General features: G+C 38.5%; 1 protein-coding gene across 1 annotated transcript; it reads right to left on the bottom strand.

Annotated features, from left to right (window-relative positions):
- Positions 1-7,421: 7,421 nt before the first annotated feature.
- Positions 7,422-27,827, bottom strand: Smp_170490 (hypothetical protein; the record flags this gene model as incomplete). The annotated part of the gene is made up of 4 exons (XM_018796097.1): positions 7,422-7,538; positions 18,000-18,071; positions 26,360-26,658; positions 27,788-27,827. 4 exons carry the CDS (start codon positions 27,825-27,827, stop codon positions 7,422-7,424), a joined length of 528 nt encoding a protein of 175 aa, XP_018650344.1.
- Positions 27,828-72,089: the final 44,262 nt, after the last annotated feature.

Raw genomic sequence — 72,089 nt, forward strand, 5'->3', positions numbered from 1 at the left:
AACCAGTCGTGTTTTGTTCACTACAATTGGTGTCGCTGCCAACCGGGAGGAGGAAGGGTGCTGTTCTGCGGACGCCGCTGCGGGTCTGGAGTTGAGGTGCTTGTTGGGGCAGTCTGATGCGGAGGGGTGGCGTCGAGTGGAGTGTTCTGGCGGGGCGGCGTTGGCTGTAGTGGGTGCTGTCGACGGAGAGTAGCAGTGGGACGTGCGGCTGCTGTGCGGACATCGGATGTAGATGGCTCAGCAGGCCGGTGGAGTACGGGTGTTGAACGTCCCAGGTGCCGGGTGGATGAGGAAGTTGGTGCCCCGGAAGTTCGACGGAGCTATGGAGGTCAGCGCGCCGCAGACTCGACATTCTGACGGAGAGTTTGGCACAGCCTGCAGTGAAAGAAGATAGTGGCATGGCGAGCAGAACCACCGCATGGTCGAATGCTTTAAAGGGGGGACGAGTGTGGTGTGAATTACTTATATCCATATAAGTAGTATATGGTGTGGGTCAGACATAGAATGTATTTTCGCAGAAGACCAATGACGAAAGGACAGAAACGAAGCGCAATCGGTAGGAAAATGCACGAACAATGGAATTAGAGAAGAAACAGTGAAGATCGAGACTATTGGTTGTTAATTTGCAAATTGACTGTACATTGTATGGTTTTCAAAATTTACTGAGATAGTCTGTAATCTTTGCTTAAATACATTCGATTGTCCCCAACTAGTGTTTTGTTCGCTACACCAGTGCCAGAGCGAGTTATTATTAATTATCTACAACTAGAGAAGGTAAGATTAAAGCAAAGAGCACGGAACATCAAAACAATGATAGCAAGTAAGAAGTTAAACATTTAAAGTTCCTATAATCTCACTTGTGGAGTAAGATACACTTGCAGGCGCTAGAGCATTTAATGCATTTTCAGAGGAGCAAAAAGCATTAATTGAGCGAACAAACAATGGGAAAGAGTTTAACATACGGATAGTTTGGGGTAAATTATTCCAGAGTCTAGAAAACTTACAGGTAAAGTAATTCATATAGAGAGAAGATCTAGAATATGTTTGTTTCGCTAAAGACAAGGAGTTACGAATGTCGTAATGTGAGGCTTTAGCATATTGAATCGCCTGATTGGATGTGAAGGAGAGATTGTTAAGTATTTTGAAAAAGAGGATAATGTTAAGTTTGAGTCTCCTTATCCATAAAGGGTCAAGCCCTAGTTTACTACACCTCGAATTATATGTCAAGACACTATCAGGTCCAAGAGTACGAAGTGTAAATCGTCTCTGTACTGATTCCACTATTCATTTATCCTTTATTCGCGTGCTACTAAGGAGAAACGCGTAGTATTCGAGGAGTGGTCGAACACAGACTTTGTACATTAGAATACGAGATTCGCTGTTATGAAGGTTTTGAGTTATGAAACCTATAAGGCGTTGAGACTTGGACGTTTGTTTCAATATCTGTTCAGTAAACGACAAGTCGTAAGAGTACCTAAGTCCTAGATCAACTACTGTGTGTAACCTAGATAACATTTCCCCATTTATGGTAAGATTAAGGTTGAGTGATAAATCACCGAAGCATAGACAACCACATTTAGCTGTATTGAGCTCCAGCTGCCATTTTGAGCACCACTGTGCTACCTTGTTAAGCTCCGTGCTGATGCAATTTCGAATATTGCTCAGCTCGTGTGGAAAAAATGAGTACACTACCTTAAGATCGTCTGCAAACAAAAGGGACTTACCCACACTAAAACACTGACAAATATCATTAATGAAAACTAAAAAGAGCAAAGGACTAAGACACTACCCTGAATTACCCCACTTCTAACAGGGACTGCGTTCGACAATGAAGAGTTCATTTTAACTATTTGATGTCGATTGCTGAGGAAGGAATCAAACCAGGCTAGTAACGGGTTTTCGACCCCATAAGATGCGAGTTTACCTATGAGAAGTTGGTGGTTGACCATGTCGAAGGCCTTAGAAATGTCCAGGTATAGCACTAATACTAGATATCCTTGGCTACGAAGCGAATAGACTAAATTAAAGAAGTCAAAATGACATGTCATACAAGATCGATTTTTAAGAAATCCATGTTGCGAATCACCAATAAATTGTTCAGTCAATAAATGGTTGGATAGTTCGTCACTAATAATTTTTTCCATAATCCTAGAGATAACTGGAGTAATATTTATTGGCCGATAGTTGTTCATGTCAGTCTTATCTCCGGATTTGTAACGTGGTATGATGTACGCGGTTTTCCAACGGTCAGGATAAGAGCCTGATTCCATAGAGAGGGTAAACAGTTTAAGGAGAAGAAGTTGGATATCTGGACCACCATATTTGTAGAGAAATGATGAAATCCCGTCTGCACCGTGACCTTTCGAAACCTTGAGCTTATTTATAACCTTACTAATTTTCAGACATGTGAAGGAGATAGATTTAATTGAGTTACCAGTCAAGCATATAACTCTAGAAACATAGCCATTTATGGATTCTTTGCCATTTGCAAAATTACCACTGAAAAGTTCTGCTATAGTTTTTGGGTCATATATAAAACTATTATTATGCAGGATGCATGGTATATCAACCTTTTGAATTGATTTAGCACGTTTATTGTAAAGGTGGATTAGGTTTTGCACTTTTGAGCTAGTACGTAGTGCTAATAGCTCTTCATTGATGGCCTTTAACCTATGTTTCTCTCTAATTTGGTTAAAAATTATTGTTGTTTGTGTGACTGCCGTGAAGTCGTTAGATTTAAAATAACGTTTCTTTAGGTGTCTTAGTTTATTACGATATTTAGCTGGTATATATAATTCGTAATGTTTACTAATCCTGTAAGTCCAAATTGGTGCATAAAAGTATAGACAAGAGTTAACAATCAAATAGAATATGTTGATGGCATCTGTGAGACTATTACATGAGAAGAATGCATCCCAGTCTGAGAGTTTGATCAGTGAGCGCAAGAGGTCCCAGTCTGTATGCTTATAGTCTCTATAATTGCAGGTTCCTTGAATTGGTCGGTTGTAGGAGGGACAGATGGGGAGAGCACAAGTTACTATCCTATGATCACTGCTTTCAAACTCGTTGTATACTTGTACAGATAGGGGAATGATATCTCTACTAAATATTAGATCAAGTGTATTATCACCCCTTGTTGGGGTACGAACCCACTGTGACCAGCAGTACAGATTGAGGATTGATAAAAATTCATCATTGCTAGACTGACAACTACCGGTACTCCAGTTAATCCCAGGATAATTGAAATCACCAGTGATAATCTTAGCACTGATGTTTAGAGTAGATGCGTGGATAAATGCATTGATAATACAATCATTCAAATTATCAGTACTATCAGGAGCTCTATATATACAACCTAGGAGTAGACTATGGTTTAGGGTATTGATTGATATCCAGATCGATTCTGGTAAACTATTCAAGATACCATCTTCAACTTTGTTAGCTGTTAAGGTATCCAAAGCATTACTTTACCTGTATTACTTTACCTGTAAGTTTTCTAGACTCTGGAATAATTTACCCCAAACTATCCGTATATTAAACTCTCTCCCATTGTTTGTACACTACCTTAAGATCGTCTGCAAACAAAAGGGACTTACCCACACTAAAACACTGACAAATATCATTAATGAAAACTAAAAAGAGCAAAGGACTAAGACACTACCCTGAATTACCCCACTTCTAACAGGGACTGCGTTCGACAATGAAGAGTTCATTTTAACTATTTGATGTCGATTGCTGAGGAAGGAATCAAACCAGGCTAGTAACGGGTTTTCGACCCCATAAGATGCGAGTTTACCTATGAGAAGTTGGTGGTTGACCATGTCGAAGGCCTTAGAAATGTCCAGGTATAGCACTAATACTAGATATCCTTGGCTACGAAGCGAATAGACTAAATTAAAGAAGTCAAAATGACATGTCATACAGGATCGATTTTTAAGAAATCCATGTTGCGAATCATCAATAACTTGTTCAGTCAATAAATAGTTGGATAGTTTGTCACTAATAATAATGCTCTGGTTGTTAGAAGGTGTATTGGTCTCGTGACTTCCGAAGAATTTCGGCTATCATCATGAGACGTCATTATTCCTTCAACTCCCACGGCAGAGTTTAAATGGATTGAATTATTTTTTCTGGTTAGCTTTTTTTAGCGAGTTAGCTTTTCTACGGGATGGGGTCGCTAACCCCATGCCCAATCCTCCTCCTTTACACGGGCGTGGGACCGGCAGTAATTCTAGAAGTGCTACAGGCGGAGTTTGGCTAGGAAGCGAATAGACTAAATTAAAGAAGTCAAAGTGACATGTCATACAGGATCGATTTTTAAGAAATCCATGTTGCGAGTCATCAATAAATTGTTCAGTCAATAAATGGTTGGATAGTTCGTCACTAATAATTTTTTCCATAATCCTAGAGATAACTGGAGTAATATTTATAGGCCGATGGTTGTTCATGTCAGTCTTATCTCCGGATTTGTAACGTGGTATGATGTACGCGGTTTTCCAACGGTCAGGATAAGAGCCTGATTCCATAGAGAGGGTAAACAGTTTAAGGAGAAGAAGTTGGATATCTGGACCACCATATTTGTAGAGAAATGATGAAATCCCGTCTGCACCGTGACCTTTCGAAACCTTGAGCTTATTTATAACCTTACTAATTTTCAGACATGTGAAGGAGATAGATTTAATTGAGTTACCAGTCAAGCATATAACTCTAGAAACATAGCCATTTATGGATTCTTTGCCATTTGCAAAATTACCACTGAAAAGTTCTGCTATAGTTTTTGGGTCATATATAAAACTATTATTATGCAGGATGCATGGTATATCAACCTTTTGAATTGATTTAGCACGTTTATTGTAAAGGTGGATTAGGTTTTGCACTTTTGAGCTAGTACGTAGTGCTAATAGCTCTTCATTGATGGCCTTTAACCTATGTTTCTCTCTAATTTGGTTAAAAATTATTGTTGTTTGTGTGACTGCCGTGAAGTCGTTAGATTTAAAATAACGTTTCTTTAGGTGTCTTAGTTTATTACGATATTTAGCTGGTATATATAATTCGTAATGTTTACTAATCCTGTAAGTCCAAATTGGTGCATAAAAGTATAGACAAGAGTTAACAATCAAATAGAATATGTTGATGGCATCTGTGAGACTATTACATGAGAAGAGTGCATCCCAGTCTGAGAGTTTGATCAGTGAGCGCAAGAGGTCCCAGTCTGCATGCTTATAGTCTCTATATTTGCAAGTTCTTTGAAGGTTTATTATTTCCGTTCTTCTTAATTGGTATATTCATTTTAGGTTTAGCAGTGTTTTTATGAGCCTTCACTATAGAATCAGGTGTTTGATTTTGGGCTTCCGATATTACACTGGAAAGAATGACATTAGAGTCTCCATCAGATATGTCCTGGTTATCTAAGGCCACTAGGGTTATGAGAGACAAACTAACACACTGCATTGGTATATCAGTACACTGACTAATATGAGATAAATTAGCTGCACCAGTGGGTTCAGCTGCTGGCGCGATCATATTTGTTGTGACCTCAACAATGTTATTTTCGTTTATGGTACGCTTTTGTGTTAATCTTTGATTGGTGGTTTTGTCTGAGACTATACGAGCGCTTTTAAACTTCGTATGCGCACAGACTAGCTGTTCAGATTCTATCAAACGTTCCGCTAATAAATGGGAATCGAATCTAAACAGGATAGGGCACGAGTATTTTTGATTCTTTTTGTTAAGTCGGATACATTGGCATGGACTGTCCCGGAGATTAGCTGCGTTTAGTATCACGTTTCTCACAGTTTTAATGGCAACTTTGTCAGGTATATTATATATAATCACGTTATTTCGTGAGATTATTCGCTTGGTGACTTCGCTAGCTATCAAGTAAATAACGGATTCTATTTTGATCCTGTCTTCCAGTTCGGAAGTAACTATATCCTTTGACAACAGCAGTCGAGGGGGTGACAGTGTCTTTAGTTCTAGTTTAAGATCATCATGCTTTAATAAAGTGACCGCAAGTGACTCCACTTTAGAACGTATATCACTTAATTGCTTATAGACAGCGGCTAATTCGTTCTTAATAAGATCGATACCATCTGTTCGTGAGTTAGAACTCATTATTAAGTTAGACAAAGAGTCATCCAGCAACATGTGTGGAACAAAATCAACTCCCACTAATACCTGGTGCAACAGGAGTAGCAGAGCATGGGGTATAGGTAAGACCAGAGTTGTTAATATCTGAAGAAATGGGGCTTTTCCGGGCTCGTTTTTGTGTCAGTCGAACCATTTTTCTTCAAGGGTTAATTGAATGTTATTATTGATTTATAAACTAGGTTTTAACGATATATAAGCACTTTGTAGTAAATACCGTGTCAGCGTAACGCAAATTTCAAACGTACCGCAGTAGTACATATGCCATTTATAAACTATTTATCAATTACTAAACCAGCAAGCATAAAACTTTCTTATATTTCATGTTTGCTCTCTACATTAAATGTTGATTTTTATAACAATCTGATCATGCCTGTAAACTGGTTTGAATTCTGTGAATATTATTTTCAGAATATATTATGATTATTTTTAACCCTAACGGATGTTCTGTATTTGGAATTCAAAATCAAGCAATCATCATTACAATGGAATGATTGGCTTATTCTAAGACCACATAACTTATGTTACTTGACGATTGTATGTGTAAAAATGACAAAGTAAATTTAATATATGCAAAAATAAAGACATTAGGTCACTGAAACAATACTTATACCATCCCTATAGAAGATGACATAATATCAAATAATCAAATGAAGTCATCCCCTTACTGTATTACTCATGGGAAACGTTTTTACAGTTTGATTACGCTTGCGTCACATTTATCACTTACACGTATTGCTATTACCAAATATTACATATGAAGAAAGGTTTCTGTGGTCAGAAAGCCGAATTTAATTCATAATTGAAGTTTGTCAGAAGACAACGTGATAAGTAATCAGGACAGCGCAGCAATGATTTGATTGAATAACACCAGATTGAATGCTATGGCAAAATTAAACAACATACTAAAACAAGTCAATGGCATCCATGAGAAGATTGAATAAATACTATAAAAATTACCGAAGTGGTCACTCATTGAAATACTTATACACATGTTGGTGAAGCTCTTTGTTATACCATGTTACTTCCACAAGATTAAAGAACAGTAACCTGTATGACAGAAAAAAGACGTCATTGGATCTGTAAAACAAGAATTAACAGAACGCCTTGTCATGAAGCTTTATTTTCTAGAAACACATTGAACATTTAAAGTTATCTACAGTATTAGTAGGAACCTGAATGTGAGTGTCAGTCTCCTTCTCCATACTACTGAAGCCTTCATCATATATACAATCCAGAACTACCTAGACGGATGTAAATTGTTTAAGGTATTTTTAATCATTTTGTCTTGAAAGACTAATCTTCCGTGCTTTACCATTCACACTTGATAACTTATGTGCAACTAATGCCATCTCAACCAAGTACAAGTATTGGACAAACATTTCAATACGCTTTAAATAAGATGCGTATATTTTATGCAGATAATTTACAAACTTCAGGTTTCTATACAACCACCAATAGCAGAGAAAATGTAAAAGAGTTCAGAAATATCACTTCAGACATCTAGTTTCCTACTCAGGAGCTGATAGGTAATTGTTAGTTATTGAAAAGTTATGAGCAGGTATAGGGCATCCATAATCACAATTAGTGTGATGTTCAAGTTGTTTCAGTAACTGATACATGTAAAAGAATTTGTAGGATACATCACTACACAAATGTACGAGGAAATGACAAAACTTTATTGCTGACTCTGTTCTACGAAAATTCCCAGGTCATCTTTTGTCTTTTTAGGCAGCTAAATATCTCAATACGTTTCCATTTGCGACTTGAATTATTGAAGATAGTGAACGTGTTGAGGAAAGGCGTTACTCCACAGCGATAATGTGAGGGTAAATAAACTCAATCTTTAAGTGTCTCATAAATAATGTTCAGAAGACACTTTAATGTTATCGAAATATATTTTCTGACTTCGAATGATAGGTATCTTGTGTTATGTGATTGAACAAGTTCCAAGTCTCTAATTGCACTGAACTTATCAAGATTTCTGTAGGTGATGGTGTCATATACATTGGCTTGATAATTAGTTACATACCGTATAATCCATTCGTCATGATTGTTAGCACAATTCTTTATTTATTCTATCTCGTGAATTAAGTATCAAGAGTAAAAACGTCTCTGTGAATATGGACATTTCTTATGTAGAATAACGTGGCGCAATTTTTAGATACATCACTCACGATTGACATTTAAATGAATTAATAAAAAGGCTGAAAACAGTGTACATCGTCGGATAAATAGTACTTTTCAGATTATTTTACTCATCTGTTATTAAAAACGTTATACAGTTAGTTCGACAAAGATTGTGCATATCTGTTAGCAGGTTTGAACAATTATATCAACTTCACAGTTTGTTTCACTGACACAAGACTTCTGGTTTTCATTGACTCAAATGAGTTGAAAGAGCTTTCGGTAGTTATCGGAACCAGCTGCCGTTTCTAAATCTTAATTGCGCTTCGACCACCATGGTTTTTTGTTCTTAAGTACGTTTCGCACAATTTCATTGCTTAACGATCTTTGTTTATGGTCACACTCGCAGTCACCTGGAGTAACAACTACAGAGAAATCAGTTTAAGTAGTGTAATGTCTAGAACATTAGCTTCAGTATTGCTTAGATGTTAACCGTGTACAGTCTCTGTACTTTAATATTACTTATGGCTAACTGTCGTCCGAATTTGTCAGTTCACGTGATTTTCCTCAGAATTGTCTGCATTCTACACGTTTATTTATTTTTGTGGAAGAACATGCTTTTAGATATGACAATTTCATCGTCTGAATTTCCAGGAGTTGATGTTTTACAAGGAGATTTACTTGTTGAATTAGAATATGTGGATGACATAGTTCTGTTTGTGGAAGAAATGACACGATGCAGAGTCTTCTAATCGCTTAGCGCTGTAAGATCCATTTTGAAAGGTTTCGTGGGTGAAAATCCCTCTATGCATACATTTGCAACTTGTTTCCTAATGGTTTCCTTATTTGTACATTATTGTTAATAATTTTGATGACATTTGAGATTGTAACGTTTCATTTCATAATAGTTTTGTCTTTTTTTCTGTCGCTTTTACCGAGTTTCTATGTTTCTTCCTGAACTGTATCTATGTCGTCTTAATTGATAGTTTATCTTGGCGGCAGCCATACCGATTGTTTCCTCTTTGAAAGTGTTGCTTGAGTTGACTGGGATCGTGCATTTTGGTTGTGAATTGCAGCACTTTCCCAGAATTGGAAACACTTTGTGTTGTAAAGCAACATTTTGAACTGATTTTTACTTGATCTATCCAAAAAGGATAGAATCACACCTATTTTTAGGAGAGTTCAGTAATTTCCTTTACTTCCTATCAAATTGTCTATTTATTGTAATTTAGTTCGATTGTTGTGGGATCAATTATTGATTGAATAACTGAGTGATAATATTTGTTTGAGTAAAATTATACATTTGCAATTGTGATGAAATTTAGAACCGTTGTTACCCGAATCACCTTCTTCCCACTTCGATTGAAGTGCACAAGCGTCTTTACATCCAGACAGTTATTCTTCACCCATACGAATTTTGGATTTTATAGTTCTAAACAAATATCGATTGGTTGAATATGTTTGGCCAACTCTTCGTACATTTCAATTTTGGTTTGGGAAGACGTTCGGTCGCATCGTTCGGGATCCCGAAAATTCGTCAAAGGAAGTCGATTTCCAAGTTCCTTGGTGCAGGTGGAACTCAATTAAGCGACGGATCTCTTTGCACAAAGCAAGTGCCTTCCGATGTCTTTATGTCTCATGGTTCAGACACAGTTAGGGTCATTTATTATGGTTCTAGTTGTGATTTAATAGCAGATGAGGTAGAAAATCCTAGGTCAGATAAAAAGCGAGGAACCGAGATACCAAAGCAGAATGCCATGCTCAAACTTCCTTTAGTTGGTCTAGAATTACCAAAGGTTAAATTGAGTTATTTTGATGAACAACCAAAACAGTGTTGGAAGTTTATAAGACAGTCTGAGACTTAAGTCGCATTGATAGTCAGTGACGATAGTCAGCATCTGCTCCACTTGATACACTACTGTAAGGGTAAGGCGAAAGCAGCAATTGGAGGTTGTGTCGTGATGGATGCTGTCGCTAGTTATAAGAGAGCCAGGGAAATTTTGAAACGTTTGTTTGGACAGGCCAACCTAATAACCCGTCAAACTTTGGAGGACTTGTTCAACGCTTTATACTTTGATTATAATAACGCGGAATATCTGTCGAACATGTCGATAAAAATCGAAAATTGTGCTACTGTTTCGATAGAGATGGATTATACCGCAGATCTAAATTCTCTGGTCATTTTGGAAAGATTGGTGAGGCTTTTGCCTCAATCCATGCAAGTGAAGTGGGCAGAACTAGTAGATAGGTTGACTGGGGATGATAAAGAACCTACTTTTGCTGAGCTTATCAAGCTTGTAACAGCCCGCGCAAGAGTGGTCACAAGCAAATTTGGACGGTTAGCGGAACGTCCGAAAAAAGGGATGTATCATGAGGGCGAATCATTCGAATCATTCGTTATCAGGGCAGTGTAATGCTTTACCGTGAGCGCTAAGTGTGGTATATGTTCTGACAACCACGCTGTTGATAAATGCCCACGCGTTTTAGCGCTTAGGGTGGAAAGGCAATGATCTCACGTTATGAGCAGGGGTATCTGCTTCATGTGTCTTAAGCTGGGACATAAGGTTAACGAATGTAGATTGAGGAAGCGTTGTACCGTCGGCAAATGTACAAAGAGACATCTTCCACTATTGCACAATAATTCGACAGTCAGCGGCTCAGATGGAAAACCCAGTGCGGAAAACTGTTGTGGATTTACTAAATCCTTAGATGGTCATGTGTGTTTGGGAATGATCCCCGTGCGGTTAAGATCGGGGAATCTTGAAATTGTAGGCTGTGCACTCTTGGATAATGGCTCTAATGTAACATTGATGAGGTCAGACTGTCTGAGGTCGCTCGGGCTAAAGAAGGATCATGCGTCAGTAGTAGTTCAAAATGTAGCAGGTAACAGAACGAATGGGTCACAAAGGCGCCTTTTGAAATATATTCTTTAGATCAGTGTGATGATTTTACGACTGAAGGAGCTCTGGTTGTTTTGCGAATACCACGGCATAAGCCGACGAAGTCAGTATTGAGCAGCGTAGTCAAGTGGCCACATTTAGGTGATGTGCCCTTAGATATTCTAGATTCTGGCGAAGTCCTATTGCTGATTGATTGTGACGTTTCGCAAGCCTATTGGGTACTTGACCAACGGTTGGGTGGCAGCGAAAATCCGTACACCGTGAAAAACTGTGATCGAGTAGACCGTCTGTGGACTTGCATCATTCTCGGGCTTCAAGAAAAGAGTTGTTAATTATACAAGTATGGTGCAGACATTAGAAGGCCAATTACGTAAGCTCTATGATGTGGAGTTTGCCGATGTCTATTCAAGCGATACGTCACCATCAGTAGAAGACCAAGGAACCACAGAGATTGTGGAAAAGGGTACGTTCTTCGACAGTGATCATTTTGTAGTTTCGATACCATGGAAAACGATTTCAAACATAAAAATGTGAAACTATGAAGTAGCGTTCAGCAGATTACTGAGTTTGAAGCGAAAATTGTTGAATGATAAGACCCTACACTCCAGATATGCCAGAAGTATTGAAAGTTATTTTACTAAATGTTATGCACAAAAGGTCCCTGAATACAGTTGAGTTTAGCTTATCGTCCTCGTTGGTATGTACCTCATCACGCAGTGTTAAATCCAAAAAAGACAGGAATCCCGACAGTGATACTGGACTGTACCGCTAAATTTGCAGGGGTTTACTTGAATGATATGATTTATCAAGGCCCTGACTCCACAGCTTAGCTAGTTTGTATATTATTGCGTTTTCGCAAGGAGGCGGTTGCCATCTGTGCGGACGTCGAGGAAATGTTCATGCAAGTGAAGGTCCCTGAATGTGGTCGAGGAGCTTTAAGATTTCAATGGTGGCAGGATGCAGACATATCGAAGGAAGCATCCGAGTTTCAAATGGCCTCTCATCCATATGGAGCAACATCACCGCCGTTTCATGCGAACTTATCCCTGAATAAGACAGCCCAAACATTCTCTCTGTTGGCTATGATTGCCATGTCGTAGACGCTTCCGAGAACAATTTTCATGTTGATAACTGTTTGGTATCCTTTTCCACTTGCGATCAAGCAGAGAAATTTGTTAAGCGAATAAGTGAGTTATTGTGAAGAGGAGGTTTTAAAATAAAGATAGGGATAACCAACCAAAAGAGGTAAGGACCATTCTGCATAATGTATGCAAGGCTTGACCGCTGCTGCTACTTTAACGTGGTGTCGGGTTTGCCTATCGTGATGAACCAATCGAGCTATACTGGCTGGAACAATCGTTCCTCAAGGTCCTACCATACCAGACAGGTCGGTTAAAGAGCGATAAGACTAAAAGCAGCGAACCGAAGGTCCGAAGGCGAAGTCGTGCTGCTGATAGTACAGAAGTGTAAAAACAGTAAGATTTTTCCTTCAGATAACCAGCATAACTGCGATGCTGCCTTCCCACAAGGAGGGGTGGGGTTAGAAAAGGTCGACACTAAAATTGGACACCTTGCTTTATCCCACGGATATCCGTCTCGGACGGTAAGGGTTCGACAATTACGGAGCTAACACGAGAATTACCCACAAAAGATCGTGTGTGACCGACCACAAGCAGTTGTCCCTTGGGCACTGCGGTCACGCTCTCAGGTCATTAAGACCACTTCTAACCCAATTTTCTTTTTCAGGCACTTCTAGAGGAACCCTTCCACGGTGTGGGAAACCGGGAATTGATAACTGCCCTCATACTACTAACAGCACTCAAGACCACTGAATTCATAATCAATCTCCTTCTTCACTTCCTACTATTCCTTCTACCTTGACTTTCAACACTAAACTTCCTGTTCCGGTTTCCTCCTCAAGTGTCACCATGGCCAACGATTCTAGTGCGCGAAACGCTGTCCCAGGTCTACTAAAACCTCGCTCCAAACTACACATTTGACCCTTCAACGTACATACCCTAAGTCAAATCGGTCAACAGGCCTCCTTGGCTAAGACCCTAGGATCACGTACCACCGATGTATGCTGTGTTTACGAAACACGCATACAGGATCCTAGTGTGGTCATTCACTTGACCTCACCTCGCCAAAATAGACAGTCAACGAAATTCACTCTCCGTGTATCTGGAGACCAAATGACTCGTTCTCGTGGACTTGCAGGTGTACGCATAACGCTTAGTACGAGGGCGAAACAAGCACTACTAGAATGGATCTCCGTTAACAGTCGTCTGTGTGCTGTCCGGCTAAATGGCTCCGTAAGAACTCGGAAGGACAGGGACACACGTCGTTGCCTTTTCGTCGTTTCTGCCTACGCTCCCACTGACTGCAGCCATGATGAAGTGAAAGATGACTTTTACAGAAAGCTCTCTTAGCTTCTTCAGAAAGCTAAGCGTTCAAACATAGCAGTCGTAGCGGGTGACTTTAATGCCCAGGTAGGCAGCTTAAATCAAACAGAAAGACATTTAGGTGGGTGTTTTAGTATTCCGGCTCAACGAACCGATAATAGTGATAGTCTGTTGCAACTATGCTCAGACAATCGTTTATTTTTAGCAAGCACTAATTTTAAACATAAGGAGAAACATCGTCTAACATGGGGACCACCTGCACCAAACCAACGATGGACTCAAATAGACCACATTGCCATTAGTCATCGTTAGAGAGGCTCGATAGAAGATTGTCGCTCGTATTGGAATACTTGTTTAGACTCTGATCACGCTTTCATTCGAGCACGCATTTGTCAGCGCCTCACTAGACGCAGGAAAACTATACTAAGAAGACCCATTAGGATTGAACTGGAGGACGAGAAATCCAAATTTAAATTCCAAGAACAACTGAGTTCACATCTAGGCAGTTCTGTAAACGAGACGGACCCAGATGCTGCGTGGAAAGACATACGAACAGCTGTGGAAACCGCAGTCACATCTATTAGTAATTTAAACCATGGGGTTCCAAAAGACTAATGGATTTCTTCCAAGTCTATTTCACTGATGGATTTGCGTAAACTCATCCATCACGCTCTGAACACGACGAAGAGCGTAAACAAATCAAATGTAGGTTGACTAAAAGTCCAAGGAAAGATCGCGAGAGGTGGTGGGCAACGAAGGCAAAATAGATGGAAAAAGCAACGGTTGTAGGCAACACCAGGCAACTCTTCAGTCTGATGAAAAAAACCGGAATTAATAAGTCAAGTATAGGTGAAACGATCTCCGAAAAAGACGGGACCTATATCTGCTCTCAGCCCAGATGTTTAGAACGATAAGCGGAACACTTTAAGGAGCAGTTCAGCTGGCCTTCGGCTACTGAACAACTACCCACTACTCCCAGACAGTCTGAATGAAACATTGAACTGAGCCCCTCGACTCTATCTGAAGTTCAAAAAGCTATAACTAATCTGAAGCGAAGAAGAGCAGCTGGTCCTGATGGATTGGTTCCAGAGGTCTTTAAATATGGTGGTCCAATTTTAGCTACTAGGTTGACTAATATTCTAGCTAAAATCTGGGAGTTGGACGTAATCCCATCCGACTGGTCACAATAACTGATTGTGCCAATATATAAGAAGGGGTCAAAATCATCCTGTGATAACCATAGAGGGATTATTCTGACTTATATACCATCTTAAATACTAGCCTTAATAATTATCGGGCGCCTAACTAAGACTCGTGAACTGCAAACACGAGAAAATCAGGCTGGCTTCAGACCTGTTCGTGGCTGCATCGACCACATATTCACTATACGTCAGGTTTTAGAGCACAGACATGTTCATCGGCGTCAGACAATGATAGTTTTTCTTGACTTAAAAGCAGCATTTGAACTGTGTAGACCGAGAGGTTCTGTCATTGAAAGGTGTATCTGAGAAGTACGTTAACCTTGTGAAGGCTCTTTACTCGAACACTACCAGTCGAGTGAGAGCTTATGGCGAACTGTCATCTGATTTTACAACCTCAAGTGGTGTTCGACGAGGTTATCCACTATCCACATTTTCGTTTAACTTCATTATAGACCTAATGCTGGAAATAACACTCTCTTGGACTGAATTTTCGGAAATTGATCTCCTACCAGAGGGTTCACTATTCGACTTAGAATAAGCAGGTGACATAGTTCTAAAAATAATGATGATTTATTCTCAAACAACAGTTTGTTACATGAGACATGCCGGTTTACAGGCAAGATCAAATTGTTAAAGAAGTTACAATCTTCACTGCAGAGGGGTGCTAGTCGGTAAGTCCACTGTTTATTTCGGCTACGGAGTTTTGTAACGGACGAATATCAGTACTATATCGATCAACATTTTCATATGCGTGAGATAAAGTTAAACTTCTTGGTTTTTGGTATATTGGATCTAGGCCTAAGTAAAGCATGTTGTCTGGTTGACTGTGTTGACTTTTTGATGCACGTGGTCATTTTGCTTTTTATGTCAACTAGTCTTACCGTTGGCATACTGCTTGAAGAGGTAGAGGGGTTGTTACATGGAGAATCAAGTAGTGTTAGTGATACTTGTGGATAGTTAGCATAGGGTTCAAAAGATAAAGGTTTATCATTTAAGGTACTGAGTCATCAGTCTTAGAGGTTACGGACTTTGACCCTTTAGTAGGCCTGAAAGCTGATGAGATTTATCGGCGAGACTAAACTATACTGCTGAGCCAATCAGAAGCTTTCGCGGATTTTCAAGGTTACGGCGCTAAGTTCTGTACCTGATGCTTGCATACGGTAGGTTTACAACGGATTTTAGGGAAGACGTGATAATTCAGCGTCTACAAGAGAAGTGATCATGAGATTTTGGCGTGAAATTCAATTATCCATTTGGACAAATAGAGTTTTGGCATTATAGCTGATGTCAGTTCGTGATGAAAACCCTAAGTATAATTCCTAGGCTTAACCATGAACTGGAAATCATAATTTGACTTCTTCACACAGGTTATTATATTGACACTCTCAGAGTCACTCCAGCGTCGCTCAAAGGTCGTCAATAATATGTAATCCCATCCTGAACCCCAAACCATAACCCTAAACCTTAACTCTAACTTTAAACCCTAAATCATACCAATATTCCAACAACATTGAAGCTATGTGGTCGAGGCTAATAGAATTGTTGAGACTTTATCATGGTTTCAGAGGTCGACTACTATGGAGCCATATGGATGTGTTCCTGTACCGTATGCACTAAGATTTTAGAACTTCTGAACCCATATCTGACCTTGAGAAGTTTTTGAGTCATGTAAAAGAACAGTATACCCTTTTAATTTTTGAGTTTTGTATAATACATTTTTGCTGTACACTAACTGTCTTCTGATTGGCTAATATTTCCCAAGGTCATTTAAAATTCGTTCAAAGTTCGTCCATGTAGTTAAGTCTCGCCGGAGCATATAATTATTATGTATTATTCGAGTTAATACTAGGATTACAGACTATGAGTATATATCGTATGTCAGATAAAAAGAGATAAGTTATAATGTAAGGAAGTACTGATAAGTGAATTTACAATTAACTGTACTTACACACTTACTTACGCCTGCTACTCCCAATGGAGCATAGGCCGCCGACCAGCTTTCTCCAACCCACTCTGTCCTGGACCTTCTTTTCTAGTTCTATCCAGTTCTTGTTCATTCTTCTCATGTCTGTCTCTATTTCTCGGCGTAATGTGTTCTTTGGTCTTCCTCTTCTCCTTCGACCTTCAGGATTCCATGTGAGGGCTTGTCTTGTGACACAATTGGGTGATTTCCTCAAAGTGTGCCCAATCCACTTCCAGCGCTTCCTCCCGATTTCTTCCTCCGCTGGAATCTGGTTTGTTGTCTCCCACAGTAACTTGTTGCTGATAGTGTCTGGCCATCGGATCCGAAGTATCTTGCGTAGACAGCTGTCAATAAACACTTGCATCTTCTGGATAATGGCTTTCGTAGTTCTCCAGGTTTCCGCCCCACACAGTAGAAGTGTCTTGACATTGTATTGAAAATTCTAACCTTGGTGTTGGTTGACAATTGTTTTGAGCTCCAGATGTTTTTCAGCTGTAGGTATGCTGCTCTTGCTTTGTCAATCCGCGCCCTCACATCTGCATCTGATCCACCGTGTTCATCAATGATGCTGCCCAGATATGTAAAGATTTCCACATCTTCCAAAGCTTCTCCGTCAAGTGTAATTGGATTGGTGCATATTGTATTGTATCGGAGAATCTTACTTTTCCCTTTGTTTATATTGAGACCTACTGCCGCTGCTGCTACACTGGTCGTTTTCTCCTGCATTTGTTGTTGCGTTTGTGATAGAAGAGCCAGATCATCCGCGAAGTCTAAATCGTCCAGCTGCATCCTGCCTGTCCACTGTATCCCGTGCTTTCCTCCAGATGTTGACGTCTTCATGATCCAGTCGATCATCAGGAGAAAGAGAAAGGGTGAAAGTAAGCAACCTTGTCTAACACCGGTCTTTACCTCTAATAAGTCGGTGAGTTGTCCTCCGTGGACGATTTGGCAGTTTAGTCCATCATAGGAGTTCCGTATGATATTTACTATCTTCTCAGGCACGCCGTAGACGAAAACGTCTAAATTATACTGACTGCCGTGATACATAGAACGTAAGTTCATTCAAAGGCTATAATTTTGACATCAAGAACTAATTTAAGTAAATACGTGGTATTATTCATTCGGCTGAATGAAACATTTGAGTGTCAATATTTAAGAATATTCTGACATTTAATTTATATCGAAATGGGATAGAAATCAGAAACTTTCATTGAATTACCTATTGAATAAATAATTTTTAGTCTTATTTAAAATTTACCTTCGGTAAATCTGGATGAAAAGCTAACTGACCAGGTGAATTCTGATGAGATAAGAATTTCAAAATACATTTCTGTGGTTATTTAGATATTCAATTAAAGTGTGTACTACATAAGACATGTATTAACGGTCTGAATTTTATTAAACCTGTTTTCGCTGTTACCATGCATGTAAAAAATTTGCTCATTTTGATATATTTCCTTGTTTCTAAGATACATTGAGAGTATTTTATTTCTCTTAAAAGTTCCATTATATTTCGATGGAATTACACATCGATTTACAATGATGTATTACGTGTATTCACCACTAGAAATTATAATTTAACGGTCTGAATTATATTACATTTGTTTTGACTGAAACCGTACGTGTAAAATATTTCATTTCCTGTTTTTTAGATATATTGAGAGTATTTTCATTACATGCTCATGATTTATTACGTGTATTCGCTACTAGAAAGTGTAATTTAGTATCCAAGCAGATTTCAGCAAAACTATTTACGGGTCTCATGTAAAAAGGTGATCAGAATTAAGTTGCGTAAGTAAAGAAGAAGACACTCAGTGATGTAAATCTCTTTTCGACCATGTACTTTACTAAAACCTTAAAACCGTAATTGTATAGATTTAATAAACGACTGAGTTTATAGATTCATAGGAAGAAACTACATCTAAGTGTTCTGTGAAATCAAGTATAAAAATAAGTTGGGTGAAAGTCTAGACTTTAGGAAATAATAGGAACATAAAAATTATTTTCATTTCAGAAATATGAGAGATGTTGATGGTGAAAGTGTTATCTCTAAAAGCGTTTCAACGACAAAGTTAAGAAAGAATGGTGACAGCGGACACCAATTGAGGTAATCGATTCCGATGACAGTTTGCCATAAGCTCTATCTAGACCAGTTGTGTTCGAGTAGAGAGCCTTCATAAAGTTTATATGCTTCTTTGGTACTCCTTCCAGTGACAAACACTGTCGTGGAAGCTTACATCAGCGTAGTCATTTGCGACCTTGAGGTCGAGAAACAATACTTTCTTGGGACGTCTTGATATGTCTCGTTGTTCTAAGGCCTCAAGCAGAGTGAATATTTGGTCTGTACAACCACGTTCAGGTCGAAAACCAGCCTGCTTTTCTCTAGTCTGCTCTTCATGAGCTTCAGTTAGACGTCGAAGTATCATTACTTACTTACTTACGCCTAATACCCCTCATGGGGGAGTATCGGCCGCTCACCAGCATTCTCCATCCAACTCTGTCCTCGGCAATTCTTTCCAGTTCTTTCCAGATTTTTTGCATCCTCTTCATATCTGCTTTTATTTCGCGGAGTAATGGGTTCTTTGTCCTTCTATATTACCAGTTCCCTTACAGATTCGAAGTTAGTGATTGCCTCGTGATGCACACTGTATGTATGTCCTATCCACTTCGAACGTCTTTTCCTAAATTCCTCTTCAGCTGAGAGCTGATTTGTCCCCTACCATAAATCACTGTTGCTGATAGTATCCGTTCGGCGAATAATGAGCATCTTGCGTAAACAACTGTCTGTAAATAATTGTACCTTCTTGACAATGGATGTAGTAATTCTTCAAGTTTCAGCTCTGTTCAATAGAACTGTCTTGACATTCGTATTCAAGATTTCATTTTGAAGTTCATTGACAGTTGTTCTGAGTTCCGTATGTTCTTCAGTTGTAGGAATGCTGCCCTTGTTTTGCCAATCCTTGCCTTTACATCTGCATACGATCCCCCTTGTTTATCAACGATGCTCCCCAGGTACTTGAATGTTTCCACCTCTTCCAGAGTTTCGCCATCAAGTGTGATTGGGTTGGTGTTCTCCGTATTGTATTTGAGAATCTTTCTTTTTTCTTTGTAAATTTGGAGGGCTATGGATGCAGAGGCTTCTGCTACATTTGCTGTCTTCATCTGTAGTTGTTCGTCTATATAAGATAGAAGGGCTAGGTCATCTGTGAAGTCCGAATCATCTAATTAATTCTGAGGTGTCCATTGTATCCCATGTTTCCCTTCACATGAAAAAGTCTTCATAATCCAGACAATCACCAGAAGAAAGAGGAAGCGGGAGAGTAGACAGCCTTTTCTGACTCCGATTCTTACTGGAAATACGTCTGTATGCTGTCCTCCATGCATGACTTTGCACTGTAGTTCATCGCTTCAGTTCTGGATAATGTTGACAATCTTCTGAAGAACTCCATATTGCCGAAGAAGTTTCCATGGTAGTCTCCAGTCCACATTGTCAAACGCTTTCTCATAGTCAATGACGTTAACGCATAGTGATGAGTTCCACTCAACTGATTGTTCAACGATGATATGTAGTGTCACAATCTGGTCTATGCACGACCGATCCTTACGGAATGAAGCCTATCGACCTCGAAGTTGAGCGTCTACTGCGTCTTTCATCCGGTTCGACCGAGCTCTGTTAAAAACATTTCCTGGTACCGATAACAAACTGATGCCTCTCTAATTCTCACATTTGCGCAGAACTATCGTTTTTTGATAACTCTGCCTGTAGCTCCTCCAGGGGCTACTGCCGGTCCCAAGCCCGGGTAAAGGAGGAGGGTTGGGCATGGGGTTAGCGACCTCATCCCGTAGAAAATCAACTCGCTAAAAAAACGCTAACCAGAAAAAATCATTCAAACCATTCAAACTCTGCCCTGGGAGTAGAAAGAAAAATGACGTCTCATGATGAAAACCGAGTTCATTCAGAAGTCATGAGGCCGATGCACCTTCTTACAACCAGAGCGACAATGTTTATAGGTACATGGAATGTCCGGACAATGTGGGAGACCGGCAGAGTCTTCCAAATTTCTGCGGAAATGAGGAAATACAACCTGGAAGTGCTTGGAATCAGTGAAACACATTGGACGCAGGTTGGACAACAACGACTGTCTTCAGGGAAACTTCTGTTATACTCCGGTCATGAAGAAGAAAATGCCCCACATACACAAGGAGTGGCACTGATGCTGTCTAGAAAAGCACAAAATGCACTTATAGGATGGGAATCCCATGGACCGAGGATCATCAAAGCCTCCTTCAGAACAAAGAGAGAGGGCATTACAATGAACATCATCCAATGCTATGCGCCGACCAACGACTACGATGAAGACGCTAAAGACCAATTCTACGATAGGCTGCAGTCAATCTTCGAGAAGTGCCCAACCAAGGACCTGACCATTCTAATGGGAGATTTCAATGCCAAGGTTGGAAAGGACAACACTGGATACGAAGACGTCATGGGACAATATGGACTGGGAGGAAGGAACGAAAATGGTGAGAGATTTGCAAACCTATGTGCCTTCAATAAACTGGTCATAGGTGGCACCATATTCCCACACAAAAACATACACAAAGCCACTTGGATTTCACCGGATCACACTACACAAAATCAAATCGACCATGTCTGTATCAACAAAAAGTTCAGGAGGACGATGGAGGATGTGAGAACCAGAAGAGGAGCTGATATAGCATCCGATCACCATTTGCTGGTCACCAAGATGAAACTAAAACTCAAGAAGCACTGGACAATGGCGCGGACAACATCACAAAAGTTTAACACGGACTTTCTTCGAGATGCTGACAAACTCAACGAATTTAACATAGCCCTCAGCAACAGGTTCGAGGCCCTTCATGACCCACTCAATGGAGAGGGAACCACCATAGAGAGCAGCTGGAAAGGTATCAAGGAGGCAATCGTTTCAACATGTCAGGAGGTTCTGGGCCAAAAGAAGCACCATCACAAGGAATGGATCACTGTTGGTACACTGGATAAAATTGAAGCAAGGAGGAACAAGAAGGTAGCAATCAATATCAGCCGAACAAGAGCAGAAAAAGCCAAGGCACAAGCCGAATACACAGAGGCAAACAAGCAAGTGAAGAGGAGCATCAGGACCGACAAACGTAAATATGTGGAAGACTTAGCGATGACAGCGGAAAAGGCTGCAAGAGAGGTAAACATGAGACAACTGTATGATACAACAAAGAAACTTGCTGGAAATTACCGTCAACCAGAAAGACCAGTGAAAAGCAAGGAAAGCAAAGTAATCAACGATATTGAAGAACAACGAAACAGGTGGGTAGAACACTTCAAGGAACTCTTGAATCGACCAGCTCCACTGAACCCACCCAACATCGAAGCAGCACCCACAGACCTCCCAATCGATATTGGCCCACCAAAAATTGAAGAGATCAGCATGGCCATTAGACAAATCAAGAGTGGCAAAGCAGCGGGACCAGACAACATCCCGGCAGAGGCACTGAAAGCAAATGTAGTAGCAACTGCCAAGATACTCCACATCCTCTTCGGTAAGATTTGGGACGAAGAACATGTAACAACAGACTGGAAAGAAGGACTTTTGATCAAGATACCAAAGAAAGGCGATCTGAGCAAGTGCGACAACTACAAGGGCATCACTCTCCTCTCAATACCAGGAATAGTCTTCAACAGAGTATTGTTAAACAGGATGAAGGATTCCGTGGACGCCCAACTTCGAGACCAACAAGCTGGATTTCGTAAGGATAGATCGTGCACAGATCAAATCGCAACTCTACGTATCATTGTGGAACAATCAATCGAATGGAATTCATCACTGTACATCAACTTCATCGACTACGAGAAGGCATTTGATAGCGTGGACAGGACGACACTATGGAAGCTTCTTCGACACTACGGCGTGCCTGAGAAGATAGTCAACATCATACGGAACTCCTATGATGGACTAAACTGCCAAATCGTCCACGGAGGACAACTCACCGACTCGTTCGAGGTAAAGACCGGTGTTAGGCAAGGTTGCCTACTCTCACCGTTTCTCTTTCTCCTGGTGATCGACTGGATTATGAAGACGTCAACATCTGGAGGAATGCACGGGATACAGTGGACAGGCAGGATGCAGCTTGACGATTTAGACTTCGCGGATGATCTGGCTCTTCTATCACAAACGCAACAACAAATGCAGGAGAAAACGACCAGTGTAGCAGCAGCAGCAGTAGGTCTCAATATAAACAAAGGGAAAAGTAAGATTCTCCGATACAATACAATATGCACCAATCCAATTACACTTGACGGAGAAGCTTTGGAAGATGTGGAAATCTTTACATATCTGTGCAGCATCATTGATGAACACGGTGGATCAGATGCAGATGTGAGGGCGCGGATTGACAAAGCAAGAGCAGCATACCTACAACTGAAAAACATCTGGAGCTCAAAACAATTGTCAACCAACACCAAGGTTAGAATTTTCAATACAAATGTCAAGACAGTTCTTCTGTATGGGGCAGAGACGTGGAGAACTACGAAAGCCATTATCCAGAAGATACAAGTGTTTATTAACAGCTGTCTACGCAAGATACTTCGGATCCGATGGCCAGACACTATCAGCAACAAGTTACTTAGGGAGACAACAAACCAGATTCCAGCGGAGGAAGAAATCAGGAAGAAGCGCTGGAAGTGGATTGGGCATACCTTGAGGAAATCACCCAATTGTGTCACAAGACAAGCCCTCACATGGAATCCTGAAGGTCGAAGGAGAAGAGGAAGACCAAAGAACACATTACGCCGAGAAATAGAGACAGACATGAGAAGAATGAACAAGAACTGGAAAGAACTAGAAAAGAAGGTCCAGGACAGAGTGGGTTGGAGAAAGCTGGTCGGCGGCCTATGCTCCATTGGGAGTAACAGGCGGAAGTAAGTAGGAAGTAAGTAATCTTTTTTTGATATCTTGATAAAGTATCCTTCTTCCCAGTCGGTCCGCACTTGTTCCTCTTCCCAAATCTTCTTGAATAGCAGGTAAAGAATGTCCGCAGTTACTTCAATGTTTGGTTTTCTTATATTTGAGACACTATATCAGCCAAACTGATTCGTCTGTGATTGTCACAAGAACACTTTTGTTCTTTCTTACAAACTGGCACAATCATGGTTTCAGATTAGTCAGATGGAATTGCATCCAGTTTCCAGATTTTACTTGAGACCTCAATCAATCTCGCTGCAACTGGACCCCCATCCTTAAAAATCTCAGGGGTAAACCTGTCAGAGCCCGCTGCTCCCCCAGGCTTCAGATTATCTATAGCTTTTTGAACCTCGTAAACAGTTGATGGACTTACATTGGCTTGCCATACAGGTCAACTAGGGATTGTGTGAAACCATAATGTTGCTGAAGGACAGTTGATCTGAACCCTGGTGTGTTTTACCCTTTGGTCCGATCTCCTGGAAAGAGAATGAATGATACGTCCATCTCTTTCCCGAATAGTTTCGCTGACAGTTGGGTTCTTAATACTGATTTCTTTACCAAGTCTGAATACTTGAATGCTGTTGCTTATGGCAGCTGCCTTTTCCAACTTTCTTGCTTTCGCTGCCCACCACTGTTCGCGATCATTGCATCCGCTTCTTATAAGCCTGCGCTTAATATGACTCTTATCTTCGTTATGATTAGGGCCAGATGAGATTAGTTTTTGAGCATCTATCAGTGCTGGTGAGATCCACTGTTTCTCCTTAACCTTATAGTTTACCGTACTAGCAGATATCCCTGCTGTTTCCTCGGTTTTGGATGTCACTCCACGCGGTCCCGAGACAAACACAACTTACACGGCTGCCTAACTGTTTTCCTATTTGTTCCTGAAATATATTCTTGGGTTGGCCATCATTAAGTAGAACCCTGAGAAGCTTTCTTGCAGAGTTTTCCTTACGTCCAATAAGACGCAAACAGATACGTGGTCAGACTAAAGCATGATCTGAAACTAAACATGTGCTCCAGAATGAGTGACAATCTTCTATCGAGCCCCGCCATCGGTAGCTGTTAGAAATGTGATCTAGTTAGGTTCAAAACTGAGAAGAATTCGGGGGTCGCCATGCAAAAGATGTTTATCCTTATGCCTTAAGTATAAGCAAGAATCAGGTGGTTATCTGAGCACCGCTGCAACAGATGGTCAACATTATCTGTTCTTTGATACACGATACCATAAGATCTGCCCAGGTGTCTTTCCATCAATTGCGCGAGATTCTAAAGTTCGAGCTTAGGAAGCCTGTTGACCTATTTGGCACAATGTTCGGACGTTAAAATTTCCCATATTTAGTTTAAATTGTGGTTTCAGGAGACCAGGAATAACGTTCCGTCTACTCGAATCGTTTGCCCTAGCGATGCAAGGTGATAAAAAGACGTGAAAAGGCTTAGTCGTGGAGATAAGAAAGTTATTAGGAAGTGTGGGAAAGACTTGAATGTGACCTGCTTAGTCTTGTTTGTTACTACGGCTTCGAGAGCTAATATCACTTTCAGGCTGCCCACACCGTGGAAGAGTATTTCTTGATGGACCTTGTAAAGAAGTTGAATTATTGTACATCTTACCGACCTGAGATTGTCATCACAGAGTCCAACGGACAGCTGCTACAGGCCAGTTACTCACGGTAATTTCTTGGAGACTTTTTGACGTGATTGTTTCTAGTTAATGCTTTAATTTAAGTACCGCAATACGATATAGAACCATCTTTAAGATCTGTGGTCCAATAAACTTAACTCCTCAACAGCTAAATTCGCGAACAGTATATCAAAATTCTTTTATTCACTTGAACCAGTTTACACGCTACATCGAAGGTCAGACAACAATAAAATACGCATTGAAATCAGTATGATGTGTTTTGGCTTCAGTTCTCAGAATGTGACGTAAGTATTCACCGTTAAGAATAACAGAATTGGGTCAAACCGTCGTCCAGGTTATATTTTGGTTTTCAATTAATGGAATCCTTTTCCTTAGTAATACAGCAAACCATACATTTAGTCCTCGCTCTATTTAAAACATAATTTGATTTATCAAAGTTTGAACACAAATATTTATTCACGTGCGTATATCGTTAAATCTCTAGCTGTGACACTGGAAACTGTTTATTAGTTTATCAAAATTTGCAGTAAAATATTGCAACGAATACATCGAAATCATATTACTTAGTAGACTAAAATTCATTATAGAGTTGGATTGATCGAAAGACTAGTTTTTCTTGTTTACCATAGTGGATTCCCTTGAACGCCATTTATCACTAAAGTGCCATTGCTCCTTAGCACATTATATCAATATTTATTATACCAGAATCGAGTTTTAATGAAATTGCATACATAGCATACTCATTTTCTTCGATACACACTTCCTTTCCATCAGGATTTCTTACTCTGGTTTGGGTTATAGGTCATAATTAGAAGTAGCCAATCATTTTAAGTTTGCTATAAATTGAGTACAATGCGTTTCTTCACTATCCCAATTTTATTTGATGTAAGTCTTTCAACGCCAAGTTCTAGCTTGTATTACCGATGTTTTTAATAGATTCAAAAACATTGAATATAATGCAAAGATATTTGATATGAGATATATAGTTGAAGTGCTTACAATAACGGCACGAATATCCTCTGCGATGTTTATTGAAAACAATGGTGAACGTCCGGTTTGACGTAATAGTGGTAGAAATAGATTGGTAAGCCCGTTATTCATGTTATTTTGCTTTTGTTTATTTGTATTGTTTATGTTCGTCGTAAGTGATGGTATTAGTTCCCATCCGCCAAAATACATATCTATCAAATGATGACGACTATCACGTGTTGTGTTTGAATTTTGACTATTTACGCAAGATTTGTAAAATGCTCGAGCTGATTGTAAGCGTCGATCTTCTTTATGGAAGGAGCCGTTCGCTTAGAAGTATTGTAAATTATTGACATGAAATTATGGAGAATTAACAAAGAATATTTAATTTAAACAAACGAAGGATTTATTATAAGACATTAATACCTGGAACTGGTTCATCCTATTATGATCATTCTTTATACATGTAATATATATGTTCTGAGTCAAATGATCATAATCCTAGTGAATTCATTCGATGAATTATCTTATACTCAAAAAGGACTATGGATGTTAGGCAAATTCAGGAGGATTACAGAAGGCTCTATCAGTCATTAGTCCGCAATGCGTGAATCCAACTTTGAGGAACTGATGTACTTCAAGGAATTCAATACTTAATCATTTAGACTGGTTACCACATTGCATAAAAAAGCTGTATAGAATCAACTAAAACAGTGTGGCCTGATATAAATTATATCATTTGAATAGCTTCAGAGTAACTTTGCTTACTTTCTAACACGATCCAAAGTTTTCGTATCTCATGTAGATCATCATTTTGAAATAGAATATAAATACAATTCGCTGATAACAGACAAATGATATGTTGCCTAGCTTATTATCTTTCAGCTCAACATACTATTCAATCTAACTCCAAAAGCACACATCACTTGCTTTTAACTAGAACATAATTTCATCAATCCTGAGAGTAAAACAAAACATCTGAGTGGATAATTAGTTAGATAAACAGCCTTTCTGTTATCGAATAAGATTATATAATATACTTTTAAGTTGAGTTCCTCAAACAAATCTCGAAGTTTGATATTTTGCTATTTATGCAATACTGTACGAAAAGTGTTATATGATATTACAGGGAATAATTCAATATCAATATTGATTGATGTACCACATTCAGTAAAGGGAAAAAGATAGGAGTTCCTCCCCCCAAACAAAAGTTATCTGTCCAAGATGTGCTACTACCTATATCTTGAGTGATTGACATTTTGTTTGAGTTTGTTTACAGATCCTTCAGTTTTGTTGAAGCATGACTGTCTGCCTACTTGCGCGGATTCTGCAAGATAATTTTAAACGTTATCTGTAAACAATTTGCTTCTCTTTGCATGAAATTTTAAATTTCGGCAAAGGGTTAAGACATAAAAATCAGCACAAATTATAATATAGCATTATTTTACTATGACTTACCAATTATCTTCCAGAAATAGTTACCAATGTTCATTCCCATCTTTTGAAAAGTGATTGAACTAGCTTCATCATTTGACAAAGGATTGTTCTTTTCTCACTCTCCGCATGCAGTTTCGTAAAAATCAATACAATGATTCGATACATGTGAGTTATTGGTATTATTCTGTCCAGTCTCTTCCAAAATATTTTTGCCACAGAAAAATTTGTAAGCAATAAAATTATCTACTGAACCGAGAATTTGAGGGTAATAAAAGACAGACAGTTTCGGAACGACTAAGTGTGAGGGAGTTACTTTACACATTTTACTAATAATGTCATTTGGAAAAACTCAAGTTTTTAATTACAATTGGATGTTATTATAAATAAATGAGGCTGATTCATTAAAGAGATGAATTTCACATAGATCTATTTTTCGACAGCTTATGACATCGCTCGTATTCAGTTAACTGAATTACTCGCTATCCTCGAATATCTCCGTTAGAAATTTTGATTTCGGCCACAAGTTAATCGACTTACAGCAAAGTGAAAGAATAGACACGGTTGGTGGTTATTATGGCATTGAAGGTATTCAGAAAAAGATAGCTTGTGAAGTGATTAACTAGTCCGAGGTAGTTCATTCGAAATACTTGATTAACAGAAGTTTGGTTGTTTTGATGTGATATGCTTCAGAATCAGTCACAATGTCAAGTTTACATAAAACAATCTTATATCACATGTTTGTTCTCTACATCAAATGTTGCTATTTATATCAAATTGATCAAGCCTGTAAACTGATGTGAATTCTGTAATTATTATTTTCAGAGTATAATATTATTATGAGAAAGGCAACTAGTTGTGGAGAAATAAATGAATAAAATTAGATCAGTCCAAAACTGCTCAAGATCTTAGTCGTGTATTTTTCAAAGGAAATTATTTAAATTAATAAATATAAGATTAGAGTATGACTGTTCACATTGGGAATATGATGTGTTTGGATCTGAGATATTTCCAGTTTTTGAAGCACAGTTTTTAAAAGTACTATCAGACCAACAATACCAAGTGAATTTAAACTTCAACTCACTGCACAAGAAAGTGGCTATCATGACTCAGTGGCAGAGTGGATAACGCGATGACGTTTGTAGCGAGAGTACTGAGTCCGAGTTCCAGAGTGAACATCGACTCTGAGATGCTGGTACATCCAGCTGACGAGTTCCAAATAGAACGAAACACGTGTCCTGGATTCTACTGCCAACCACTATCCATCTTTGCTTGCCATACTATCAAATTTGTTCTAATTATTTGTAAAATTACAGAGAATCAAATAAATTTTGAATAGTGTGCCTCATATATTTTGCTTTCGTGTGGAATGAATAGTGACTAGGATTACCAACTTGAATTTTACAATGACACAATTATACCCATGATGATGTATTACGAATAAATATTAATGTAAAGCGATATTTATACGTGATTTGTGAACCTCAGATTGATATCGTTTTAAAAAGATCCAGTGTGTCTTACTACTTTCCACGTACACATCGGTACTTTAGAATTATGTGATAATGATTGCTTATTCATGAATAGTTTATATTTTCATTAAAAAGGTAAATAAACTTGTCTTTGGGATTCATTAAAATGCATCAGTTTATAACCGTTGCAAAGTTAGCTCATGTTTATTGGAAATAAACTATAAAAATATTGTCTTATTACGTCTGATACAATGATACGCTTATCTACTAAATGTATCACACATATCTTTATTTATTCAAAGTTCGAATCATGTAAGTGAACAATTTCTGATTAACTAAATGATATGCAATCATTTAGTTCTTTAATTGAACCAGTTATCAACATTAAAGTTTCATCATTATAGATACGTTTCCATAGAGTTTTTGAATTTGAGAAAGGTATGTTATAAATTACAAATGAAAAGTCCGCTTTATCATTGGTCAAGCTTCAAATTTCAATATCCTTATTTGATATATTGGCATACTTTACTTAGGAAATCTTTAAAACAATCATGTAAGCAAAGAATTCAGACTTCATCGAGGCAATACGCACAGTATGCACATACGCCAATTAGAGACTGACCAGTTCCTGACTGACCATCAACGGGAGGATTCAAATAAACAATACTAAGTGAATTTATTCATTTAAGCCTCCATTGATATCTACAATCATTTTGGAAAATGGTAGTTATTTGGCTACTATTCCTAATTATAGTATAATGCACTATGCTATATGCAGTATTGTTTTTGTATATGTATTAAGTGTAAGGGACTGCGTTAAAAGATACAGAAAATGAAGAATGGTATACCAAACTATTAACATAATTTGTGTATCTAGATTCGTTGTGAACAAAGTTAAATGTGATAAATTTTAATCAAGATTCAATGTCATATATAATTTATCTTACCGTGACAGCAACTCAGAACAAAAATGATTCCCACTACATCAAATTAAATTATATTTGTTAACTTCAAGATGTCCTACCATATCTCCATATTCTTCCTAATGGAAAGCTTTCAAACGAATATGGCATTACTTTAAGGATAATGCAAAAGATATGTTTTCAGAAAGTTGATTCTTTTCTTATGATCAGGTTTGTATTCTCATTTATATATATACACATTTATCTATAAATATACACAAAGATTGTTGGTTTGTAGAAAAATGCAATTAGTGAACTGCTGACATTTACACTTCTTTTTTTTAAAGACCATTTTTTCTGTTTCATCAACACAACATTTTTTAATGAACAAAAACGTTTAGATATGAATTTACAACTAACTATTGGCTCTTCATCCTTTTGTTTATATTTTACAACAAGAAAATGACAGTTATGCGTGATAACTGAAAATGCGGTTGAATTCCTTAACAAAATCTTAAATTATTCATATAATTTTTGAAAGCCTGGGAGGTTTTTATAACTTCTAATTCTTGTGAATAATATCGAAACTTGAAACTGAGATCTTGGATTAGTTGAAGGAAATGGATAGTTCTTATTTTTTTTAAACAAAAATAACGTGAATGATATTTAAGTCAAGTTGGCTAAAGATTTATCAAGATATATTGAATAAGGTTACAAATACAAATAATTGCGATGTATTCCACAATTGATTTGACATGGCTTCGAATTCCAGGTCGCCTGTTCTTAGCTTTACAAATGTTGTAATAAATTGTTTTCATGTTTTTCAGTAGACCGACTGACTAAATAGATTGAGCCTGATGATCCTCTGAAATTACTTCTTCGGTCTGGGTGTTGTGCCCTACCTCATTCATAATTCACTTCGATAACCGTTTTTATACAAGTCTTAACGATGTATAAAATCAGAAGGCAAAAGGAAGCGCAACTACATTTTTATTGATGAATGATGCAGACCAGAAAGTTGTGAGCATATGAGCAAATAAAAGCGAGAGAAACATAAATAAGACGCATTGGAGATGGCTGGGAAGCCAACTCCCTATGAGCAAGCATTACTCAATATTTACAGTCAGACAAAAATGAATGACAGACATTTGATGGATAAGATACGAAGTGTGCCCTCATATACGCTCATATAAAAAAGTAGTCAAGGTTAATAAGCGAATAATGAACAAGATCGATATATGACTCATAATATATAGTTGAATTGGCTTGACCAGTAGCTAGATAAAAGTATATGGGCTTAACGTATAAACTGATGCTACATGGGCACCCGAACTCCGCCTGTAGCTCCTCCAGGGGCTACTGCCGGTCCCAAGCCCGGGTAAAGGAGGAGGGTTGGGCATGGGGTTAGCGACCTCATCCCGTAGAAAATCAACTCGCTAAAAAAACGCTAACCAGAAAAAATCATTCAAACCATTCAAACTCTGCCCTGGGAGTAGAAAGAAAAATGACGTCTCATGATGAAAACCGAGTTCATTCAGAAGTCATGAGGCCGATGCACCTTCTTACAACCAGAGCGACAATTTTTATAGGTACATGGAATGTCCGGACAATGTGGGAGACCGGCAGAGTCTTCCAAATTTCTGCGGAAATGAGGAAATACAACCTGGAAGTGCTTGGAATCAGTGAAACACATTGGACGCAGGTTGGACAACAACGACTGTCTTCAGGGAAACTTCTGTTATACTCCGGTCATGAAGAAGAAAATGCCCCACATACACAAGGAGTGGCACTGATGCTGTCTAGAAAAGCACAAAATGCACTTATAGGATGGGAATCTCATGGACCGAGGATCATCTAAGCCTCCTTCAGAACAAAGAGAGAGGGCATTACAATGAACATCATCCAATGCTATGCGCCGACCAATGACTACGATGAAGACGCTAAAAACCAATTCTACGATAGGCTGCAGTCAATCTTCGAGAAGTGCCCAACCAAGGACCTGACCATTCTAATGGGAGATTTCAATGCCAAGGTTGGAAAGGACAACACTGGATACGAAGACGTCATGGGACAATATGGACTGGGAGGAAGGAACGAAAATGGTGAGAGATTTGCAAACCTATGTGCCTTCAATAAACTGGTCATAGGTGGCACCATATTCCCACACAAAAACATACACAAAGCCACTTGGATTTCACCGGATCACACTACACAAAATCAAATCGACCATGTCTGCATCAACAAAAAGTTCAGGAGGACGATGGAGGATGTGAGAACCAGAAGAGGAGCTGATATAGCATCCGATCACCATTTGCTGGTCACCAAGATGAAACTAAAACTCAAGAAGCACTGGACAATGGCGCGGACAACATCACAAAAGTTTAACACGGACTTTCTTCGAGATGCTGACAAACTCAACGAATTTAACATAGCCCTCAGCAACAGGTTCGAGGCCCTTCATGACCCACTCAATGGAGAGGGAACCACCATAGAGAGCAGCTGGAAAGGTATCAAGGAGGCAATCGTTTCAACATGTCAGGAGGTTCTGGGCCAAAAGAAGCACCATCACAAGGAATGGATCACTGTTGGTACACTGGATAAAATTGAAGCAAGGAGGAACAAGAAGGTAGCAATCAATATCAGCCGAACAAGAGCAGAAAAAGCCAAGGCACAAGCCGAATACACAGAGGCAAACAAGCAAGTGAAGAGGAGCATCAGGACCGACAAACGTAAATATGTGGAAGACTTAGCGATGACAGCGGAAAAGGCTGCAAGAGAGGTAAACATGAGACAACTGTATGATACAACAAAGAAACTTGCTGGAAATTACCGTCAACCAGAAAGACCAGTGAAAAGCAAGGAAAGCAAAGTAATCAACGATATTGAAGAACAACGAAACAGGTGGGTAGAACACTTCAAGGAACTCTTGAATCGACCAGCTCCACTGAACCCACCCAACATCGAAGCAGCACCCACAGACCTCCCAATCGATATTGGCCCACCAAAAATTGAAGAGATCAGCATGGCCATTAGACAAATCAAGAGTGGCAAAGCAGCGGGACCAGACAACATCCCGGCAGAGGCACTGAAAGCAAATGTAGTAGCAACTGCCAAGATACTCCACATCCTCTTCGGTAAGATTTGGGACGAAGAACATGTAACAACAGACTGGAAAGAAGGACTTTTGATCAAGATACCAAAGAAAGGCGATCTGAGCAAGTGCGACAACTACAAGGGCATCACTCTCCTCTCAATACCAGGAAAAGTCTTCAACAGAGTATTGTTAAACAGGATGAAGGATTCCGTGGACGCCCAACTTCGAGACCAACAAGCTGGATTTCTCCTGGTGATCGACTGGATTATGAAGACGTCAACATCTGGAGGAATGCACGGGATACAGTGGACAGGCAGGATGCAGCTGGACGATTTAGACTTCGCGGATGATCTGGCTCTTCTATCACAAACGCAACAACAAATGCAGGAGAAAACGGCCAGTGTAGCAGCAGCCTCAGAAGCAATAGGTCTCAATATAAACAAAGGGAAAAGCAAGACTCTTCGATACAATACAATATGCACCAATCCAATTACACTTGACGGAGAAGCTTTGGAGGATGTGGAAATCTTTACATATCTGGGCAGCATCATTGATGAACACGGTGGATCAGATGCAGATGTGAGGGCGCGGATCGGCAAAGCAAGAGCAGCGTACCTACAACTGAAAAACATCTGGAGCTCAAAACAATTGTCAACCAACACCAAGGTTAGAATTTTCAATACAAATGTCAAGACAGTTCTTCTGTATGGGGCAGAGACGTGGAGAACTACGAAAGCCATTATCCAGAAGATACAAGTGTTTATTAACAGCTGTCTACGCAAGATACTTCGGATCCGATGGCCAGACACTATCAGCAACAAGTTACTTAGGGAGGCAACAAACCAGATTCCAGCGGAGGAAGAAATCAGGAAGAAGCGCTGGAAGTGGATTGGGCATACCTTGAGGAAATCACCCAATTGTGTCACAAGACAAGCCCTCACATGGAATCCTGAAGGTCGAAGGAGAAGAGGAAGACCAAAGAACACATTACGCCGAGAAATAGAGACAGACATGAGAAGAATGAACAAGAACTGGAAAGAACTAGAAAAGAAGGTCCAGGACAGAGTGGGTTGGAGAAAGCTGGTCGGCGGCCTATGCTCCATTGGGAGTAACAGGCGAAAGTAAGTATGTAAGTAAGTACATGGGCACCCGAGCAGTACTAGAGCCCTCAAACAAATAAATGACATGATGATTTCTACTGACAACACTATTCACGATCTTACTAAAAGCTAGACAATTCACATTATCATTGTTATTACTATTATTATTTTTAACCACGTCGCTCATGCACTATCTTCATTCCCGTTTGTGTACTTACTCGAAAAGCTTGTTTCACGTGCGTTTATCCGGTTACCCTGTAGTATCTTCGTCTGGTCTTTCTGGCATTGGAGTTGCAATAAGCGCTAGAGCTGAAGCAGCACTAATCAATCGGACCCTTATTAAAAGTCGTTTATGTGCTTTTAGATTAGAAAGTTCCATCAAAGTGAGAAGAAATCGGCGTGAGAAACGATGTCTTTTTGTCATCTCCGTCTATGCCCCAACAGATTGAAGCCCAGATGCAATCAAGGATGAGTTATACCACCAGTTAACTGTTCTTGTTCAGATATTGTAGTACTAGCCGGAAACTTGAATGATCAGGTCGGTCGACTAGGCACAGAAGAGAGTCGTCTAGGTGGCCGATGGAGACTTGTTGGTCGCAGGACAGATAACGCGGACTGTCTACTGCAACTGTGCACAGACTACAGCCTGTTTCTGGCTAGCACTTACTTCCAGCACAGTCATCGCCGATGAGTCACCTGGTGTCCTCCCTCTGCCTGGACTCAGATTGATTACATCGCGATCAGCTGACGCTGGTGTGGTTGTGTACAAAACTGCCGCTCCTTTTGGAGTACCTATCTGAACTCTGATCATGCCCTGGTCTGCGTCAATCTTACCTTACTTTTCAGTGACCAACGAATTGGCCATCATCAACGGATTGATGTTAGTAAATTGGTTACAAATTCTGTTGCAACTAAGTATCAAACCAAGCTAGCTTTGAAGCTTACTGTCATCCCACCAAAAAGTGTAGATGAGCATTGATTGCAACTGCATGACGCCATGAAAATGGCAAGTAAAATCGCTTGAGGCTTTGCGAAACGTCCCGCTTATAAGCACTGGGTTTCTTTTGGCTTCTTACAACAGATCGACGCCCATCGGTTTTCTCCAGGTGACCGTGAGCTTGACCACAAACAAAGGCTGTTATGTAATGAAATTGGGCAAGGCTTGCGTGAGGACCGTGAAGCCTGGTAGTCGGAGCATGCTTGTGAACTGGAAGCAGCAGCTGCCTCTGGCAACTGTCGGAAGCTCTTACAACTCATCCGAGCCACTATCAGCAAGACTGTCTGGTGTAAGTGAAACAATCTGTGAGGATCACGGGATGCCCATCACTAACATCTATCGAAGTCTTGGATCGTCTATTGAAGAAGGGTGTGCATGAGAAGTTTAGTAACATCTTGAAGGTCCTGTTTAAGAACACCTCAGACACAATGAGGGCATACAACCAATTTTCTCCATTGTTCAATTCAAGCGATGAGGCTAGGCAGGGCTGCCTAATCCCACCATTCCTCTTCAACTTTATCATCGACGACATTCCGAAAACAGATCTGATGAATGTGAGTAAGGACGGTGTGGGTTTGCTTCCTGGGGAAAGACTGTTCGGCCTTCAGTATGCGGATGATATTGTCTTGCTGTGCGACAATGCCCAAGGCATGCAATCCGCATTTAATCAGTTGGCAAGCAGTGTCCGCAGGTACAGTATTTGCTTTGCACGCTCAAAGTGCAAAATACTCCTACAAGACTGGCAGGATTCTAATCCAGTAATCACCCTAGGTGGATAACAGCTAAAAGTGGTCGAGGTGTTCGTGTATCTAGGTAGCTGAATAAATGCTGATGGTGGCTTGAGTAATGAGATCGGTGTACGTATATCGAAAGCTATAGCGGCGGATTCTGCCATCTCTGACGCCTTCGTGATGTTAGTCTGGCTGTAAAAGGTCGAATCCACAACGCATCGGTGGGAATAGTTTTGCTCTATGCTTGTGAAACCTGGTTTCTTAGAGTTGAGGATGTTAGACGACTCTCTGTGTTTGACCATCGAGGTCTCCAAAAGAATGCTGACATCCAGTAGCAATACCAAATTAGTAATAAAGAGGTTCGACATCGTGTGTTCGGGCGCAAAGTTGATAATCCGATTGATGTCAACATCTTGAAACACGGAATTCAGTGGCTTGGAAATGTTCTACGAATGTCGTCCTAAAGAATCCTACGTCATGCATTGTTTGCCGTCTGTGAGACTTGTTGAAAAAAACAGGATGGGTGGTCAGTGTAAGAAATGGAAGCCAGTGGTTTTCTTTATTTACTTCATAAGGAGTGGCTATAACTTCCTTAACTAAAAGAGATCGTCCGAATGTTTATTTCAGTCTACGTATCGTTACTCCTATATATTCAATCATTTTCCATACATACATTTTCATTTTCATTATATATATATATATATACTACCACATTCCTCTTCTCATCCCTGTTCTATTGTGTGTCGCGTTTATAACTGTTGAAGCCTGAACCAAATTTTATGTCTTTACAAAAATAATTGCAAAAATCAAATTACTGTCGGTCCCAATCCTCAGTTGTCTGTAGGGTTAGCAACACCACCTAATAATAAAGAACTTAACAATAAAAACACTGGACACTAATCATCTAAATCATTTAATCTCTAACTTAGTAGTCCAAGAGTATTCATTCAGGAGATTCATGACGCTTCATGGTGAAAGTCGATATTATTTAGAAATTTTAAAAAGAACGCTCTTTCAGACAAACATAGCAAAATCTGATAGTAGTATATGGAACGTCCTGACAGTGTGAAAAATAGGTAGGAACATTGAAACAGCTGTGGAAATGATCACATGCAATCTAGCTGTGCTCATAATTAGTGCAACCCATTGTACACTGGCTAGACAGAAAAGTGTGGCCTCAGAAACACTGTTGTTTCGTTTAGGTCACGAATACAAAAATGACTAACACACAATTCTTATATTGATACCCTCCAAAGAATCACGATAAGCACTTATAGAATGGTGTAAACACAAGTTGAACATCATCAATTCATCCTTTAACGAGTGACGCTGATGTAGATCTTGGTAAAAATGAAGCTAGCGGAGCATTAAATAATTGAACAGATGGCATTCCGAAGTTTAATACATCATTCCTTCTAGATACACACAAACTCAAAAAAATTAAGATAGCTCACAATAGCAAGTTTCAGGCCTAATTAAACCCACTAGAAGAGGAGCGTTCTTGTTGTGGAGAACAATCGGAAAGGAATTGAGGAAGCAGTAGCCCCAAAATGTCGGAAGAAAACGAGCCACAAGAAGCATCAGTATAGAGGATGTATCTCTACAGATGTCTCCGGTGTAATTCGATAATGGAAAAGCAAGAAGACAGGGGTTACCAACAACGAAGAAAGAGTAGAGGAAGTCAAGGCCCCGAATAACTATTCAGAAAGGAGCAAGCTATTGAATAAGAGTATTAGAAACATTAGAGAGTATATCTAATCAAGGTTCTGATAAAGAGAAAATAATAGCAAATGAACCACATTTTTGTTGCATTATTATTAATGCAAACAGTGAACATTTAGCATTAGCTCTTTTAGGTTGTCATGAAAAGATTCCGTCTTTTCTTTGTTCATCATTTTGTAGGTGTTCCATTAATTAGATAGTTCGTTTACTAGACAAATATATTTCATAATAATATTGTACGACTTTAATATTTCATAATGTTCTATTGTAATGATGAGATATTTTCTTGATTTATGAATTTTCTTTAAATCTTAGTCTTTTTTGTTTATCGACGCTTATAAGATTTCATAATTATGTTTACTTTCGTTATTTCTATGTAGATAATTACTGATTGATGATGGTATTTCTTTGTAGTGTTTTGTATTACAGCATTAGATGTAATCCTTAACATACTCAAATTTTGATTATTTAATGATTTTGACCTATATTTAGATTTCTAAAATCAAACTTTTGATAGTATTAATAGTAATGTTGTAAATAAGATAAGGGAACGTAAAATAGGTCAGTGATAAAGATGGATTGACAAATATCATAAAGGAAGTTTTTTTTGAAAAAGAGATTTTCACATTTTCACCCTGATGCTGTTCACTATCTACGTTAATTCATGAAATAAAAAGATTCATTATTATGTTTTATAATATTTGCTGTAGGATCAGAATAATATCATCACAAATAAGATTCACTCCTGAAAGTAAGAACAAAAAATATCTCATGGAATTGCCTCATGATACTTCAATTTAGTCTTAAGTGATTGCTTATTAGGTAAAGACCGGTGTCAGACCAGGTTGCTTACTCTCGCCCTCTCTCTTTCTCCTGGTGACCGACTGAATCGTGAAGACGTCAACTTCTGGAGGGAAGCACGGGATACAACGGACAGCTATAATGCAGATGGACGATTGAAACTTCGCAAATGTTCTGGCTCTTCTATCGCACACACAACAACAAATGCAGGAGAAGACGATCAGTGTAGCAACAGCCTCAGCAGCAGTAGGTCTCAATAAACACAAAGAGATAAGCAATATTCCTCGATGCAATTCAACATGTACCAATCGAATAACACTTAACCGAGAAGCTTTGGGGAATGTGAAAACCTTTACATATCTGGGCAGCATCATCTGATGCAGATGTGATGACGCGGATCGGCGAAGCGAGAGCAGCATATTTACAACTGAAGAACATGTGGAACTCAAAACAATTGTCAACCAACACCAAGATCAGAATTTTCAATACAAATATCCGGACACTTCCACTGTATGAGGCGGAAATCTGGAGAACCACGAAAGCCATCATCCAGAAAATACACGTGTTTATTATCAGTTGTCTACACAAGATACTCCGGATCCTCTGGACAGCCACTATCAGTAACATTCTACTGTGGGAGAGAACAAACCAGACTCCAGAGGATGAAGGAGTCAAGAAAGGGCTCTGGAAGTGGACGAGACACACGTTGAGGAAAGCACCTGACTGCGTCACAAGACAAGCCCTCATATGGAATCCTGAAGGTCAAAGGAAAAGAGGAAGACCAAAGAACACATTACGCCGAGTAATGGAGACAGACATGATACGAATGCACAATGGTTGGACAGGGTTAGAATGGAAGGCCCAGGGCAGGGTGGGTTGGAGAATGCTGATCGGCGGCCTATGCCTCGTTGGGAGTAACAGGCGCAAGTTAAGTTGAGTGGCTGATTGTTTAATAACTACTGTGATACAATTTGAGGATAAATTCGTTTAATAAATACGTTTACTGTACAGTTAAATATTTTATGTTATGTTTAAACCGATCGTAATGTTACAGTAAAATTTCATACTGCTTACTTGGAATTCGAGTTCCTGATTTGATTTCTAGACTTATTGAGATTACTTCTAATTTGTTCTGATGTTTCGAATTCTTATATATTCAAACTTGTTCAGACAAACTTAATGATGCGACTCAATTACGAGGCCGGGTATAGGCGAACAATAATAACAACTTTTCATCTGTTAAAGAAGCTCACTTGAACTAACTTGAAATTCTTCTTTTAACTTTTTTACAAATTTAACTGGTGTTGATGTTATAATGCCTAAGGAACTATCATTCGTCTATATCAAGAACTTATTGAATTAACAACTAACCTGTACAAATGAGACTGAGCTTTCGAAACCCTTTGAATTAAGATGAATCTGTTCTATCATATCAAGTTATTTACACAGCAATTCATACAATACTAATGCCATGTTGTTAATAAATTGAGAATGTAGATATTATTTTGTGCGAGTAACCATAGATTGCATGTAATTTAACAAGGAGTAGCTGGCTGATGTAAGCTGATAAATATTAATAAGTAAATAAGTTCCCTACACTAATTTTTCTTAATGCATCAAGTCATGGATGTTTTGCAAGGCTGATCATGATTTCTTACTGGTGTTAAAACTGTTAGTAATTTCTATGTATCAATATGTGTATAAGAAAATGTTATATATTTGTAGGTTCAACAACAATCTGTTGAAGACCTCTCCTGGTACTGACAGGAGTGTATGCCTCTGTAGCTGATATCTCACATTTGCTCAAATGTTTCTCCCGTACCTTGATCCGTTGTCTTTCCTTCCAGTTCGTCCCTACTTGTTCCTTCCCAAAATTCTTCCTGAATAGAGCGTGAGGCATGTTTGCCGTGACTTCCACGTGTGACTTGATTGCTTCAGCTGGTATATTGTCTGATGTTGCTGCTTTCCCATTCTTGATTTGTCTGATGGCGTTGCTGGTGACATCTATAGGAAGGCTAATGTGTGTGCCTCTTCGATATCCGCTGGATTTATTGGAGGTCATCTATTTGAAAGTTCATTCAAGTGTTCCACTCATCTGTTCCCCTTCTTGAATTTCAGTTATCGACATTGACCGGTCTCTCTGGTTTATTATATTTCCCTGTCAGTTTCTTCGTTATGTTCTTTATGAATGCTCGTATAGAAGTTTGGATCCATGATAACTGAAGAAAACAAAGGATCCATGAATTCTCTTGGAAGTCCAAGCTTCATTCCACAAACCAGTTGAGTTGCAGTATATCTAATGTCAGCCTTCTCTGCTTTGCGAATACCTATGAAGATGAGTGGAAGGGCGCACGACTACTGTATAACGTTTCAACCTGATAGTGAGGCTTTTGTTGACGGTGAAAACGTTTTACCAAACCGTTTGCTTGTGGGTGGTAGGCGGTTGTTCGGAATCATTCGATTCACAATAGTGTAGTCAGACTACTGGAACGTCCAGATTCGAACTGGCGTCCACAATGTGTAGTGATGGTCGAAGGGCAGGCGAAATTTACTACACATCGTTCGACGATGCTTCAGTAGTAATTTCCTTAATAGGTGCTGCTCCAGGCCATCATGTGAAACGGTCTACGCAGGTTAAAATATAACAGTATCCATCTGAATCTGACAAGGGTCCCACAAAATCCAGATGAACATGTCCAGATGATGGAGATGGGATTCTTTGTGCGGACCTGCGATCAGGGAGTCATCAACATACGCATGTACGAAGTTGAGACCTCGAAAAACGTCATCTATGAAACTTTGTAAGGTTTGAGCCGCCTTTTCTAGGTCGAAAGACACTCGCTGAAAGTCGTAGAGTTAAGAGGAAGTTATGATAGCCGTTTTTGAAATATCGTCATTGGGCATGGGTATTCGGTTATAGGATTTAACCAAATCCATTTTCGAAAAGACAAATGCAACTTACAAGGTAGCTGCCAAATCGTGAATGTGAGGCAATGGGTCACGACTGAAAATGTTTTTTGCATTCGAAAACTGATGATCACTAGTTGGACGCCAATTGCTACTGTTCGTTTTTAGGGACCATGTGCAAAGGAGACGCCTATGGGCTATTTGACGGTCGATTGATTCCTAGCTATATCATGCGGTCGGATTCGTTCGTAGCCAACCTCAGCTTTCCGGGAGCCAGTTGGCTTGCTTTCGAGAATACAGGTGGTCCTGTGGTCGTGATGTGATGGGCAACATTCCCGGTTACACACGGCAACTTCGATTGTGGTCGGTATATTTCAGAGTACTCATCGTGTAATGGTTGATATAAGGGGTCTACGGTGTGCATAACTGTGAGTGAAGATAACTTGAAACCAGGAAAAAGGGTTACGGAAACTAATTGTTTCCGTCTACTAGCCTTTGCTCACGTGTATCAATGAGTAGATTGTGGTGTTGTAGTAGATCTACGGCGATCATTGCCATTGGAACATTTGCAACCACGAAAATATAGTGAATGGGTTTGCGTAAACCCACGTTCAGGAAAACGTACCTATTTCTATATGTGGCGCCTGGCTCTGCATTTGCCAACAGATTCGTGAAGCCTGACACTAGAATACGCAGGAAAAACGATAACTTCTACGCTAGTATCGACGAGTAGAGAATGTTCGTGGTCATATCTGTGACTTATAAAAGGAGGCTGTTTTCGAGCTACGGTAGCCGATAACGCGTGCCGGCTGAGAAGTTTCCCGAGTTGCTTTTCGTGTTAGCGGATTTAGAGTTCCTATAATCGCAGGGTTTTATGCGACTTCTGGAAATCTCCTACATTGGCTATGATACAAGCACCAGTCAAGGTTATCTGTCTCTCGTCGTCTTCAGACAGATCGCGTACGTGAAATGCTTCTTCGCGGGGTTTGTAACCGTTCGCAGTCATTATGGTCTCGGAGGAGGCGTTTTAGCGTATGGCATAATTCCGTAATTTTATTCTGGGTCGTTTGAGGTTCCCTATTGACTGAAAATACCTCGGCGTTAGAAGCCTCCATGATTTCATGTATGTGTTCGACAGATTCAGCTAGCTCGTCTGAAGGCGTTGTTTTGAAACGAGACGATAACGGCTTGCACCAGTCGCGGAAGTTTAGATAAGAAAATTTGTTTGAATAAGCCTTCCTTGAAAGTCCTTTGTCCAATATTTTCTCTCATCCTTAGCCACATGTCGGTAGAAGAACAATATTACAAGTCAATGTTATTAGGGAGTTGGTCTAACCTTTATCGATCGATTAGCTTTCCACGTCTCAGTGTCGATCGTTTTAGCGTTTCGTGAGGTTCAAAAACCTCACTAATAAACATAGTGATATTGTCCGGCCAAAAAGGCATTAGTTGAAACGAGAGGGATATCAGAGTCTTAATCTTAAGGATCTTATAAGTCTGATCTGTCATGGGGAGTTTAAAGTTTACGAATGAACGAGGAAAACAATTATCCCAAAATACGAAAAATACATCACAATCTGTAAAAAAAAATCAAAGCAAAGGAATGATTTTTGAAGTTCCGAAAAGAAAAAACCTACAGTTTGTTGGTTGGTGTACCAGATCACGTCGGTCTTACCACTGAAGATACCATAGGTATTGAAGTTTGACAACACTTTACCAGTAACACTTTTAATGAACGAATCGTGCTCACCCAAGAAAATCAAAAGTCAGAAGCGAGGAGGTTGGAAGATATATTTGATGGGTTATCAAATTAATAATAATAATTTATTCTCAAATAAAAGTTTGTTACATGAGACATGCCGGTTTACGAGCAAGATCAAATTTTTACGGAAGTTACAAATATCACTGTAGAAAATTACTGACCTGGATTGACATTTTAATAGATATGAATGTAAATGTACTTCGTAAGAACTATGTTGTCAATATCACAATTGGCGCTTTTTATGAGAGTAGCGTTGAAAACTACAGCTGATGGTCGACTATAGAAACATGCGAAGTTGATGGCTTTTAGAAGCTTCAACAGTATATCCATCCGAAATACCTGAGACTTTAAACAACGGTGCGAGACGAAGGCACCCATGCCATATCTGTTTTCGGTGGGGTATCTCCAGGGGGCTGAAAAAGGTGCAGGAAAAAGGAAGGACGAAAAGCAGAGCACACAATATTCATGGAGGAATAGTTAAGGTATAACCATTTAGTCTATTAGTCTGTTGCTGAAGTACTTAATAAGCAAGAGCATTCCATTATGTTAAAGAAAATAAATGTAAACAAGATGTGTGTGGATAAGGAACTGTATAAATGAAGATAGTATAGACAGAGGCTGAAAGTATGAAATTATGTGTAATTATAAAATATAGTGCTGAAGCTATGTAAACCTTTTTTTCAAATTTTAAAGAGTACGAAGTAGTCTTCGTTTTTAGCGAATTGTCTAGTTTGCGCGTATTTGGATTACCCGATAGGAAGTGGAACGGATTCAGCGTTTTCAACTTGATTTAGAAAGGTTTGTTGCATAATTACGTTCTCATCAATACCGTTGGTTCGTGACATCCCACTTTACATAAGGAGCCATAATTTAACATGTTCTGCCCTACAGACAGGGGTGGATTAAAATTATCTTCCCACCATCATGTTTGCTGGTCAGTAACGCAACGTTCCCTCCTTTTATGATGTTAGGCTCTCATACGTTTGTAGTCATCATGAATATTGCTTTAATCTAGGCCCATAGTTGGAATACACCGTCCCTACTAGTTCCATGTTACAAGCAAATCAGATGGTAAAAGCATTTGTATTATGGGTTAGACATCCATTCAATATATCATGAAGATAACCAATGGTATAAGTTATAAGAGACATGTCGGATTAGACGTGGTTAAGAGATGGTAAGGACTGATAGCAAACCAAAGGCTATGGAAGAGTAGATTGTAAAATTTTCAGGTTGAGAGAAGTAAAATATTGAGCAAATCACAAGAATTTAGGACATTTTAGGCTTCTTTTGATCAGCCCTGGTTGATCAGCATCCATAAGAGTAGGGAAAGATGTCTACTTGTAATAATAAAAATAAAAACAAAAGGACATGACTTTTAGGAAGAATAATGTGATTTTAACCATTAGACAGATTCGGAATATGAAAGTGAGGGTTAGGAGCAGAAGGCCATGATTTATAATCAATAAATAGTGGGGGGAATGAAGCATGTAAACGGTTTATTCTTGTGCCGTCTAGACATTAGGCAGTCCATAATTAAGTGCCCCGTTGGTGGGCGGGAGTCCAAGGAATAGCTGTTGAAGTTCTTCAGAGTTTAGTAACAGGTTTATTAGCCTTTTAAATTTGGTTAAGGTGTCACAGTTACGGATAGTTATTGGCAACCTGTTCACAATAAAATATACCGTACTGTAAAAAAACTTACAATGCATTTGTTCCTGATGTTTTACGGTAAGTAGATTATATGCATTGTTTCTTAGTCTATAGGCTGGGTCATAGATCATAGTTGGGCAGGAGGTTAGGAATGACAGTCCATTTATTGTTTTGTAGAAAAATATTAGATTGTTCCTTAACCTACGGTGCCATAAAGGTTCTAAGGAAGGTGCTTACATCTACTTGTGTAATCGAGAGTGGAGTCACTTCCTAGCAGTTGGCTTGTGAAGCGTCTCTGAACATCTACTCTCATTCATATTAGGGAAGATAAAAGGGCAGTATTCTAGGGAAAGTCGTACACATATCTTGTAAAGGGAAAGCTTAGCCTCTGTCGTGAAGAAATTTTTCACTATGAGAGCAATTAGTCGTCTGGCTTTAGAAGTAATAGACGAGGCGCGTTCTTCAAAGTTTAGGCTCCCTGTGTAATCGATTCCTAGATCGTGTACTGATTTAAGTGTCTGAACCGTACTTTTATTTAGGTAAAGTTTTGGTTCATAGGGGTGCTGTCAAAAGTGCATGATCCCGCACTTGTTGAGGTTAAATGGCAATAGCCACTTTTTGCTTCAGATAGTGAGGTTATTGAGATCACTTGAATCACGGATACACTTTCACTTAGAGCCCCAGGCTTATAGCTGTATGCCATTCACATCATCAGCATATAAGTATGGTTTCCCAAATTTTATGGTGTTACATACATTTTATTTCAAAACATCCAAAGTCTACAACTGAAAACAAAAAACCCTATGTTACACTTAAACAAATAAATTCTCAGATTTAATCCATCAAAACAACATATATATAACGTATAGAAATTTGTATTTGATTATTCCTTGTAATTAATTGTGACTATCATAGCGTCATTCTAAATTATTATTATTGCACAAATATTTATACTAGTACCTGGTTTTACTCTGTATACTGTTACACAAATCTACATGTATTTATCCGAGTGCACTAAAAGTTAATTATTATTGTTACTATTATTTTCTTTTTTCTGATTTTCCTTGTTTACTTATTTTATTCTATTTTTCAAATTGTTGGTTTATCTCAAAAGTCTATATCCACTACACTATTATTATCATGGTTCGACCCTTTCACTATGTGTCCGTTTCTTTTCTCTCTCTTTCTTCACTTGTAAATAAATATTATTCCTAAAATTACGAAGTTTTGGATTAAGCCAGTAACTTGTGTTACGCTGACTTCAACTCCTCAAACTCGTTTTATCTTCATTATGCATATACATCTCATACATATTGATTATCTTTTGCGCTTAATAGAGACTTTCATAGCATCACCCCAAACTATGTCTGCACGAACAAACACTTATTCTAACGTCAGATCTTACCGCAATAATAAGTTATTTACTTATTAATTTATTCTGTTTTATTATATTTTTATTACTCATTTTGCGACACATAGTTGTTTATTCTTGTTCAGCGTTAAGCTAGTTACGTAATCCGTGTCTCCTTTATTTCTATTTCCTTAGTTTCTTCCGTTCCTTCTTCAAAATCAATTCAAAATTCTTGCCAATTACACAGAACCTGATTTACCATTAACATTCTATTATTATTATTACTTTATTTTCCTTTTATATCCTTTCTCAAACGTGGCAAATGTAATGCTAACATTATTGAAACTTGTGTATTATTGCATTTTTGATAAAACCAGAAATGGTTTTTTCACAACACTTATGTATTCATAAGATGTTTGTGAATAATAATAATAATGATAATATATCGTTTATATACATAAGAAACAAAAGTGGACTTAATACACTTCGCTGGATGACTCCTAGCTATTCGTCTAGGTGATGAGAGACGGTCACTGTGCTTTACAATTTCTTGACGTTCTGGTAGGAATGAAACAAACCGTGAGTAGAGTGGGTTGTTGATTCCGAAGGACTGTAGTTTGACAAAAAGCCTTCTGTGTGAGACCTTATCAAAAGCTTTCTTATAGTCTAAAAGCAAGATTGGTACAAGGAATCCGTTGTCTCGTTTCAGATTTAAATCGTTCAGGTGGTTTACTAGGCATGTATTGCATGATCTGGCCCTAAGAAATCCATGTTGGGAGACCGACGTGAAACTGTTAGTAATTAGACGTTGGACTACCGCCGCTTTAATTACTTTTCCCATAACTCTAGACACCATTGAAGTTATGTTCATGGGTCGGTAATTTTCAACATTTGCTTCAGGTTCTGTTTTCATTTTGGGAATGATGTGTGTAGTTTTCCAGGCAGTAGGGTAACGCGCCGTAGAAAGTGATGTCACAAATGGTTTGAGAAGTGAAAGACGCATCATCTCCCCGTCTTAGCATGCCTGCTGGAATACCATCTGGTCCATCAGTGTAGGAGTGTTTCAGTGTACTAATTGCCTTAAAGATATTTTGTACATTGAAGACTACATTGAAGACTAATCTCACGGGGATACGCTGTGATAAGTTCTGAATCATTTAGTGGTTTATCATCAGTTGATGAAGAACAAATGTGTTCAATTGTGCTCTGCTTTTTTGCCTGTAACCTTTGACACCAATCGGTATTCTTACGATACCACGAGTTCATAAATAAATACACCTTATTGGATTAGTTACAGCCTCTGTAGCGGTGATCATAGTCAAACGAGATTAAACGCCATCTAAACTACAATACATGTAATATCTTCAGGTGACAGTTGAAGACCGTATCTTATACAAAGGTTTCTGATCTGCAGACTCATCTAGATCTACGGATGGACCTGACTTTTATGCAATGACATCATGCTTCCTGTTCATCCACTTTATGTTATTCACTGTGCTGCAGACTGTCTCTACCTGTTTTTTTACTATAAATCTACCACACGATTCTATTGCTTCACGTATTCTTGCATGACGTTGACAGAGCGTTAGGTCAGGAGCGACTTTTTGCCCTTGTATGGATTTAATGAGCTAATATTTTTTTAGTCAAATTGATGAACAGTTCATCATCGTTACAACGGCTAAACTTAATCATGAGAGGACAAGTCAATATGTCCGACATTTTTCTTAGTTGGATCACTTGGCAGTTGACGTCTAGCATTCCGCGTGCTCTAAGGCAGGTACCCCTCAACTTATTAGGGTGTGTACAATCGGGGAGATTGTATACAATTGCATTGAGGGAAGGCATCACTCTTTCTGCTACCTAATCATCCAGAAACCCTAAAATACACTCACCCTCAGTGGGTGGCTCAAGAGTTTTGTCAGTATTAATACCCCAAATGAGTGTAAGAGGTGCTAGTTGGTTAGGTCAACTGTTAATTTCTGCTACAGAGTTTTACAACTGACGAATAACAGCACTATATCGATCAGTATTTTCGCAAGTATGAGATAATAATAATATATCTCTGCGAGGGCAGGTACACGCCAGTTTTACAAGCATGATCTACATGTAAGAACATATACTGGTTCACAGTATGCATCCCAAGCAGGATTGTTTAGTAAATATAATCTATAAAAATCAATAGCAGTTCATTTGTTCGGATATAATGTGTTTTCTTCAAAATATTTTCCAAAGCGACATCGCTTCCACGTTACATACCAGATCCAATCTTGACAAAAAGTGTATTAGTATATTCGGTTGCACTAAGTATTTATGTAACGCAGCTTTTAAAGTTTATAGTTGTTATAAAGTAGATTCGTGGAGCGCCTGGTACGAACTATGACCTTGGGCAGGGGCGTTCGTCGAGCTTGTTCCAGACGTCAGAAGTTATATAGCTTCACCCTCAGAGCAAGATTCTCAAGAGAAAAAAAGAAACCGAGGAGCAGCGAGGCATTTGGATATGAACGACAACCACTGCTTAACAGTAAGTAGTGGAACAGACGGAGGTTTGATAAATTATTAGATCAAATTGATACTACCTCATGTTGTTAGAGTGAAATGTGATCAGGGGCTGCAGATGAGAGAATGCAGTAATGAAGAACAATGAGTTGTGTTATTTATCGAGGTGGAGTAGGTTCGAATGAAGGAAGGGAATGAGGAAGACTGTTTATTAGTACAGAGAGTGCATATAGAGAGTAGTGTTAAGTAAAATCACAACCATATCCTTCAAAGTCTGTTTTTTTCATCATCCGATGCCAGTCATACACTTTTCATGTGAAAGTCCGAGTTAGCATGTTATAGGTTATTTTAGTAGAATTGTTAATTCAGCATAAAAATTAGAAACATGAGTGCGAATGGTGAGTGCAGGAGAACAACCTCAGTACCACAGATTGATTGACTTGTTCTCATCCATAAAAAGCCTGATACAGACAAAATGTTCTGCCCCACAAACACTGGTGGATTGAAATCATCGCCCTCACCATCAGTGCTTGCTGGTCAGTAACTCCACCCTCCTCCTTTTGTGATGTCAGGCTCATTTAAGCAAATTTTTTTGGATATGTATCATACACACAATGCTTTGTGTTTCATATCCTGTTAAAAAACACTATTTCCATAGGTACCATTTTACAAGCTTATCAGACAGTTACAAATTATGGACTGTGGGTAAGGCTTCGATACAATGCTTTAATTGACTGTAGTGTGAAGTTTAGGTTACCAGTCAGAGTATATGCACTAGGAGTGGTATAATGTAGGATAATTGCTTACCAAAGTAGGCGGAAAAGAGTAGACTTATATTAGTTGCGAAATAATATTAATGGCAAGTCAATATAGTGTACAGAAGAGTAAAAAGCTGATAAAGAATAGACAGGAAGGAACTCACACCAAATTCGTACTGATGTCTTTTTGTCCTATCCTAACCGGTTGATGTGTAACAGGTTCTATAGATGTACGACCACTGGTAGTAGGCAGTCGATTGTGCGGTTCTTTTGACGTTTTAGGGTATTTGTAAGCGTTGTTTAGCGACTACGCATTTATAGATCCAGTGAGTTGCCTGTGTACTTTAGTTTAAAAAAAATAGGGAGAAAAAAGTACCTATTGCAAGTACAAAGTACTAGTTGAAAAACTGGTCAAAGTTTTTAACTTAAATACTTTAGGTCTCTGTTCCGCCATGGCAATGACGAAAAACATGAATGAACTAAGAAACATATATTCAAAAGCACGAAAAAATATCTCAATATACAGAAATTAAGATAATGCACTGATCTATGATGTTCTAAACAGGAACAGACTCATAGTTTGCAAGTTGTGTACCAGATCACGTTGGCTCTTCAATGAATATAAGTTTGACAACTGTTTAACCAGTAAAATCTTCTACTATGAATCTTACTTACCTAGTGAAATAGAAAGTCAGAAGCGTGAAGTTTCGAAGATATATTTGATAGGCTATCAATATATCGAGGACCGACTGATCCAGACTGTTTAGCGATTACATGAGATGGTGAACGCGGCGTTCCCACTCATGATCTGGTGCAGATGCATGACCAAACATCTTCAGTTAGGTGAGTCTACTAAAACTAATGTGGTCAGCATACAATGTCAAACACTTACAAGGCTTTTGATTTTGAGAATTAATTCACCGCTACATGCTAAACCGTGTTGCAACATCACGTTTTTAAAAAGCTGATTTACCCTTGGCTTGTTGGTTTGGTACTCTTGTTTAGGGATGTTCCTTCTTAAAGAATCGTAAGGTTCCGAAACATCACTAGTAAACATACTACGTGTTACATACCTGTTAAAACCACGCGGTAATGCTTTCAGTACTGTGAGTAATTGTGCACGTGAGTAAATCACGCAGTGGTCGTGGAAGTTAGTTTCTGCGTACCACAACCAGGCCCCTATATTTTCAAGCAAAAATGACATGAATTGAAAGGTGAGAGGCGAAAAAATCCTGATCTTCACTGGTTTGAGTGCCAGTTCTATCACGATGAAGATAAGATACACAAATGGAGGGGAAAAATACCGAACATAAAGAAGCAACATCACCATACATAAAAATGAGAATTAAAATACGATGTATAGTATTACAACAAGGAACGGACTCACAGTTCATCGTTCTTTATACCAGATCATGCCGAGCTCACTACTAAAGATGCCACAAGTATTCAGAGTTTGACAACGCCTTTACATGTAACACATTTGTAATCGAAGTATATCAACTCAGTCAAATCAGAAGTCGGAAGTGAAGTGGTTCGAAGACACATTTAAAAGGCTAGCGATATGTCGGCAAATGTTTAGTCTCATTTGGCCAACAGTTGAAAGAAATGCGTAGCTGTGGTGTTCGCACAAACTAATGATTCCCTCGTGCTTGAAGACTGCTTCATTTCAAATTCCAAATACAATACGTGTAACAGTAGTAAAAATCATTACATGCGACATTGCTAACGCGAGTCTGTTTTTCTTATTGCAAGGTGGCATAGAGTAAACGCAGTCGGGAGAGTGGAACAAACCGAAACAAGTCGAACCGCATCTTACAGTTTTATATGTATATATCTGTTGTGCCAGTACGCCGCGTTATTATTTCAGAGGTGTTTACCGATATTGACTGTTGTGTTGTTGCCTCAGATCTCTCCTGCTTCCAAGTAAAAGCTAATATTACGTGCTACATAAGTTCATTAGCATTCACTTATGACTTCTAATTATCACATTAGCGTCACGATGGAGCCTGGGTTGGAACGATTGAAAATACATTCTGATGTTTTTGAGGATTACATGTAAAGGTTCGAAATCTGGACTGCGACCAAGGAAGATGTTGAGGATTGTAATTTTGTGGCTCATTTCCTTACATTCATATGGAAGGAAGCTTACAGCCTAATGAAGATTTGGCATCTCAAAACAAGCCACCTTCACTCTGTTAAGCAACTCTCAAGCAACCACTACTGGACCATGTAAAGTGTACCAATTTCGAATGTAGTGAAGAAGAAAAATTGAATAAAACTATTCGTCAGAACATCAGGAATTCCACTATATTTTTACGTCGTCACAGTTCAAAGCGCAATAAAGGTTTTTCAGATAACAACTCATTGGGGAGTTGTGAAAAACATCACAAGGCTGAGCATAAGTTCGGTAAATGCTTGTTCTGTGGCACGTTTCACCTACGTAATCCATGTGTATTTCGTAATTCCAAACGCCTTAAATGTGATAGGGCTTGACACATTCCGTCAGTTTGTAATACTACGCTTCACTTCCGTGTAACTCATACTAGGTTTTGTAATTCTTGTCCTATAAAGTTGAGTATTTCTAATGATCATATATCTATAGAGCATTATAGAGTCAAATAGCAATCCAGAATCAGCTGACACTCAGAATGATTGTGAGATAAAAGTTCCTAGTCAACCAAAGTCTTATCAGATTTCTCACGTTATTGTATCGGATATGGTTTGTCCTGATGATTCACATATTTCTGGTGGAATTTCTCATAAATCTGAGGAAAATAGGTTGGTTGAATCAATCATGATGGGAAATGTGATACATTTTTGATAGATGCTGATCTTTCTAATGATCCATTATTCTTTGTTGAAATTCTTGATAAATTTGAAAAATACTTCACAGGAATCAAATCATGATGTCATATCAAGTGTTATTTGTCTTCACAATGGATTTGTCTTCAGTGATTTCCTTAAAGAATGTGACAATTATGTTCCTAATGAGTCATATTCTAATTACATTTCTGATGTTATTGTATCGAATGTTGGATGTTCTCAAAACAAATGTCGGTGGAGTAGAATTCCTAGTCATTGGAATGATGAAATAGAGTAAATAACACGTTCTTCCGAAGCAATCAGAGAACCAGTTTGCCCAGATATGAATTTCGGACAGACAGAAAATTGTTGAGTCGGCTAATAAATAGCATAATGATGTCTGGTCGCAAATTTCATTATTTCAGTTAAACATTGAAGGCATTCGATTTCATTAGTTTGAGGGAAATCACTAAAGTTTTGATTTTTAGTTTGTATGAAAATTATTTTCTAATTCATAGATGTTGTGAGTTGAACATAGGAGATAAAACTTGTGAATTTCTGATAAGTGATCTTAGAAAATTAGAATATAGCTCAAAACTGTTAAAGATACTCGACAAAGAACATCACCAGTTAACATATATAAATTCCGAAGCAAGATGTTGGAATGAATATTTAGTCCACATATCTTCAAGTGCAGTGTCATCATCACAGTCACAGATGCTGTGTCTAGGACTTGCTGCATCTACAATTATTTTATTGGATATAAAAGATAGTATTTCGGAGAAGATTAGATTTATTTAGAGTCAGCTCTTCCGTAAAAGATCGAGACCAAGTTTATCAACTTATAATTTCTGGTACAATCAGTCCCAAGAATTCAAAGTGTGAACTGTGTCTCAGAATATTCCGTGTATAGAGGAGGCTTACCCTGTAGTGAACAAGAACACGTGTGAGGGGCAATCGAAAGAATTTAAGCGCAAATTAAAGACTACGTCTTTAAATTCTGATAACCGTACAGTCAAAAGTTGATTTGCAAAATAACAGTCATTTGCCTCAATCTTAACTGTTCCGTCTGTAGATATCAGTCCGTCTTCTCTGATCTCATTGTTCATGCATTTTCGTACTGATCGCGCTTCATTCTTGTTTTTTCTTTATCTATCTTTTGCCAAAATACATTCTATGTTTAACCATCACCATACACTACTTATGTGGATATAAGTAGACTACACCGCATCTCATTAGAGGCTTAGACTTGCATCCGCCCCAGATCGCGAGTGGGTACGTCGCACTGCCATGATGATTAGAATTATATGAATTAATACACAAACTAGGAATCCCAGGAATAACGTATCATAACCAAGAAGTATGAGATAAGCACGAACGAACGAATTGTATTTGAAATTCAAAATCAAACAGACTCAACTGGGTCCTGGAATTGTTTACAATCACCATGTCGGTTGTGTATTCGAACCACTGGTATCTAGAACTTGAGTTATAGACTTAACAACAATATCCTCCTCCACGAAATAATGTTGTGTCCCCACGTCGCAGTGTTACAGCGGATTCGACGTTCTCAATTTGCGTTATCTTCTTATATCTCACGCTTCGATTATTATATGTGAGTATATGGCGATAAACACTGACACGTAATTTGAGACATTCCATCATGTGACTTTGACTTGCATAGAAATTATGATACATATTCTTCTTGTCTTTCGCACTTGAATTCACAGATAAATATGCATTGGTATAAGTAATTACCACATGTGATTTCGTCCAGGCATGACTCACCTGCGAAAAAATCGAATGGAAAACATGCATCTGCCTCATAATCGTTTCAGTAATGCTGAATTCGACTTGGATATTTGATACGTCCAGTCGATTGAATGCTACATTCGTTTCGTAAGCTATAGAAGTCACAATTTTCAGCTGGGAGGCAAAAACCATAATCGGCTATGCGTTCTAGTACCTAGTCCAATTTCTTCTGCAGGTCCATTTTATCTACTGCCATAATTATGATGTCGTCCAAGCAAGCTGCTATCCCTGGAATACCTTGTAACATGGTATCCATAATTTGCTGGAAAATAGAGGGCGCTGTCTTCACTCTAAGAGGTGGTCGGTTATACCGGAATAGACCCTTGTGTGTGATGATCGTTAAAAGATATTTGCTTTCATCAGATACCGGGATTTGTAGATATACGTCTGATAAGTCCAATTTCGCGAAATATCTGCCACCGTTCAGCTTAGCGAAAAGATCTTCCGGTAAGAACAACAGATACTGATGGGACTCCAGAGCTTCATTTATTCCCGTGGAGTGGTATGCACATAGACGGACACTTACATTCGACTTCTTGACCACCACTATCGGTGCAGCTCAGTGCGAGTAGTTCACAGGCTCGATAACACCCGTTTACTGAAGTCGTTGTAATTCCTGTTCAACTATTGGAAGAGCAGCATAGGGTACAGGTCTTTTACGTCGAAAAACGACAGCAGCTGCAGGTTTTACAGTTAACATTGCTTTAGCCTTCGTGCAGTCCCCTAATCCTTCTTTAAAAACGTTGTGATGTCTTTGCAGCACGGTAGGTTTCTGGTTACACTCTGAGGAGTCGTAAGTATTAACTCGTCTGCAGATGCTATCAATAGAATGATCTGCTAGTTTAAGTGTTTCTATAAGATCTAGTCCCAAAAAGTCTAGTGCTGGGTTCTTCGTTAGGCATACGGTTGCATTTGTCGTTGCAGCACCTTTAGAAACAGTGCATGGCACTTCTCCAACAATATTTAACTTTCCATCTGATGCACTGTGCTATTTGTGATGTTCGATGCACTGTGTGTCGCCCAATCTTCCTCCAAGTTTCTGGGCTGAATAAAGTGAGATCAAAGGCTGTATCAAGCTGAAGTCAAGTACGGTGTTTATTAATATCCAAGGTTACGCACTTTCTTTGGCGGCAACTTCGCGCTTTGTTATGTGATACCAATATTCTTTTCGTTAATGCGCCAGACCCGTATTTCTTAAAGTAAGGCTTTTCAAAATGTCGTTTATCGTTTCTTTTTCTGCAACTGGTTTCTTTATGCCTCTTTCGATGATATTTTCTGCAACGATGTTCCTTATACGGGCACAACCTCTGATAGTGCCAACCTCCACATGACCAGTATGAAGATGCGGGCTGGTTGTCTGTGAGTGACACTTTTCTTGGGTAGAATTCTTTCTTTTCGCTTACAACATGGACATATGGCAAACGATTATTATTTTCGACCATGTAAGTAACATGTTTCAAGTTTATCAGACTTTGGCACTCTGTAGTAACTTTTTTTAGTGTTATGTTCGGATACTGTTCAATTTTACTCAAAATTCTGGTTCTGATATCAGCATCTTCGGAGGATTGTAGGCTTCATACGAATACGAGACATTTAAACTGATCTTCTGTCATTGTTGATAAATTGAAGCGTTCACACTCACGATTTAAAAAACCTGCATGCTTCACCCAGTCACCATCAGCCGCTTTTATTATCTTCAGACATTGATAACGAATATTGAATAAGGATTACTGTTCAGCAAAGGTATGTGACAAAATGTCAATCGTTTCATCAAAAAAAAAGTCTCTTGGGTTCTTTGGAAGTATGAAATTACCGTAGCATTCATGTTCAACTGTGCCAAGTTTTCTTAAGAGTATTCTGACCTTGACGGCGTCACCAAGTCTTCTGAGCTCGACCTTGAATAAATCTTCGAATTTCTTGAACCAGGTTTCAAAAGTAATACCAGTCGAGCCATCGAAATTAAATTCATGGATAGAATTAATAATATGGTTGACACTAGATTTGGAAACAATCTGTAACACCATTTTGACTTGAGTTCAATTTTTGGGTTAAAGTCTCTATAATACGAACCTGGAACTGTTCGAAACGTTTTTTTGACGCTCCAACAAGGCTTCAAATTGTTCAAAGGGAAATGACATCTTGATAAGCTAACCCCGTCACCAGTTGATACGTCAAGTCGATTGAACGCTACATTCGTTTCCTAAGCTATTCTAGTAAACCACAGGCTAGAATTACTCAGCGAACTGAACATCAGAGAGAAGACGCAAGTATGAGAGAAACACTTTATTCCAGGGCTCAATCTTGTACAGAAAATCAGGGGTATATATAGATGTTAGCGTGTGTTAAGTTTACATCATATTTCAGCCAATCCATTAACGACATATTATGCTACCGACCAATAGTAGCACGTCACGTTGGAATTCTAGAATGATCCATCATACTCTGATTGGCCGGGAATCTTCGGCTACTTTTGGGCCTCTGGAGGCTCCGCTGAAGTTTTCCGGAAGCCGATTCAACAATTTTCTGTCTGTCCGAAATTCATATCTGGGCAAACTGGTTCTCTGATTGCTTCGGAAGAACGTGTTATTTACTCTATTTCATCATTCCAATGACTAGGAATTCTACTCCACCGACATTTGTTTTGAGAACATCCAACATTCGATACAATAACATCAGAAATGTAATTAGAATATGACTCATTAGGAACATAATTGTCACATTCTTTAAGGAAATCACTGAAGACAAATCCATTGTGAAGACAAATAACACTTGATATGACATCATGATTTGATTCCTGTGAAGTATTTTTCAAATTTATCAAGAATTTCAACAAAGAATAATGGATCATTAGAAAGATCAGCATCTATCAAAAATGTATCACATTTCCCATCATGATTGATTCAACCAACCTATTTTCCTCAGATTTATGAGAAATTCCACCAGAAATATGTGAATCATCAGGACAAACCATATCCGATACAATAACGTGAGAAATCTGATAAGACTTTGGTTGACTAGGAACTTTTATCTCACAATCATTCTGAGTGTCAGCTGATTCTGGATTGCTATTTGACTCTATAATGCTCTATAGATATATGATCATTAGAAATACTCAACTTTATAGGACAAGAATTACAAAACCTAGTATGAGTTACACGGAAGTGAAGCGTAGTATTACAAACTGACTGCAGGATAAGTTAAATACATATGTCTATGACCACAATAATTCCGCACGACAAGTCTGATCTCAATTCTATAGAAAGAGTTCACCCTCGTCAAAGCAGAAGTGTGAAATGGATTATATCATATATAATTTTATACAATTTGCTACTTGTAGCAATTAATAAATCTCAAAAATCAATAGCTCTATAAGTCATCCAAATTTTTATTGACGACCACATCAGTCTTGAGGGTCAGTGAAATATCAGTTAGTCCTAGCCAAGCCACCATTCAGTTGGGCCATCAATAGCAAATAAAAATGTACAGCTCCGAAGCTAGCGTTGTACCAAATACGTCATTCCAATATAATAACAATCCTTAATGTTTGACATCGGCTTGATGTCCAACTGAAACTTATCTTTCGAATTCAGACAAAAGTTCTAGACATATTTAATAACACAAAATTCTACATAGAGATAACGCATGAAACAGGATTCAGTAATAAGCTAACCATTCCAATTATTGTTTATTTCAAATATCATCTATCCAAACAAGTTTCATGCTTTCCGTAAAAATTTGTTTTAAAAATATTAACTCTTAGGTGGTATCTTCAAACGTTTTCTAGATCATTATAATACTATATGGTTATTTTAATGAGTGTCTATTTTGTAAATGAATGATGACTAAGGTTACCATGATTTTTAATTGACCTTACGACAACTAAAAGGCATTCGTTCTGTCTAGGATTAAACTTCATACAAATGTCATATACATATAAATTAATATTATGTGATTGTCTCAGTTAGAAAGTTAATCGGAAAAAAAATTATAGAAATAAGATAAAGTAATTCGTACGACAATTGATACAATGTTACGCACAATATGCACACATGCCAATTAGAGACCTACCAGTTGCAGTCCTAAAAAACATCAATGGGAAGATTCACATTAACAATACTAAATAAATTTCAACTTCACCCTATTGCACAAGCAAGTGGCTATCTGGATTCAGTGGCCGAGTGGATAACGCGATGTCGTTTGAAGCGAGGATACTGGGTTTGAGTCCCAGAGTAAACATCAACTCTGAGATACAAGTACAAGTACGTCCCAAATAGGACGAAACGCGCGTCCTGAATTCCACTGCTAGCCACTATCCATCTTTGCTTACTATATTTGTCATCGTTGTTGATTTATTCTTTAATAAAGTCACAAGTTATGTAAGTAGTGAAATTCATGTTTGCTATATAGCAAATAATAAATTTGCAATTTGTAATAAGTTTTGGATAGATGATAGTTCTGATACACAAACTTCATGGATGGCAATTGAATGTCATAATTTATGTAATACTTCAAATTAGCCAACACATGGAGAATCAGTTAAGAGGCAAGAAATAGGCGAATACAACTATTAACAAATTTAACTTTTTGTTATATCACAATAAGCAGAAAATTGTATTTCTGACGTTTCATCATTCAATGTGAACAAATTATTCGGAGTAAATAAATACTTGCTTGCTTACATATGTTACCTATCATGAATGTGCATAAGACGCTCACTAGCATACTTAACTGTGATGTTTAAATAAATCAATGACTTCGTATTGATGACTGTTGTAATTTTGAATTCCAAATACAATACATTCGTTCGAGTTCGTCTAATACTTCTTGATTACATTGCGTTATTCCTGGAATTACTAGTTCATACTACAATTCAAATACTTCTAATTATCATATTGGCGTCGCGACTGAGCCTGTGATGGAACGGTTAAATATAAATTCAGATTTTAATGCTTTTGAGGAGTACATGGAAAGGTTCGAAATCTGGGCTATGACCAAGGAAGATGATGAGGATTTTAATATTGTGGCCCATTTCCTTACATTCATCGGGAAAGAAGCATACAGCCTTATAAAGATTTTGGCACTTCCAGACAAACCGATTTCACTCCCCTATGCAACTCTCAAGCAACTTCTGTTGGATCATGTAAAGTATACAAATTCCGAATGCGGTAAGAAAGGAAAATCCGATAAAATGACTCGTCAGAACATCAGGAATTCCACTTATTCAAACAGTCGTCTTAGTTCGATGCGTAATCAAATTTATTCAGATAATACTTCATTGAGTTGTGAAACAGTCCATGATGATGAGCACAAGTTTAGTAAATGCATGTTCTGCGGCAAGTTTCACCCATGTAATTCATGTATATTTCGTAATTCTAAATGCTTTAAATGTGGTATAACTGGACATATTCAGTCAGTTTGTAATACCATGGTTCATTTCGCTGAAAGTAATGCTAAGATGGATGCTTCTAATGATCAGTTATCTTTATCTAGAAGAGGTATAACGTTATATAACAGTCCAGAGTTGAATGAAACCCAGAGTCATTGGGAGGCGAAAATTCTCAATCAACCAACTTATCGGATTTCTCATGTTATTGTATCAGATATGGTTTGTCGTAATAATTCATATACTTCTGATGATATTTCTGACAAGTCAGAGAATAAAATGTTGAATGAGTCGAATCATGATCAAAAACCAGATCCAGTTTTGGTAAATGCTGATTTTCCTAATTATCCATTATTCTCTAATGAAACTCTTAATAAATTCGAGGGAAATATTTCAGAAAAATCAAATTCTGATATCATATCAAATGCTATTCGTCCTCACAATGAATTTATCTCTAGTAATATTCCTAATGAATGTGACAAGTATGTTCCTAATCAGTCGAATTCTAATCACACTTATGATGTTATTGTATCAGATTATGCATATTCTCACGAACAATGTTTGTTGAGTAGAATCCCTAGTCAATGGTATGATGAATCAGAGGGGAAAGCGAAATTTCTCGAAGCAATCAGAGAACCAGTTTGCCCAGAAGTGAAGTGTGTACAGACAGAGAATCCAAATCTACTCCAAGATTATCCTAATGAGAATGAAGCAGATGAATGTTGTTCATTCGATTGTTTCGCAGGTAAATCAAGCCTAATTGAATCACATGTGTTAATTACATATGTCAATGCATATCCATCTGTGTATTCTAATATGAATAACAAAAAGAATATGTATCATGATTTTTATTCGAGTCAAAGTCACATGATGGAATACCTCGAATTATATATCAGTGTTTATTCCCAAATACTCACATACAGTAGGCGATGCGTGAGATTTGAGAAGATACTGCAAATTGGAAATGTCATATTGGCTAAAACATTGCGACATAAGGACCCAACATTATTTCGTGGGGGAGGATATTGTTGGAAAGTATATGATGCAAATTCTAAATATCAATGGTTTCACTACACAACCAACATGCTGATTGTATACAATTCTAGAACCCAGGTGAGTCTGTTCCGATTTCCGTTGTTAATTCTAATACTAATGAGTGCATTCTAGATAATACAGAGTGTACATTCAATACACCATCGGACAGATACAAATACACTTCAATTCGAGCTGTGGCGGATGTGATGTTTAAATAAATCAATGACTTCTTAGTATTGATGACTGTTGTAATTTTGAATTCCAAATACAATACATTCGTTCGAGTTCGTCTAATACTTCTTGATTACATTGCGTTATTCCTGGAATTACTAGTTCATACTACAATTCAAATACTTCTAATTATCATATTAACCCAACTCTGTCCTGGGCAATCCATTCCAGTTCTTTCCAGTTGCTATTCATCCTTTTCATGTCTCCTCCCAATTCCGGATGTGGTGTTCTTTAGTCTTTCTCTTTTCTGTTTCCCTTCAGCATTTCGAGTTGGCACATGTCTCGTGACGCAATTTGATGGTTTCCTCAATGAGTGTCCTATTCACTTCCGACGTTTCTTCTTAGTCCCTTCTCCAGCCGGAATCTTAGATCTCTCATCAAGATTGTCAGGTCCTTTCCTATACACTTCGCTATGATCAATTGCAGTCTCTAGTAGGACTGATCTTTATCCTCTCCAATAAAACCAATGGTGGGTGCATAAAATTGGATAACATTCACCATAATTCACTCCTTCTTCGTTTTGAAGGTTGCTTTGATGAACCTAGGTCAATGAAATTTCCATCGTATGAGTGCATTTCGTCTGAATTAGTCAAAGTCAAGTTATTCTTGACCAAGATGAATTTGAATGATCTGTCACTGTATCAAATTGCGTGTCAGAGTGTAGACGAGAAAAAGGTTAGCATTTGTAAAATCAAGTGGTTGGGTTGAATTGGGGTGTATGTGTGCGTGTGCATAGATCGTGTGAAAATAAAAGAGGTTATACGTTGTTGTTCGGTAAACAGTTCAAATTGGATAAATATTCAGAACTTCTTTACAGTTGAGGGCAGAGGGATTAAGCATCTATACAACATTTCGGCTACCCTTCTCTTTCTGTGGTTAGAAAGGCTTTTTTGAATCAATTTGATATTTTTAATATCCATTTAATGATTATCGGTAATAGCACGTAAACGGCTTCTTATCGTTTATTCTAACTTTCTTTAGAATGTTAGTTGCCATATAGAAAGCTTTAATTTCGTATGTTCTCAAGGTCCATTGTAGTTTTCCCTTCGTACCTTTGCGGCAAGGAAAAACTACAGTACCAATCCAAGATCTTTCATTAGGGTTGTTATTTATAGAGGTACGGTTCCACACAACAAAAAAGTAGACATTTTGTAATTACTTTCTGACCGATGCACAATTTATTCGGAACTATCTGGATGTACTAGACGGCCTTTCCGTCCCAGTATGTGACCCCTCAGTAGTGCGATTCCACGACTCCCCAAAAGACTCGAACCCAGAACTTTCGGTCTCAAGCACGAACAACTAACATTTAAACTACTGAGTCAGGACCAAACGGTGTGAATGTATAATTTCGATCCATGGTATTGCGCAACCACCCGTCTATTGTATGAGGTAGATACCTGTCTCCAACCGATACGGATCGGACTCCATGGCCATCCAGTGCTACCAGGTTTCAAGGGTGGTCAAGCTTACATCGACTGATGAATTTAACAAATAAAATCACTACAATCCCCACAAATCAATATTTTAATAATTATTTGAAACCATTAAGTCCAAAATTGACATTGATTATAATTGTGTTTAGGGAAAGTGATTTAAACAAAGGTTATAGTGTCTTGGGAAGAGTGATAGCTTTGTCATTATAGATGCATAAATTAAGTTTAGACTTTTAAAAAACAACTATGATTGTTGCAACATTATTTATCCATTAATTATCTTGACTGTCCTTAAAATGCCCATAACAAGATTACTGTCCACTGATGTAAACTTGCATTCTCAAAATTATGCTATCTTTTCCGTATCAGGTAAACAGGAATACGTCTAGAGGTGTGGAGGCCTATCATTTCTTCTCATCCTACAATGTACGAGTTGAAGCGTATACAAATAAACTGACTGACACAATTGATTATAACGTAATCCGTGAATTGGTCTATCAAATATGTAAGTAAGCCCACCTTAACGACAAACCATACACCAATAGATCACAAAACTATAACTATTTAAATAACGTGTGTAGTAACTTCACAACCAACCTTGTAGCATTTAAAACAAACACGGAAAATGTATGTGTGGTGAATTTTTATGTACATAATCAACGGTACATGCAACGAACCTATCATGAAGTCGGATTATTAAAAATATTTTCCGTTAACTTTTATAAATAAATCATCTGAACGTTTTTTCTAATGACTGAAATAAAATCTCATAGGGTCAAGTAAAATCATCCCTTCCTGACTTATATTTAAATATGTCTGCATGACATTCATCCTGTTTTCACGTCTAAAAATTCCTTTAATGAGATATTTTTGACCTACTTTTTTTATAATAAAATCAGTCTTTCTACTAACTAATCATCTGAATTTTTGAAGTTGCCTTTCTTACGCCAAATTTACTTCGAATCGCTATCGTCATAAGACCAAGCTTTCAGATAAGCCCTAGCTTTTCTCTGTTGTATTGTTGGCTTATTGAAAAATGTGTAATTGCTCGTCAAGATTCACTGCGTAAAGTACACCATACTAATGATCTTAAGAGACTTATCAACCGCTCTGGAAACGCTGCCTGGTTATAAAACAACTATTAATAAAAAGCGGTAAAATTGCCATAGACCGATGCTTTCGTTATGATAACCAACCCCATAGATATTAAGTTTATTATTTCAAGGGAAAAGGTTTACGTTTACATAGTGGGAGCTTGGTTAGTGTTTTTAGCTATAAACTCAGACATCACCAAGTAACACCAGCTATAAAGCAAAAAGGTTAGGGTTAGATAGTTGGAGTTAGACTACAGTTATTTGTCGGGATCATAAACTGTCCACCTACTCAAACATTTCTGCAAAATTTTTTCCGTTTCAGCAATTTGTATTCCCTTGAGACAAATCCGGTACATAATGTCCATTCTTACAAATACTTTTTACCACATCCACTAATCTGGGATTTGCCCTGATGATTCTTTCCCGCTTGGTAAGTAGTGTGTGACAACTTAAACCTGTGCATGTGTGCCATGTTCCACATTGTGTGTGAATAACTGACATAAACGTGGCCACCTCACTTGTGCTCAGAAAACTCAGCTAAATTAATTGACCATAGTTAAACACTTAAAAAAGGATTAGGGTTAGCACATGGTTGTTTGTTTTTTGTTTTTTTGCGGTACGTTTGACGTTTGCGTTACGCTGACACGGTATTTACTACAAAGTGCTTATATATCGTTAAAACCTAGTTTATAAATCAATAATAACATTCAATTAACCCTTGAAGAAAAATGGTTCGACTGACACAAAAACGAGCCCGGAAAAGCCCTATTTCTTCAGATATTAACAACTCTGGTCTTACCTATACCCCATGCTCTGCTACTCCTGCTGCATCAGGTATTAGTGGGAGTTGATTTTGTTCCACACATGTTGCTGGATGACTCTTTGTCTAACTTAATAATGAGTTCTAACTCACGAACAGATGGTATCGATCTTATTAAGAACGAATTAGCCGCTGTCTATAAGCAATTAAGTGATATGCGTTCTAAAGTGGAGTCACTTGCGGGCACTTTATTAAAACATGATGATCCTAAATTAGAACTAAAGACACTGTCACCCCCTCGACTGCTGTTGTCAAAGGATATAGTTACTTCTGAGCTCGAAGACAGGATCAAAGTAGAATCCGTTATTTACTTGATAGCTAGCGAAGTCACCAAGCGAATAATCTCACGAAATAACGTGATTATATATAATATACCTGACAAAGTTGCCATTAAAACTGTAAGAAACGTGATACTAAACGCAACTAATCTCCGGGACGGTCCATGCCAATGTATCCGACTTAACAAAAAGCATCAAAAATACTCGTGCCCTATCCTGTTTAGATTCGATTCCCATTTATTAGCGGAACGTTTGATAGAATCTGAACAGCTAGTCTGTGCGCATACGAAGTTTAAAAGCGCTCGTATAGTCCCAGACAAAACCACCAATCAAAGATTAACACAAAAGCGTACCATAAACGAAAATAACATTGTTGAGGTCACAACAAATATGATCGCGCCAGCAGCTGAACCCACAGGTGCAGCTAATCTAACTCATGTTAGTCAGTGTACTGATGTACCAATGCAGTGTGTTAGTTTGTCTCTCATAACCCTAGTGTCCCTAGATAACCAGAACATATCTGATGGAGACACTAATGTCATTCCTTTCAGTGTAATATCGGAAGCCCACAATCAAACACTTGATTTTATTGCGAAGGCTCATAAAAACACTGCTAAACCTAAAATGAATATACCAATTAAGAAGAAAGTAAATAAAAAACCTTCTGGTTCTAGACCGAATACCAAAAATATTTCAACGGCCTTACCAAACAAAATTATAATTTCTGAAACCATGCTTAACCCTACTCATCGTAAGGGAGGTTATAAGGACACATTTCGTTCAAACGTCACACGAAACGGCCACTTCAACCATCATGTAAGCAAACCTACTATTAGACAGACGGCAATGAACCAACGTGCCCCATGGTTTCCCCCAAATGTTATAAGTAATAAACATGCAAGATGTAACTCTTATCATCACTCTCGCAGTTTATTTTTTTTATTTAAACACATATATGTTGGTACAAAAGGGCACCAGATACATATGCGCCACACAAAATAATGAAAGTAGGAAGAGAAAGGATGAAAAGATAAGGCGGACTGAAATGTGCAACCAGAAGACTCTTTCAGTTAAGAAAGTTATAGCCACTCTTTATGAAGAAAGTAAAAGAAGGTTGCAGCAGGATCGCCACTGGCTTCTATTCTGAGCCATATCTGATAACGTCTCTAGCCACTGTGTTGCACCATCTCTCGGACCCCAGCCAGGGATTCGTGAAGGACCAACAGAAGCTAGCCCTTTGCAGCTCTCTTTCATGCCACGACACCATGTCATACACTGACCTCCTCTCCGCTTTCTCCAACCAGTCCCAGGGTCGGCAAATAATGCACGACGTGGAAGTCTCTGGGACGACATTCGTAAAACATGTCCAAGCCACCGAAGTCGGTGTTTCAAGATGGTGACACCAATTGAATTATCGTCTCTGCGCCCGAACACACGATGCTGAACCTCTGCATTACTAACATGGTGTTGCCACTGGATGTCAGCAATCCTTCGGAGACAACGATGATCGAACACAGAGAGACGTCTAACATCGTCAACTCGGAGAGTTCAGATTTCAGAAGCATAGAGCAAAACTGCTCTCACCGACGCGTTGTAGATCCGACCTTTTACAGCCAGACTAACATCACGAAGGCGCCAAAGACGGCCCAGATTGGCATAAGCCGCTCTGGCTTTCCTTATATGTGCATCAATCTAATCACTCACGCCACCACCAGCACTTATATATCTGCCTAGATACACGAACTTCTCAACTACTTCAATCTGCTCACCATCCATGATGAGTACAGGATTAGAATCCTGCCAGTCTTGTAGGAGTACTTTGCAATTGGAGGGTGCAAAGCACATGCCGTACCTGCGGACACTGATTGCCAACTGATTAAGTGCTGATTGCATGCCTTGGGCATTATCGCACAGTAAGACAATATCATCCGCATACTCAAGGTCGAGAAGTCGTTCCCCAGGCAACATATCCACACCGCCATTACTTACATCCATCAGAGCTGTTTCCAGGATGTCATCGATGGCAAAGTTGAAGAGGAACGATGATGGGCCCGATGATTTGTAGCGCTTCAAGAGTTGGAGTTCCTTGCGGACTTCCGCCTCGTTTGGTGGATCAGTCGTCACCAGCCATGGGGGTCAGGACAAACTGGTTGATGCTGCCGGAGCAGCAGGCCAGTTGAACTGCCCTTCGAAGAATTCCGCCCATCGTCCAAGACGTCGACAGATGTTAGTGATTGGCATCCCATCATCCTCGTAGATTGTTTCACTCACACTAGACTTCTTGCTGCCAGTGGCTCGGATGAGTTGGAAGAGCTTCCGGCAGTTACCAGATGCAGCTGCTGCTTCCAACTCATTAGCACGCTCCGACCACCAGGCTTCTCGGTCCTTACGCAAGCTTTGCTCGATTTCATTACGTAACAGCCTTCGTTTGTGGCCGAACTCACGGTCACCCGGAGTAGATCGACGGGCTTCCATCAGTTGTACTACATTAGTTAAGCTGATTCCTCTGTAATTGTCTTTGCAGGTGACTGTGAGTGTGATCATAAATGAAAATCGTTGAGCAATGAAATTAAGCAAACTTTACCTAAGGACAAGAAGGCCTGGGGCAGTTCAGCTTGTCTTCTCTCGATCAAATTATCCTACCCTACATGGCCAGTGACGACTGATCCGTCTAGCGAGACGGAAGCGTTCAAGGAACTTTAACACTTAAAGTGACACGAATTGCCAGGCCCATATAACTTATTTCCTGCCCCTTTTAAAGGTGGCGGCAACCTCCCACTTGTGTAACTGACTGGCAATCAGAAAGTGTTCCAACATCATGGACCGAGTTTATAGTTGTCCCTATCTTTGAAAAAAGTACCCGTCGTCTCTGTAACAAATATCGAGTAGTAAGTCTATTTCCAATGTTGTCTTACTACGCGATAGTACCCAAGCCATGCAATCCGCACTTCATTAGTTGACAATTAGTGTCTTTACGCATTGTATGTGCTTTGCACCCTTCAAGTGCAAAGTAATTTTACAAGAATGAAAGGACACTGATCCTGCTTTCACTCTGAGTAGTGAGCAGATATAAGTGGTCGAGAATTTCGTGTATCTAGGTATCAGCATAGGTGGTGGTTGTTGTGTGAGTGGTGAGATCAGTTCACTTATAGTGAAGGCCAGAGCGCTTGTGCCAGTGTAGGCCATCTTTAGCGCCTTCGTGATGTTAGTCTGGTTGTAAAAGACCGGATCTACAACACGTCCGTGATAGGAGATTTACGAATGACGTCCCAGTTGATTCCGCATCGTGCACTGTTTCCCAACTGTGCGACTGGTTGAAAAATGGTGTGTGTGGTGCTATGAAAGAAAGTAGTCCAGGATTTGATTCTATTTGTCCTTCGCGACTTTCTGGTTGGAGTCATAGATATGAAGCTACTCAGTAGCTAGAGACGCTGTCAGGTATGGCTCAAAATAGAAGCCAGTGGCGATCCTGCTGTAAATAATGGACGCGACTTATTAAACTGGTAGAACTCTTTCTGATTGTACCTTTGCCAACTGAACTGCCTCTCCCATTTTTAATAATATTATTATTTCACTATCATACACTGACTTATGTTCGTTATTGTTTCTCGTTTTCTTCACAGTACTTTACATCCTCTGTCTCTTCACATTCTCATTGTTATTATGTCGCGCATATATATTCGGTGCCCCTTCGTACCAATATTTGTGTGTTCAAATAAAGTATAGTATTAGCAAAGACTAGTTTTTGATGATCATTTTATTGCCATTTTCAGTGATGTTAGTTTACTTCTTATTAGCTTCGGTAACTGTTCGCCTGACTGATTAGTTATGTGATGGTTATGTAGCAAAAGCAGGTTCGAGCATTCTTGAAATGTTCGAATTCGCTGTGGCTAGTACATATGTGAGATAACAAAAAGTAGTTGTTTGTTTTAACTTTTTCCGTGTTATTTTGTTTACGGGATTCACATTAGTTGTTCCTCATTTTATTTTTGGACACAGATACGTCTTATGAGTATACCAGCTTATCACAAATTCGCACGTTGAATTCACAACAAGAAACCTTGCATTATCCGTCTGACTAGCCTCTATATATGCTTGTCCGGAGATCAAGAGAATCACTGGAGAAGAATTATGAGTGATCTTCAAAACAGATTTCCACTAGAGCTTCTCTTAAAAAGGATAGTGGCTCCAAACGAAGTAATAGTGGACATTTTCTGATGACTAGTGAAAAAAAGTATACCACATGCCAATAATTGCTTTATAAAATTATTTAAGATGACCAGATCACAACATGGAGTCAATCTAATAAGTCATCGATTATTGATTAGTGTTTTTAGTAAAGTTGAATTGATCTTTATTGCTTGAAACTGTGTGGAGTACCTGGCTAATATGCTCTCCAAAATGGTAGAAATCAATGGTTTGATGAGACCCTCGTTATATACACAATTCATCAATCACAGAAATACTCAAACAGATTTTGTCTACAATCTTCACTAAATATTGAATGTGTAATCAAGTATACTTATATTTACTTTATCGTCATTCTCTTATTTTCTTCATTCTTTTTAAAGTTATTTTTAGAAATCTAGTACTTTTATGAATCAGAGTAATTTAAACCTCGAATTAGTGTATTTATTTACTGATAGCTTTCAGTAAAATTTACAATTAATTTCAACTCAATATTTGTTTGTTCCCAGTCAGTAGCAGTACCGATTTTTTATCCCTCGTTAGTTATTGACGTAGTAACTGAAGGTCTCTTGTTACTGATTAGTGAAGTCTGAATGAGATCAAGTTCATTTCTTATCCAAATTCAGTTCACTATACCTTATTAAACGTTTCGTTCATGAAAATCGGCTTCAGGTTATATTTAATGCGTGCTCAACAATTAGGAATAATTTCCAAGTGATATTTGAAGTAATAGTAATATCACTCCCTGATTTTGAATAGGTTTCTCTACTGGACTGATATGAATTTCTAGTATACAAGGATTAATAATATCATTTCTGCCTAAGACTGGATGGATGTGGTTCGTGCTCATAATTCACTGTTTGAATGCTGAAGTACGCATTTCGCTCAGTATAAATATAAGAAAAGCGATCCCTAAAGTGGTGTCTATTATTATGTACAAAATTTGTTGTTCACCGTTTAATATTTTCCCTGATTTGAATAGACATCAATTCACAAATTCTTATTCCTTTCTAGATAAACTCAGAAAACACCGATATTCGTCAATCGAAATCAAATATGCTGAATATATGGTGGAGAAGATTTGTGAGTCAGGTGGATGATTTTGATGGACTTTTGTTCTCTGAGCTGCAGGGTTTGGTCGTGGAGCTTTCATCGTGATTCTGAACGACATCATCAGCACAAACTCCAAGTAGTAGTCTACCAAACCATCCAGCTCAAAGAACCAATCTCCATCAAAATGCTGAATCAATTTTATGATCCTTTAGGATTAGAAAAGACTAATAGTGGTAAGAGTTATCTTGTTGATCACAGTATTAAACAAGTTTCTAAATGTTTTCATAGTCTTCTTACATCCATTTTATGGATGATACGTTTTTATTGGAATTTTTTGAGAGAAATGTGGCTGGAACCAATTCCAAAACTAATGTAAACTTCGCCAAACGATGTGGTTGAAATTTTCCAACAGCTTTTGTAGAGGACATGATTAAAAAAGCACTTAAAGTCCTTAATTGTCAGTATGAATGTTAACCGTTCTGTTATTAATTTTTGTTTTGTTCTTTCTGTATTAATCTCAACTGCATTTATATATCAAAGAACAACTTGGTAATTTACTGAGGGTGTTCCAAATTCAGGTTTGTCTTAGTAGTTTCGCTGATAGTACAAAACCGGCTGCGTCATGTTAATTTGGGTATTTCGTCTTGGCTGCATGTTAACCAGTCACTCTCTCGTGTTGTGGAATGCAATGAAGCAAGCTTTCAATTATATTAGTGAAGACAGATTGTTGAATAGACAACGATATCATGTGATGTGGAACCAACTTCGTATGTTAGTACGAGAAAGCTTATTTTTGATGTGGCTAAAGATAGATTATGTGAATTTGTGGACCGAAAATACTGCTTCTTATGCTGTTCAGATCAACGGAAAATAATTCAGGAAAAATCGTGTCGCGAAAAAATTAAGGAGGGTCAAGTATTATATATATATATATATATATATATATATATATATATATTGTGAAAATAATATTTACAGAATTCACACCAGTTTACAGGCATGATCAGATTGATATAAAAAGCAACATTGAATGTACAGAACAAACATGAAATATAAAATTATTTATGTCTGCTGGTTCAGTAATTGATAAGTAGATTATATATGGCATATATCACGGCAAGCCAATGCAACACCAGGAAACTTATTTTTTCTTAAGTGGATAGCCTGATGATTTATGAACGTATTTCTTTGAGGTTATTTTCAGTGTTAAAGCGAGTTATTGATAAATATCTACAACTAGGAAAATTAAGATAAAAGCAAAGAGCACGGAACAACAAAACAATGATTGCCAAAATATGCCGGTCAGGTTACCACTGTTCATGTTAGATATTATTCAAACGTGTTAGAGTTGCTTGTGACAGTGTTAACGTAAGGTCTGTAAAGGGACAGCAAGTACGTGGTTAAGCATTTCAAGTTCCGATAATCTCACTTGTGGAGTAAGGTACACTTACAGACGCTAGAGCATTTAATGCATTCTCAGAGGAGCAATATGCATTAATGGAGCAAACAATTATTGGGAGAGAGTTTAACATACGGATAGTTTGTGGTAGATTATTCCAGAGTCTAGAAAACTTACAGGCAAAGTAATTCATATAGAGAGAAGATCTGGAATATGTTTGTTTCGCTAAAGACAAGGAATTACGAATGTCGTAATGTGAGGCTTTAGCATATTGAATCGCCCCTTGTTACGTCGCGAGATGTAACTTCGAAGTTAGCCAGTTCGTCACATCGTTCTCGTCTAACTCTAGCAGGCTTGCAATCATTCGACATAGACCAGCAATATTGATGATCTTACACTGGTGAGCAAGACTTCGAATAACGCAACCTATCACTATGACTTTTGCTATCTCATTCTCTACCTATCATTTTTTGATTTTATCTTCGCCTATTGTAGGATTTATTTTGTCCTACAGATATACTATTAAAACTGTGAACGCGATACTGGCGATCCCAGAGTCTATGTGAAAGCTATAGTCAGAACAAGGACAATTTGGCTTTAAACTTTATCTGTTTCTAAACATAAAAACAATTAGATTAGTACAATAATTAAAGAATTACAGTCATTAAGTGAAACGCACAAACATACCGACCAGTATTGCGTGTCTTAATAAAATGAATAAAATTTATGAGTCACACTAATATAATAGGATAATGATGTCTTTCATTGGTAAGTCACATGCAACAGGAATAGTTTACAGACACATCACACCAGATTGACGTGGTGGGAGCTTAAGCAACAATTTGATTGGTTAGTTATGGACATAACTGACACCAATATTAATCAGTTCTGTGAACATTCGTTGCTTCATATCAATGATGATTAGTATTTCAAATGAAATAATTAGTTCAATCGATAGAACTAATCAATCAACTACGACTATAATCGACTATTGTGGTTCTTTAACAAGCATTAGCAGCATGTAAATGTTCCTGTGTAATATGTCTGCTAAA

The sequence above is a fragment of the Schistosoma mansoni genome, chromosome 2 (genome assembly GCF_000237925.1).
Source record: "Schistosoma mansoni strain Puerto Rico chromosome 2, complete genome".
Classification (NCBI taxonomy): Eukaryota; Metazoa; Platyhelminthes; class Trematoda; order Strigeidida; family Schistosomatidae; genus Schistosoma; species Schistosoma mansoni.